At 34.3% G+C, this 71306-nt stretch overlaps 7 protein-coding genes across 10 annotated transcripts; 4 read left to right on the forward strand and 3 right to left on the reverse strand.

The window, feature by feature from the left end:
• The first annotated feature begins 6609 nt into the window (after positions 1 to 6609).
• LOC144572644 (patatin-like protein 3) lies at positions 6610 to 9303 on the forward strand. Its single transcript, XM_078322293.1, has 3 exons — positions 6610 to 7619; positions 8439 to 8501; positions 8605 to 9303. Exons 1-3 carry the CDS (start codon positions 6705 to 6707, stop codon positions 8989 to 8991), a joined length of 1365 nt encoding a protein of 454 aa, XP_078178419.1. The 5' UTR covers positions 6610 to 6704; the 3' UTR covers positions 8992 to 9303.
• An 11179-nt stretch (positions 9304 to 20482) lies between these two features.
• LOC144572846 (cold-responsive protein kinase 1-like) lies at positions 20483 to 23999 on the forward strand. 3 transcript variants are annotated; one of them, XM_078322518.1, is made up of 7 exons: positions 20483 to 20598; positions 20808 to 20927; positions 21025 to 21140; positions 21865 to 22075; positions 22204 to 22441; positions 22786 to 22936; positions 23619 to 23999. In XM_078322518.1, exons 2-7 carry the CDS (start codon positions 20858 to 20860, stop codon positions 23871 to 23873), a joined length of 1041 nt encoding a protein of 346 aa, XP_078178644.1. In that variant the 5' UTR covers positions 20483 to 20598; positions 20808 to 20857; the 3' UTR covers positions 23874 to 23999. The 3 variants fall into 3 exon arrangements, with proteins under 3 accessions (XP_078178644.1, XP_078178646.1, XP_078178645.1); XM_078322520.1 differs by having other exon boundaries at positions 20549 to 20663; XM_078322519.1 differs by having other exon boundaries at positions 20570 to 20726.
• A 579-nt stretch (positions 24000 to 24578) lies between these two features.
• STIPL1 (GC-rich sequence DNA-binding factor-like protein with Tuftelin interacting domain-containing protein) lies at positions 24579 to 28207 on the reverse strand. Its single transcript, XM_078321512.1, has 2 exons — positions 27670 to 28207; positions 24579 to 27190 (listed from the first exon to the last, which is right to left on the reverse strand). Exons 1-2 carry the CDS (start codon positions 28082 to 28084, stop codon positions 25035 to 25037), a joined length of 2571 nt encoding a protein of 856 aa, XP_078177638.1. The 5' UTR covers positions 28085 to 28207; the 3' UTR covers positions 24579 to 25034.
• Positions 28208 to 32050: 3843 nt separating this feature from the next.
• On the forward strand, positions 32051 to 37328 carry LOC144572258 (vacuolar protein sorting-associated protein 2 homolog 2-like). Its single transcript, XM_078321744.1, has 11 exons — positions 32051 to 32295; positions 32471 to 32515; positions 32892 to 32926; positions 33017 to 33067; positions 33286 to 33390; positions 33528 to 33599; positions 33990 to 34061; positions 35004 to 35084; positions 36704 to 36739; positions 36839 to 36912; positions 37045 to 37328. Exons 1-11 carry the CDS (start codon positions 32262 to 32264, stop codon positions 37130 to 37132), a joined length of 693 nt encoding a protein of 230 aa, XP_078177870.1. The 5' UTR covers positions 32051 to 32261; the 3' UTR covers positions 37133 to 37328.
• A 541-nt stretch (positions 37329 to 37869) lies between these two features.
• On the reverse strand, positions 37870 to 43444 carry RECA1 (recA DNA recombination family protein). 2 transcript variants are annotated; one of them, XM_078321741.1, is made up of 13 exons: positions 43110 to 43444; positions 42049 to 42140; positions 41881 to 41956; positions 41581 to 41643; positions 41368 to 41497; positions 40845 to 40930; positions 40622 to 40747; positions 40121 to 40225; positions 39880 to 39939; positions 39361 to 39423; positions 39153 to 39229; positions 38731 to 38803; positions 37870 to 38285 (listed from the first exon to the last, which is right to left on the reverse strand). In XM_078321741.1, exons 1-13 carry the CDS (start codon positions 43332 to 43334, stop codon positions 38181 to 38183), a joined length of 1281 nt encoding a protein of 426 aa, XP_078177867.1. In that variant the 5' UTR covers positions 43335 to 43444; the 3' UTR covers positions 37870 to 38180. The 2 variants fall into 2 exon arrangements, with proteins under 2 accessions (XP_078177867.1, XP_078177868.1); XM_078321742.1 differs by having other exon boundaries at positions 42049 to 42134; positions 43110 to 43437.
• Positions 43445 to 55069: 11625 nt separating this feature from the next.
• LOC144572102 (CASP-like protein 1B2) lies at positions 55070 to 57404 on the forward strand. Its single transcript, XM_078321513.1, has 3 exons — positions 55070 to 55342; positions 55782 to 55893; positions 56654 to 57404. Exons 1-3 carry the CDS (start codon positions 55101 to 55103, stop codon positions 56900 to 56902), a joined length of 603 nt encoding a protein of 200 aa, XP_078177639.1. The 5' UTR covers positions 55070 to 55100; the 3' UTR covers positions 56903 to 57404.
• Positions 57405 to 61515: 4111 nt separating this feature from the next.
• Positions 61516 to 62165, reverse strand: LOC144572789 (uncharacterized). Its single transcript, XM_078322460.1, has 2 exons — positions 61775 to 62165; positions 61516 to 61703 (listed from the first exon to the last, which is right to left on the reverse strand). Exons 1-2 carry the CDS (start codon positions 62163 to 62165, stop codon positions 61516 to 61518), a joined length of 579 nt encoding a protein of 192 aa, XP_078178586.1.
• Positions 62166 to 71306: the final 9141 nt, after the last annotated feature.

Here is a 71306-nt window from a genome sequence, read left to right on the forward strand (position 1 = left end):
TTGTTGCATTGCTGGGTTCAGTCAGTGTAGAATTGTCCGCCCTTCTCCGAACATTTCTCTGATTTTTTAATCTTCACCGCAGGATCACCATACCCCACAACTTCCAGCAACCCTACAACTCACTGAACCCGGTCCACTGAGCCGATCTCCACTTTGGATGGACTGGAAGCGGGTCTTCTGATGGCAAACGACAACCCTAAACCAGTGCACCTGGTGTAGGGTTAAATACATTTCAAGAACTGCCTGATTCGTCGGCGATACTTTCTACATGCACGGCCCGGACAGAGATCTCGAGTGCGTATCCTCTGAGATATCTCAACTTTTGCGTGACCGACGTGTCCGGTGCCTATTCGGGGGTGATGTAGGGTCAGTATTTGTGTGCTTGGAGATTCGTGCAGAACGTATTTAAACGGTTGGAATTTTCCATAAAGTCACGCAAAGTTTGAGATATCTCAGAGGATACGAATTCCATAGATCTCCTCATCCGTAGTGCAGCGAATCTAGATCTTCTGTGGACTGTGGTGTCCGTGCAACCTGTGCTGATGAAATACTGTTATGTCTAAACTCTAAAATAGGCTCTTCCTTCGGAAATTGATAATTTCACTTTTCTATGACTGGTGGATATGTTCGATGTATTTTGTTAATTTTTATCCCTGTCAGAGATAAGCTTCATGTATTGCCGTGAGATTACGCTCACAAAGGATCTGAAGTTCTTTTGGGCAAAGTTCGCTACCCCCAAAGAACAGTTCTTAGAATATCATCTCAGATCTCAAAAAAGGGTACAAAAGCAAAGCGAGAGCTTTGCAGCGCAGTCTCTAAAACATGTAATTAAGTCTACTTGTTACAAATAGTAATACATCAAATTTACGGGAAGCAAATTACAAAATAAAAAGGGAAAATTTCATATATACCACTCAAAAACTGTGAAATTACGTATTTATCATTCAAATTTCTGTAATTATATATTTACCATCGAAAAATCTAATAACTCACATATTTACTCAATTAATTAAAAAATGAGATTAATTAAGTTCAATGTTATATAATAGAAGTTATTTAGTCTATTCTCCTTCTCTACCCCTTCCTATTCTGCTCACAAATTTTATTTCCGTTTTTTTTTTGACGTAAATGTCAATTTCCCGTTGAAACTCTCTCATTCCGTCTCTTCTGCGGAAACTTGGAGAGAAGGGGCAACAAACTCGAAGATTAGGATTTCAGCTCCAGCTTGATCGTCTAAAAACAGTATAACCACTTCACATTTTCCAACATAACAACTCTAACTGAATTCGATGCTGATATTACAACCCTTTATCAAAGTAACCGAGTTTGAGAATCTACGTTTTTTTACTGACTCAGTTTGGAACATCTGTTTTTAATATCTTATATTGGATATGAATGAGAACAAATCTAAGAAAAGACTAATAGAGTGTTAAGTTAATTTTTGATTAATTATAGTTTTAAGAATATTAAACATAATTAATATGAGTTTTGGGTATATTTGATATATACTAGAGTTATATTGAATTAATATGTGAGTTATTAGATTTTTAGATGGTAAATACGTAATTATAGAAATTTGAATAGTTCATACGTAATTTCACAGTTTTTAAGTGGTATATATGAAATTCTCCCAGATAAGAAATTACCAGAATCAATTTAGCGGGAAACCACGTCCCAAATTATGCTCGGGTCAAAACGATATTATTTAGATAGAAACAAAAGAAATAACTGTTTGTGTAGTTTTCATGAAAACAAACATTATTTTTTTATCCTCTCCATTTAATTTAATATATCTTTGCGTTCTGTTGATAACGGAATTGACCAAATTGATCAACTTGCCCTTTCTCTTATAAAGAGAGGATCGACGTGACAAAAATAATAAATTTTTCATTCCGGATTTTATATTTTCAAAATAATTTGCATTTTACTTATCACGTTGTAAAAATTCAAAAATTTGCATCTGAAAGTGCTAAACTTTCTTGAATTTTGTATTTGTTATAATTTATTACGTAGTAAGGCAATAAATCTGAAAATGAGGCTCCTTTCACTCGTTTAACATCATCAGCACCTTTTTGCATCTGATTTCATTCTTAATCACATGGCTCATATTTTCTCCTGATCTCTATTCTCATTTAAGAAAGCTTGTAATTTTTTGTGGGATTTCCAAAAAAATAATTTTGTTGTTTGCCAGCAATATATGTTTTTAGAATAATATAAAATATATTTTTTTAGAATAATATAAAATATTTATTTATGTCAAAAGTTTACTTGACCATAAACTTAGTTAATAGAAATTATCACTGTTAAAATTCAACAGATTAAATTTAGAATTTTAATCAGTTGAAATCAGTGTTCTAAATAGTGCGCTGTAGCGTTTTTGGACCATAAACGCTAAGATATGGCATCAAAACGCGGTAATTGAGCTACGGACGCTATAGCGGTAATAGCGGTCCGCTATAGCGCATAGCATGTAGCGCGCGCTATGCAACATGAGTTGTTTTTTCTTTTCTTTTCAATTTATATGGGCTTTAAATAAAGATGCAGATTGGATTTTAACCGTGATTTTTTTTTTTGCAATTCACGCACTAAGCTTTATATTAAACTATTAATTATTAAATGAGAGATCCATCAAACAAAATCAAATAAGGAAGCTACATCGGGCTAAGCAACATGAGTTTTCTTTTTCTTCTCAATTTATATGGGTTTTAAATAAAAACTCAGATTGAATATATTAAGATATTTCTTGAAGTAACAAAATGATACTTACTATATGGTAGTTTGAATATTTTGAATAAATTAAATTAATTAATTATGCCATGATGTCTAGGTTATTTTGAAATTTAAATAGAAAAAAAGATAAATTATGTCATGATGCTGAATATATTTTAAATAAAAAAAGATCGATAGTTTATGATATTAGTATTAGTATGGATATTTTGAGTCACAATTTAGACTTTTTATTGGTTCAATATAAATATTATAATTTTTTAATCAATTTGATGTTATTTATTGTTTTATGAGACTTAGATATTGTTGATATTTAGTAAAAATATATGATATAATTTTTATAAAAAAATAAAAAAAACGCTATGTGGCATAGCTTTCACTATAGCGACACTATTCACTATAGTTTTTTTTTTGTGGGCTTTCTGCTATGATGCGATAAACGTTATTTAGAACCTTGATTGAAATTAATTTTATCACTATTAATAGAATATTATTTTCTAGCTCCAGAAGCCTGTGTGACAAACCGAGTGTCAGGAAAAAGAAAAGACATGTTAAATGACTCGTGCGCTCCAATAATATATTCAAAATAATATTTTATATGACTGGAGCGTTATATGAATTAAAAACTGTTATGTCAAAAATATCTGTCACGTTCAAAGTGTAAAGAAGGATAATTTTAACTTACGACACGAAGGATTAATATGTGATAATGAATTTCATATATTTTCTTTCAAAAACTTAATTTTCCTTTCATTCTCCTATATTAACGACAGATTTTTTATTATTATTATTTTTTTTTAAATAGGCTGGTAGACATGTGCATGGTGTCTTCACTGCAAGTGCCCACTTGTGTCAAGTTTTGGTAACTGAAAAAAAAAAAAATCAATGTGTCGGAAGCTAGCTATAAGCTATGTGAAAAAAGAAAAAATTATATTCGATTCTTTTATTTAATTATTGACAATATTGATATACATTTTCTCAATTTTAATTTGTCGTTGCGATGTGCTTTTCGAATCCAATTAATAAGATATGTCTATAAATGTGAAAAATTAGTCAATTCAAGTATTTTTAACAAAATATTAAACGAAGAATAAAGAATAAATAAAGATAACGAGTTTTAGTGGGAAAATTAGATTTGATGTCATAATCGAAAAATTAAAGCAACTGAAAATTTCGATTTTGATGGACGCTCGATAATTAACACAGATAAAAAAATACTTTCCAAAATCACAAATGATAGAAAAAAAAATCAAACTAGGAATTAAAGAAAATTTTGTATAGAGGACATGGGTGGAATTGAGTTCAACTAATGGGGTTCAACGTCACCTATTTTTTCCCCCAATTTTTGCATGTATTTTTTATATTATGAAGATAATTTCTTAAAAAAAATTATACCTGACTTCCATAAAAAATAAGACGGTATCAAAATCCTTGCAAAAACAGAAAAAAAAAAAAATATAAGACAGCACAAAATTATAAATATAATCCATAGATTGAACTAATTATAGTTGTGAAGGATACATCATCACCAGAAAGATATATGGTTCGAGAGTGCATATGCATGTGTGTCAACATGAAATAGTACATGACATCACGAGATGTGAAGATTTTTTCATGCCTTTTCGGTTTGTTCAAAAATAACATTTAAATAAATTGTTTTATATATAAAAGAAAATGTTACTACGAAAACATATGATTTGACAATTGACATACTTATACATGTGACACACAAAAAAGAGAACGTTCAAAGTTAACGCATCTCCGCCGCGGGTTGTCTGATTTTAAACAGAGCTAATTCGGTCACATTATCTAATTCAGGGTCTTTTAATATTAGTATGAATCTAGACCGTACGGATCTTTTAGCGGATCATACAGTTCATATACATCAACACAAAAGATTCTTTTTTTAGTTAATGCAGAGGATACGAATTCTAAAAAAAAATGTTCTGATAAAGAATTCATCATATCTTACAACAATGTATTATGTAGCTATAAGTATACTGTCTAGCTAAATGTTATAAATAATGGCATGTAATCGTCAAACGGATATAGTACCGTTAAACAACAATTAATTGGGAATGATCGAGAATGGTTATTTATAATAAAAAATAATCAATTGATTTGTCGAAAAAAATCCATAATAATTTGATCACCGGCAACAACTAATCGGCTTGCAACAATGGTCTAGCTAGAAAAGGTAAACCCATGAGCAACCGTAGGCGATGATTTTGTCCATGAATAACTTTTGTTTTCGATCTGTCCAGCAACAAAATTTATGCACGTACTCTTTTGAATAATTCACAACGCAATTAAGCGTTACGGAGTACAAATTGTCCAGCTCTGCACAACTTTTAGTGACTACCGTTCGAGCGAGGCAAATGGCAAATTCGTATCCAATGAGCAAAATTCATAAATTTAATAATTTACATGTTCATTAATTGAGCAACTAAAATCAGTACGCGTTTATTTGTTCACGTTACAAAGGATGGTGACTTCTCTTACATCTAAGACAACTCTTGAATTATTCTTTAATTAATATTAAATTATTATCATCCAACAAGTTAATATAATTTATTTAGCATTTTTTAAATAACAATTACAATAAATCGTAATTACTAATATAACAATTTTATTAAAAATAAAAACTTCCACAATTAATAGTTTATAAATCTTATATAATTCTTATTATAACATTTTTTTTAGTATTGTAATTGTCTAATGGTATTAGTATTAGACTATTAGCTAAAAGTTATACTTGCTTGCGAAATAAGTTGTCAAAATGTGAAGTAAAAAGGTAAAAGCATAGACGAGTAATTTGTTTTTTTTTAAAGTAAATATTAAAGGTTAAGTCATTCAACTATTTAATACCTTATAAAGAATTTCGAACAATAACTTCTTACATAGAAACTATATAGTTAAATTACTTTTCTAAGTGAATTAGTTTATTTTATATATACTTTACATGTACATGACTCACTGTTATAAACAATTTTTTTTAATATCTTACTCATTCATAACATTAATTTAGTCCACACTTCAAATGTAAAAATGAGGTGGGAAATAAAACAAGTAATATGGAATTTAATTCTTTTTTTTATGAAAATAATTTAATTCTTATTTCTTAAATATAAGTAGCAGCCCATCTTGATCTAATCGGATACGTTTAATTTGCGCAAGTCAATTGAATGAGTAACTTAAACTAAAAAAAAAAAGCATGGTTCAAGCTGGACATATGTCGTTGTTCAGAATTCAATCCGTAACTTCTCACACGAAAATTATTATTTTTGTCATTAAATTAAAGACTGATTTTTTTTTAAAAATTTTCAAAATTAATAGTTGATAAATTTTATTCTACCTAACTATATATTATAATATTTTTAGTTTTTATTATCGTATTTGTCTATTGATATTAGTTAAAAGTTATATTTGATTGGGAAATAAGTCATCAAATGAGAAGTAAAATAAAAAAATAAAGGTATAAACGGAGTAAGCTAAATTACTTCTCTAATTAGATTAACTCCACATTTACTATGTTTGAGACGATAATTTTTAATAACGTACTTTTTGAGACGATAATTTACTTCACATGTAAATTATAATAATGAGAAGTAAAATAAAACGAGTAATATGAAATTTAATTCTTCTTTCTTAGATACAAGTAACAAGTAGCAGCCCACCAGACCTAACCGGATACGAATATATGCGCAATTGATCAATTGAACGAATTATCTGAACTAAAAAACAAAGCACAGTCCAATCTGGACACATGTCGTCATCCTAGATGGTGTTCATGGACCAGCTAGCAAAATCGTAAGATCGCGATAGCACGATAAAAATGCGCGTCTTCATTTATCTACCATACGCTCATGTTCCCTCATTTTAACCTCCCCTCTATTTAAAACCCACATACTCCCTCGCACGACTGCCACTTCTTCCTTTCTCCTCTTCCAACTCTCTCCTCCTCGAAGGCTCCAACAATGGCGTCTTATTCCCCCGCCGTGGAACAAGCATTCGACGTTGACAAACTCAGCTACGAGATCTTCTCGATTCTCGAAAGCAAGTTCCTCTTTGGCTATGACGACACCAAGCTCTTCCTTCCCGGTTCTTTACCTAGCACCCCTACCCGATCCGCAAGCTATTCACCCACCTTCCGGGTTCGGATTCTTTCCATTGATGGAGGCAGCCGCTTCTCTGACGCGCTCCTCGCTGCCTCCTCTCTGGTCCGCCTCGAGACTACCTTGCGTGAGCGCACAGGTGATCCAATGGCCAGGATTGCTGATTTCTTTGACTGTGCAGCTGGATCAGGCGCTGGGGGCGTGCTAGCCTCCATGCTCTTTGCTCGCGGTTCTACTGGGAAGTCCCTCTTTTCAGCTGGAGAGGCATTTACCATTCTCTCCAGGGAGATTAACCGTCACAAGGGTCTATTTCACGGTCTCTTTAACCGGTCCGGTAAAAGTAAAACGTTTAGAAAGATGTTCGGTGAATTGACTCTGAAGGATGCTGTAAAACCCTTACTGGTGCCATGCTATGACCAGGCAACCGGCGCGCCATTCCTCTTCTCCAGAGCCGACGCAGTGGAGAATGCAGGGTTCAATTTTAAGCTGAGGGATGTGTGCGAGGCGACGTGTGAGGAAAGTGCGGAGGTGAGGTCACTGGACGGGAGAAGGAAGATCCTGGCCATTGGAGGAGGAATTGCAATGGGGAATCCGACGGCTGCGGCAATCACTCATGTTTTGAATAACAAAAAGGAGTTTCCCTTGGCTGAAGGCGTTGAGGATTTGCTGGTGGTTTCTCTGGGGAGTGGCGAGGCGGAGCCCGGCAGAGAGAAGCTGGCGGGGCCGCCGACTCAGGCGGAGGTAACAAGGATTGCGGCGGAGGGTATCTCGGATATGGTACGGATATGAGAGCATTTTTAAGATTTTATGCGGTCATTTTATTGTATAAATTGTGTGGCGATCTATGTCAGTGTGTATTCTCACGGATCAGTAACTTGTTACAGAATACAGAGAGATAAGTAGGTGTAATCAATCTGAGAGATGGTCAGTTAATGCAGTGGCTTTTATTTCCCGCCAGCTGTGTTCGACTCTCTCTCTCTTTCGAGAACAGAGTACCAGGCTACCAGCAGAGTAGTAGATTACCAGGCCACTTTTCGCTAGGTGGTTTTAATTTCCCAGGGTATTGTAAATAAAATCGGCTATTTCAATTCGAAGTCCCACAGTTAAATTGCGTACGCGGTTATCTTGGAAAAGGACTGTTCTTTTCTGTACTAGGCTATTATTCTTTTTTGCTGGAGCTTCATGTCATAAATCAACTCTTCACCTCAGTGAATTGATCAAAACTGGAAGAAGCAATGTTCTAGTAACAAAGATTAGCTGTGCCTACTGGTTTAACAACAACCCAAAGAAAAGAAACAAAGAGTCTTCGTAAAAGGAATAAGAAAACGATTTGTTGAAGAAATTTTGGTTCCAAATATTTAATTAAGCCCCTTAACACATTACCTCTTTTCTTTACTACTCTAGGCACATGCACCTCACACATTTTTCTAAACTAAAACTTCAATTTAATTTTCATTGAAATTTGATTTGACCTTCTTGTCTTTTGCCCCCAAGTATTTTTGAGTTATTTCTTAACTGCAGGATAAAAATTGATAGTTTCTAAAAAAGGTTGCAATGGATGTATTTTGATTTATTCATTCTCTGTCTACATGTCAGGTGGACCAAGCAGTAGCGCTGGCATTCGGACACAGCAGAGCGGCAAATTACATCCGCATACAGGTAATTAAATTTCTCAAATAAATAACAGTCTCTTACTCTGATCTTTCTTTGGGTAAAAATGGTAATTAAGACTGCCAGCTGTCTCCATTTTGTCATTTTCCAGGCCAGCGGATCAGCTGTGGACCGTACGGACATCCACAGAAGGGCTGTGTTGGGTCTAACTGAAAAAATGCTTTCACAACAAAATGTAGAATCTATTTTATTCAGGGGTAAAATGATCTCTCTGAAAACCAATGCTGAGAAATTGGACTACTTTGCCCATGAGTTGATGAAAGAGCATGATCGCCGACGTACCAATACTAGTACCGATGATAGTAATTGCGAGACATTCTTACCGGTACAAGACATTAAAGAAGTGAAAGTCGTTGTTCCTCGGCAATCTATTGCAAGTATACAGAGTGTACCGTCTTTCAAGGACGTAATGATACCAGTAGTACCGGCGAAATCACACTCAGCTTTAGTTGGGAGAGTGATAACCTCCATATTGTGAGATGGACTAAAAGAGTAAATATATATATCAGTGGTGGCTAAATTGCAAAAGGAATCTCACTCATGTTTTTGGGCACTGTGAGAGGATGAACTTAGCTTTAGGTGCTGAGTTGGAATTTAGCTGTAGGAGATTTCTGTAAATGGTTTTGACGTGGATTTAATTTATGACTGCTTTTTATATTTTTTTACACCTTTTTTTGGGTTATGGGCTTGTGGGCTTGGATTTGTCTGTACATGAGTGCTTTAGCTGAAATTCTACTAAGATTTTTATGTAATACTGACATCAAATTTCAGTAAGATTTTAGCTTGTTAATTATTCCCCCCCTTTTATCTTTTCCTTAATTTCTCAGGAATATATAGATAGAATTTAGAGGAAAATTAATTTATACGCAGTCATATGTTAGGATTATTGAGATAATATATCCAATTTTGATAATCAAAGTTGGTTACAAACTTGGTTGATAACCACTTTTTATCTCTAAATTGTGATAAAGTGTCTAATTGATAAAACACAAGTCAACGAGTCAACATTTTATTGATGATATTGCATTTGAAAATTTCTTTAAAAGTTTCCAATCATATTGCTCCAATTTATGGTAGTCGGGCAATATGAATAGAAGTTGATCATATGAGAACGAGACTCACTGCACCGAGATCAATTTGGTTCACACGAGATGAAAGGGAACAAAAAGGAGGTGAATAACATAAGGAAAGAATAAACAAATAGAAATGAAGGTTACTATATTTTTTATGCTCTTATTTGTTTGATCGTGTTTACCTTTATTACATTGTAATTTAAAAATTAATAAAATAAAAACTTTACGAGATTAAAATAGAAATCTAATTATGTGACATGTTGTGTCATGACTAATCACGTTATAATTTGGGACATGTGTCGTGTCGTAATCGTATTAGAATGGTCAACACATGCAACACACGAATCACAGCACATGACTGATACACATATCGTGTTGTACCATAAAGTTTACATCTCTAAATTAAAGAAGATTAAAAGAGTGACATCCATCAACCTTACCTTTTATATTAAACATCCAAGTATCCAACAAAACAAGAATTAATCATGAGATTTTCGTTCCTCCCCTGCTCTCCTTTCCTATATTCTCCATCCAAACGAGATATTAGAGGTGCTAATTTTGCTATTCGGGGAAGATTTCGTTGCTAGTAAATGCCCCAATCTTTCTATTATATTTATATTTTCAAAATTACAAATTCAAATCGTAGATTTTATTTTGTTTTACAAGATATATGTGTTCATGTGTAAAGCTTAATTTTTTTTTTTTTTTTTTTTTTTTTATGCTGCTTCGAACAAGACTCCAAGATCCAGAGATCATGAAACGAATCTAATTTATCATTGGACTAAACTGGTCCATGATAAATACTTTCGTTGAACCTAACTTTATGAAGCTAAATCCTAAAGTATTATGTTATTAATTTGGATGGAAAGACTCTTTGTGCGTTGAATTTTATGATATCTAAGAGCATCTACATCTCTAAAACTCAATAGGATTTCTAAATAACTATTAACTATTTTTTAGAAATTATGGTCTCTGAAGTTTCTAACTCTCAAATTCCTGAAACTCATTTTAGAGTTTCTATTAAGCCACGTCAGCAACAAATTAAAAAGGAGAAACAATTTGAGCCAATCATTTGACCAACATTGAGTTTATAAACAGTTTCTTAATAAGAAACTATCCTGCATAGTTTCTAAATAAGAAACTCTCCCACATTCCTGAAACTGGATTATAAACTGTCATGTCAGATTAGAAACTCTAATAGTTTCAGGGATGTAGATGCTCTAACCCCCTAATATTATTATTTTTTTTTTCAGTTCAGTGTCTGGTTAAGAACTATTCAAATTATATGAATTCTTAAATCATTTAACTAAGTCATAACTAGATTCAATTGAATTATAGTCAGATATTAATATATCGACTCTCCAAGATTCAAAGCGTTTATAATTTTGATATATCTATTTATTGTAAAATAAACTCTGAAAATTATGGATTTTACATTGATTGTAGGAAAGATAAAAAAAAACATGCTTAGTAAATATTACAAATATTATAATTATCACTAATTCCCAGGCTCACCGTTTACTTCGAGGTAAATATCTTAACTGTTTATTAACCCTTGCAGTGGTGAAATCCTCGGTTCTTGTAAACAAGGTTGGCTCGCGTACCGGATAAGCTAGAATCTCGTGCAACTTTGATAGAAATGTTAGGGAAATAAAAGGGCAAATTTTGGAGGAGACTGGTGGCGAGTGAATCCACCGAAATTTTTATTTTTACGATTAAAAAATAATTAAATAACCACAAAATCTGAAAAAGTGTATTTTTGACATAGCCGCAATATAAAATTACAGTAGGAATTGTGTGTTCGCAACTTCATATCGTGGACAATAATTTTTTATTTACACCAACTTTAACCATTTAACATGTTTTGATTGGTCAAAAAATTAGGTCCCCAATCAATTTGTTTTCAACCATGATGAGTAGTAAAAATAAGTTATTTGTTCGCAAAGTGAAGTTGCAGACACTTAATTTTTATCTGTAATTTTACATTGCAACTATATTAAAAATAATATTCTGAATAAATTGTAATTATTTGGTTTAACTTTTTTTTAACTGGTATATTTTATATTTCGGATGAATTTACAAATACAAATGCAACCTGTAACATACGGAGCAGTCTTCCTATGCACTTATACATAACAAGTCGAGTGATTGTCTGATAGACTGATACTTTGCGGCTTTGCACTAAGAAGATTGGTTGGTATCTCTATTTCTATATTAAGCATATAGATGTAACATGTATCATCTATTAAGCATAAAGATGTATCATCTATTTTTTAATGTTAGAAGTCTAAATTTATTTAGAGAGGTACTCGTTACATGCCCACACACACTTTTTATATGTAACATGTATCATCTATTTGATCGGTCATGATTTCTTTCTATTTTTAAATGCCGTTTAAGTAATTTTGAACTGATTGGCTATGTCTTCAATTCTTTCTATTTTTTTTAATATTTTTTGTCATTTACTATGTTATTTTGTTTGAGATTTTTTTTATGAAAATATGTCAAAGGATAAAAAAAATATATGTCATTTAAGTGTAGATATCATTTAAGAAATGTTATTTATCATCTAGTCTATTTTTATTTTTTTTTATAAAATATGTCATTTTGTATGAGATTTTTTTGGTTATCTTATAATATATTTCCGTTGTAACACATGCAGAGGCGGAACATAATATATGGGAAAGGGTGCTAAGCAGCCCCCATAAATCGAAATTTTGTAATTTTATCCTTTCAACTTTCAAGTATTTAATTTTTGCAAAATTTATTACTAGTAGCCTCCCTTATAAATTGAAACTACATGACACTTATTCTTTCAGCCCCCTCAATCTCAATTTTCTAGTTTCGCCCCTGAACACATGGGCACAATACTAATTATAATTTTATATCTGTTCTCTACGTTTAAATATATTCACTGACCAAATTTTATATATTTTAAAATTCTTTTATTATTTTTAGATAGAATAAAAATCGCTATTACTCACATAGTCCAAAAAATTTAAATCAGATAACTTTTTACCAGTCTAAAAAAGTATTAATTTTTTTTAATGTGAAATTTGGTATTCACGTACATTTTTCATCTGATATCTTGATAAACTGTTTGGATTAATTATTTAAATTTTAAAAACAAAATATAAATTCATAGTATGGACTTATGTCATGTGTACATTGTAAAGCACTCTATATAGCCTCGCTATGAACCAGTGAATTTTCCGAGTTATTGGTAATTAGTGTAATACGAATCTCAAAGCGATTAAACGGTTCAGAGCCGTGTTGAATCGGTGATACGCAGAAGAGGATTTAAAGTCTAAAATATAATAGTTCCAAATAATTTGTCTCCCGTTCTTGGTTCAAACATAAAAAGAAAATTCACATTTTGTTCAAGCTCTAGTAGGCTGAGAGAAATGAAAAGAAAAGAATTTGAATTGGCAAATTTGACCAGAACGAAGTCGCAGATAAGATGTAATAGTGTAATACAAATATATATTTAATGATAATTGATTTGATGACAGCTATTTTATTATTGTCTTCTCTCTCTGTGTCGCTAAATTAACGAGATATCAAACAAAACAAAATTCCTCTATACTCTTTCTTCTCCATGCTGTCAAATCTAAAATCTAGAATTATAAAGTCTAAATTAAATGAAAATTAAGATTTTAAAATTCTGTTGATAATGAAGTCTGATTAATATATAATTTTTTTTTCCCAAATTTAATATCGAATTATTTGTGGGGACTTTAATTGACAGTTTTTTTAGGGTTATCTATATCTTGCATATGGTGCATCTGGTGTGACAGACTATTTTCCTTTACTTCAAGTATTATACAACGGTTCTTATTTTTTGCTCATTTTAAAACAACTATTTTGCTGCTTACCTAACAAACACAATATGTTGTTTTAACAATCAGTTTGATTTAGTAATAAATTTTTGCTCATTTTAAAACAACCATTTTGCTGCTTACCTAACAAACACAATATATTGTTTTAACAATCAGTTTGATTTAGTAATAAAAGACAATATATTTTTTTTATGAGAGGTCGAATGTTAAGAATTTTGAATTGAGAACTTGTCCTATGTTCTTATCTTAAAGGGATAATTGAACAACTATACACAAATTTATATGAGTGAGTCTATGGTACTATGCATATTACGATTTGTTACCATACTACGGCTCTATATTTGAGTTTTCAAATCCTAACGGTCGATCCGAACCGTTCATCTTGTTCTCCATATTAATATGTGTTTGGAGACCAAATTTTACATTTTTTGAAATTTTTTTACTATTTTTTTAGATTTATTGAAAATCACTGTTTTTGGATGGTCCAGAATTTTCAGATCAAGTGATTTTCTAAATATCTAAAAGAATAGTAAATTTTTTTCAAAAAATGTAAAATTTGGTCTCCAAACACATATTAATATGGAGAACAAGATAAACGGTTCGGATCGACCGTTAGAATTTGAAAACTCGAATATAGAACCGTAACACAGTAACAACCCGTGATATGCATAGTACCATAGACTCACTCAATTTATATTTCAAAAAATGAAAGCTCAATCCAACATTTTTGACAAAAAAAAAAAAAAAAGCATATTATGTTATTTTTTTTATGAGGGAGTAAAAAAGGGAAAAAAAATTAGATAATTTTATAAAGAAAATGTAACGGCGAGATAAAATATCCACTTGAAATTCATTATAAAAATAACTTCGAATGTCTCGAAAAAAGAAAATTTCTATACAACCTATGGTATTTATTTACACAGATAACTTGTACTTTGCTGAAATAATTTAACAACAGTAGTGTATTATTTTGATTGCCAAGTGCTAACAGTATGTACAAATTGATGTTTTTAAGTAAAACTGTAGAAGCAAGGCTAGTATTTCACTGGAGAGAGTCGACAGAAGACTGATTTGAAAGTCTTTGATTCTCTGCAACGCTGATGCAATTGAGAATTTGAGACGCATGAAAGTCTGTCTGATTTAAAGTAGAGGAGGGTTCAAATGCCTCCATGTTTTTGTGCCTCCATCATGCCTCCATCTCTCTCCATCATTTTCAAAGTTCAAACAGTCGATCCGAACCGCTCAACCTAACCTCTATACTAAAATATGTTTAGAGACCAAATTTTATATTTTTAGAAATTTTTTTACTATTTTTTTAGATAGGTACAAAAATACTGTTTTTAGATGATTCAGATTTACTGATTTTGTACCTATCTAAAAAAATAGTAAAAAATTTCCTAAAAATATAAAATTTGGTCTCCAAACATATTTTAGTATGGAGGTTAGGTTGAGCGGTTCGGATCGACTGTTTGAACATTGAAAATGATAGAGAGATGGAGGCATAACGGAGGCACAAAAATATGGAGGCATTTGAACCCTCCTCTTTAAAGTATTGATTGAGAAAACATTGACGATCCAATTCGACTTGCGTACATTGTAGCGGATCCAATGTAGTTAGCTTAACAATCGCTTTATCGTGATACAAGTAAATTAATTTATTTTTATAAAGTTTTTGGCTTATCTAAATATACATAATAACTTTTTGTTCGGACTTGTTCGTTAGATGAAGCGATAATTACAGCGACACAATTATGATCGGTAGGAGCACGACGACACGTAGGACACAATACCTTTTATCATTTTGAGAAAGCTAGCTCGTGAAGTGCTTATTAATTAATTATACAAATTTTATTAAAAAAAATACAGAAATATCCCAGCACTTCAGCACCCAAATCCGTATAATTTTATCTGTTCGTTACGTACTATTAATTAAATTCATAAAACCATTTTCATTACTGTAGTAATAATATGAAAATTATTTATCATATAATAAATTTAATAAAAAAAATATACATATATGAAATTAACATTCTATACTTACTAATAAATTACTTGCAGTAGTTCAAAACCTATAATAGAGGGATTAACCTCTGTAAATACAAATATTTCTCGATATGTCCGAGATGCATTTCATGTACCCTATAGCATATGAAAATCGATTGATTTGTTCAAATCTAGGAAGAATCTCATCATATCCCGAGAGAAGAGACAACGCAAGATCCAACTCTCCTACTCACAAATCTTGAAACAGATAAAAATCCAAGAAATGAAAAATATATATCAGGAAATCAAGTAAAACCTTACAATTAAGAGGAAGTTCAAATAAAATTCGCAGTGGTGATCAGAGAAACGAACTCGACATCATTTAACCAGTGCTCGCTTCTGATTTACATAGATCTCATTTATTCATTATCAATTTTGTTTGTTGTTCATGTTTCTAAATCAGATTAAATTTATGGATCCAAATATGCTCATGGCTTTATTAATCAGAACAGATCTAGAGATAGTTCGATGGACGTCAAATTAAATTTGATCCGATAACGGATCAAACGACACTAATATCTGATTTGGCATCAAACTAAATTTAGTCCCATGCATATATGGCCGCCTCTAATTTCTTATTAATCGAAATAGAAAAGCAGTTCATCTGCATGTGATTCATCTACAGTTCTACCAACTTGAAAATTTAGAATCAGCTATTTAATCAAGGTCCTCCTAGATTATAGGATTGATTTTTTTTCCAGCCATGCATGAGCTGTGCATTTGTCTTACTGGTTTAATTGAAGTACTCCGATTGATAATTAAGGAGCGAACCACTGATGTTCACGAACTCTGACATGTAACAATAAACAAGCAATTATTTACTGGTACGTGCTAGAGAATGCGCGTGGAGGAAGCTTCCCACCTTCGCAGTCAACTATTGTCTAGAGAGGTCTTCACTCTTCAGATTGAACAAAATTTTTGGCACGTGCAAACTCAATTTATGGTCAGATTCTTTTAATTTATAATCAGAAAATGTTTGGTAGTGCGAGTATAATAACAGCAAGAATGGCATTTAATTAATTACATGTATGATGTGTAACACGCAAAAATGCACTGTTATTGTCCTTTAAAAGCTAATTCTTACTAGTTAGAGCGGCAATTCTTTCGGTCTAGACGGAACTATCTAATCCGCATCAATATCTGTGCATATTTGATATGTACGAATTTTAAAGTTGTTATGAAGATCTTAATACTGAGCATGTGACTCTAACCTGACCTCGGATGGAATTTGATCTGATGGACAGACCTATTTGTGATACTAATCATAATGGACCTATAATTTTTCTATAAAGGTCAAACTATTTGTGACACTTCAAGTTCAAAGTGTCAATTTTTCATTGGTCGGTATCTAACAAAGAGAAAAACAAGTCTTGCTTACAAGGTAGAAAACCAGTATTCTGTGAGAAAAAATATATTACGTGATCTATCCGTATATACTAATGGGCCTCAATATATATATTTTTTGTCTCTTAATTCAACCTCACTGATATGGGCCCACAAATATTTAATGCTCGAAGCACTGGTCCCCATGGATCATCATTCATTACCTTTTCTGTGGGCCCTGAGCGGAACTGCTTCCCTTTTCAGTTTCAATTAGTTCGAAAAAGATGAGCACAAATTTGGTTTCAATGTACTAATTCATTTAATTTATATCTCCATTTTATATTCACTTTTATTAATGGAAGTTTTCTTGGTGAGGTTCTGCTTTTGATTTTCATGTTTTCTGCTCTTTGCTTAATCTTTTGTCATAAAAATGATATCAAATATGTTTATTAAATAGCTACATTACAGGCTCCCATGTGGTGATATTTAAAATTTAGTACAACAAGTTGTAAGCCAATGAATGAAATAAATTGAATAAGTTTAAGATATTATATAAAATCATGACAGAAATTTAAGTCATTAATTGAGGTGGTCACCGGAGATTCGCACAATTCTCATATAAATCGATGGCAATTGATGTGCCGGTCCCTGCATGGTACTATGCGAAGCTTAAAAATAGAGCTTAACAGGACCAGCTTTCATACAAAGAAATTAAACAAGCAATAGCTGAACATGCCTTCTGCATTCTCATTCAGTGCGAACCTCATTAATGGTGTACTAGCAATGCTAGCATTAGCATATGTGATTTATCAAGTTTCAAAAGAAAAGCGAAACAAAAAGAAAAGAGAAGGAAAGAGACACAAACATATCAAATTTCAGCAGCAATTTCGGCCCACTAGTACTAGTTTCTGGTTAGTGATGTAACCTGGGCCTATTGTTTCTGTATTCTTACAATTTGGCGGGTCCGATTTTAATTTTGAAAGCCTGAAACCTTTGCATAATTGCATGCATGGTATATATATATAGTACAATTTGATTATTGCACGGGTCACCTGCAAAAGGAGGGGGACATTGTCAGTGTCTGTTGTCCATCCTTTTTCCTTCTTTGATTGAATTCAAAAGTTTTTCTGATAATTTCAATTTGAAATTTGGAATTGCAGCAAAGAAAACTTTGATAATTTTGTGGTCGAGAAGTGGTTAATTATTTGTTGCTTAAAAGTTGCAAGCATTCATAAATTCTTGGCCTAATTTTGTTGGTTAATTGATCCCAGCCAGTAACTAAAATCAATCCAGGGATGATGAATGGATTTGCACTATGTTAAAATCTTAAAATCCTTTGTACTTTCTTTTAGGCGAGTCCTGTTGATCTGACTTGTATGTGGAATCGATCATTTTCAAAATAAAATACAGAGGTAGCTATAATCTAGAGATTTTCTTTTTGTTAAAAAATTATTTATCGAGATGGAGAAAATCCACTGTACATAAAATACCAAACAAAATTTACCAACTCCTAACCTGGCTAGCTAAGTTCATGGACCACATCGGGCTCGGTATCTATTGACCAGCCAATCGGTCTATTGGGCCTCTTTTCCGAAAGAAATTGAAATAGAAAAATCTGATCCATATAGACATATTTAGTGTATCTTATTATAGGTCCAAAGATAAAACTCATTTTCTGGCAGGCTGAACATGGGTACTCGATTTTGTAATTCTAATCTAGATTAACCAATATTGCACAAGAGAAACAATTAGAAAGATGAGTTGTCTAGGAGTTTTTTTTCTTACCTGTATCCAGTGTTTTAATAATCCGTTCTTATTCGGTATTCGGAAAGCCACCGAATACCACATATACGGTATGCGGCCGCATATTCGGATTTTTATTCGAATTTTCAAATGAAAAATCATAGACATTAAGACTAATAAACATAGATGAACATTACAAATAAACATAAATAAAACATAACATAAGTTAGAACAAGTTATAACCCACAGTACAAATTACAAAACTACAAATAAACATAAATAAAACATAAGTTCAAACTTAAATAAACTAAATTATAACTTATTCGGTTCTTATTAAGTTTTTATACGGATTCTTATTCTCTATTCGGAAAAATTCGGCTGAATAGATAATATGCGGAAAAAAAATATGCGGCCAAATATTCGAAACCGAATATTAAACCGAATACTCATTTTCTATTCGGATTCCAACCGAATATGAATATTTAGCTGACTAAACCGACTTTTAAAACACTGCATGTATCAAAGCATAACTCATTCCTATGCTTCCAAACGGTCCAGCAAAGGACACTGAAGACCATCAACAAAGCTATTCTTTGCACCTTTGGCAATTGTCTAGTAAAATGTAGAACATTTGAAAATTTAGACCATTGTTGGCATACATTTTGACATAGCCCCATAAAGAGCCAGATTTGTTTAGTATATGTACATGAGACAAACAAGTGGTTTAATGATTCATCACATTGACAGAATTGGTTCCCTGCCACCCTTTTTTTAATGAGATTGTTTTTCGTGAGAATTCTGTTCTTATTTGCTAGCCACATAAATACTCAAATTTTAACAGGTATAGGTACTTTCCACCATATCATGGCATCTATAGGTGTAACACCTCTAAAGTTCAAAAAATTATACATGGATCTTAATGTAAATTTGCCTTTGGTATCCCACCTCCAACTAAGTTTGTCTTCAAGATGTGTAAAGGATAAGTGACTTATTATTTCCAAAAATTCCAACCATTAAGTATATAAAACTCCATATAATCTTCTACGAAATTTAAGGACATCCCCTTGTGTGTTGATTACCTAGCTGTTGTAGTGATACATCAGAGGTGGAATAGATTTCAAAGAGATATGGATATTTAACAGCCATAGAACATTGTTGGTACCATATATCATTCCCGAAACCTACTATTGTATTCCTCCCTGGAGTGTGTTCCGCACTAACAGTACCTAAATTGTCTAAAGAGGTGATTGCAGACCAAAATTCAGTTCAAGGTATGCTTGTCTGACTGTACCTACTAAGTATCATATATTTCCAAGCACTATTATAATTGGGGTCTTTAATTTTCCACCACCATTTCATGAGTAACGCAATATTCATTTGTCTAAGATCGAGTATACGACTTTATGTGTTGAAAAAATTGAAATTGAAATTATGATCGTGTTAGGCTTATATCATCATAATAGTATGCAATAATTGACTGGAGAAGATCAACCAAGACCTGTAATTTCAATTATGACACTTCAATTTTTAATGAAATAATTTGTGCAAAATTAATTTAAAATAAAATAAAACAAAATTGATTTCTTAACACAGTGAACTTTAATAATTTCTTAAAATGTAGCATCACTTTTTTCTGCAAAAGATGTCCCGTGATTCTACTGGATTCTGATTTGGCATCTGTTTTTGTCTGACATCTGATCCATAGTGAACCCAAATTTGGATCTTCCAACGAGAATCCGATGGCAGCCCTATAAATGATTAAGTTGACTAATGTCCAATATATCATTCGTAAATTGGACTGTCTACATAAATAGTCAATAATGGGGTGTTTTAGTTGGTTTACTAAAAGTTCCTTGTTTGACCTTGAATTGTTCAACTTAACCATAAATTAGGTTTTAAGACTTTTGTTGGTCCAGTTCAGAACAGTCCTTTTCTTTGGACAGCTTCCACATTGTATGTATCTTCTCTCCTTCATAAATATATAGAAGCCTGTTTCTTGTTCCCCCATCAACCATTTTTAGAGCTAACACAAAGCCAAAGGAAATAAAGCAAACAATATCTTGGGTAAGGAATTAAATAGTTAATTATCAAAGTTCAGTTGAGTGCTTTTGCCAAAAGTGAGGAAAAGGGTTATATATATATATATATATATATACACACGCAGGAAGCAAATTACAGATGTGGGCAAAAAGGTAATTGGCTGTCTTATATACACTTGAGTAGATAAAATCTAATACAGCCATTAATTTAAATTATGTTTTTGTTGTTTTCAGGCGAACTTAATTAGTCATAATTGTTGAGGGCATGTTCAAATCCTGAAACAATGACTTGCTTCTCTTTTCCATCAAAGAGCAGGAAGAATTCCATACGCAAAACTTCAAAGATCAATGGAGGCAAGTCCATTACCAGAAGTTAATTTTTTTTTTCAGAGATTTAGAATTTAATTATAAATTATTGACCTTTTTGAAGTACATTATTTGGTGAATTCAGATATGCCTGGACTTCACAAGGTGAAGATCTATTCGTACAATGAGCTGAGAGATGCCACTAATAACTTTAATAGTTCTAATAAAATTGGGCAAGGAGGGTTTGGTTCTGTTTACAAGGTGAGTTTTACCTTTTCACATATATCAACTTTAAAAAGAAATTTCACAAGACACAATTAATAAATTGAATATAAATAAAGAAAAAGAATATTAGCAGGAACCAAGGATTATAAGTGATGCTATCGTTTTCTCTCCTACAAAATTTCAACTTGACGACTTTCTTACAAAAATAAATTCTTCAACTATCAGCGGTAGTAAATCAGAAGTGGAAGCAAAACCGAAACATAAGATATTTACTGTATCCAAAACTTCCATTTGTTTTACTTGGTTTAAATTTAGTAGGGGAGCTTTGAATTTCTGTGCTTTTGTACGAGCACATACAACCATTTCCTCTGTAATGAATTTCTGATACACCTTTTTTTCCCAATATGGTAATTGGTTTTCTATAAATCATTTTATTTGTTTTGATAGAAAACATATGAAATTATTATGAAAAAGATTATGCCAGTTTATCACTCTCTTTTGTATCATGTATTGACTACCAGCCCGCATTCATACCCAACAAGTCTGAGATCATTCCTCGTTTACACAAAATCATTGGTAAAATATAATTTTACCAACATCCACACCCAACAAGCTAGCTGCTACAAAAAGGGCCGTATCCATGTTATCTTATTTGACTAAAAATTGTTTGTAGTAGTAATAGAACAGTTACCTGCCATTTAAAACCACAACCACGAGAAAAAAGTTTCAATTGATTACACCTTATATGGATATCCAATAGGGAAAGCTGAGAAATGGTTCAGTGGTGGCAATAAAGGTGCTCTCGGCTGAGTCAAAACAAGGTGTAAGGCAATTTTTGAATGAGCTTAGCATGATTGCAAAAGTGACACATGAAAATCTTGTCAGACTGGATGGATGCTGTGTGGAGGGAGATCACATGATTTTGATATTTAGTTATCTTCCCATGAATAGCCTAGCACAAACCCTTCTATGTACTACTCTCTTCTTGCTTCTTTATTTCGCTTATGCCAAAGGAAATTTTAATGTATTTGCAAAATAACACCCAGATTTTTCTGTTTTTTAATTTTATTTCATGTATTCTCTTTCCAACATATGACAGGTGGGTCTCAGTGCAACATAGAGTTTAATTGGAAAGTAAGGTTGAAGATTTGTATCGGGGTTGCTCGAGGGCTTGCATTTCTTCATGAGAAAGCAAAACCAGTAATTATACATAGGGATATTAAGGCGAGTAACATACTACTTGATAATGATTTAACACCAAAAATATCTGATTTCGGCTTGGCCAAGCTATTCCCTGCAAATCTGACGCACATCAGCACCAGAGTGGCCGGTACACTGTGAGTACAGCTTTATATTTATATACATTGTGTTTAATTGCTCCAAGTTTCTTGTTTCAGAGAGATTGAGACTATAGATTAGTTGCTAGATCGATTGCCAAAATCATGGTACACCGGCATAAGTTGAACAGTTAAACACTTGATATTCGACTGAGTTGATTAACAATCGAGGAAACAGATAATATACATGTGTGTTCCTTACCATAATGTCCTCACTTGTTCTCTACAACCAAACAGCACCATATGAATAGACAAAAACAGAAAAAATGTATTTTTATTCAATTTTTCTTTACTCCTAGGACTTATACAACACTGTGCTTTTGTTTTAATTTTATACCATTTAGGGGATATTTGGCACCGGAATATGCAATCCACGGTCATCTGACAAAGAAAGCTGACATATACAGTTTTGGTGTGCTTCTTCTAGAAATTGTCAGTGGCAGATCCAATGACCCAGAGAGATACCCTTATGAGGACTTCTCTCTCCTTGAAAGGGTATGCATCATTTTTTTTAATAAAAAAAATATATTTGTTAATTTCAACTTTCAATGCCATGCTAAAGTTTTCCTTTTTGATTGAAGGATCAATGATTATTGCTTGTTGAGTTGTTGCGCTGCTAGAAGCTTAATGTGCTGTTATTTAGGGACTGAAATCTTAATTATATTGTGTTGTTGCCAGTCGTAACTAATCGGACCCTAGAAGCTTACTGTAGCCCAATTCTACCACACCAATTACAAGTCTCTAGATTTGCTCAATTGCCCCAATAAATATTAAATATGCAATTTTCCGTAGGATTAACCTTCAATCAATCCCATTTTTGGTGCTTACAATTAATTTCATCACTTTCTTTTTAATTGGAGGACCAATGCATTAAGCTACTGGCAGGTACACCAGAATTGGTATCCTTCTACAAATCTGGTGCTAGATCTGACTCTAAATCATTATGTGCGCCTCAAAAATTTGACCCAAATGACCCTCTATTGCAAAATTGACCTCAGCTTAACCTTAAGAACCTCACCTGGAATAAACCATTGGAATAAACAAAAGAGAAATAAAAGAGAAAATTTCACCTGTAGTTGCTGTTACCTGTTATAAAGCTAGGAACGGTCTTGTATCTATTTCTACTAAAACCAGTGGTTCCTGTTTCATATTTTGTATTGTTTAACATGTTATACAGGCATGGATGCTATATGAACAAGGTGAACTGACAAACCTAGTGGATCCATCATTGACCAACGAATTTGACCCGAAAGAGGCAAACCAATTTATAAAAGTGGGCCTTTTGTGCACCCAAGAAAAACCCAAAACCCGTCCTGCCATTTCAAAGGTTGTTGAAATGTTAACGGGGCAAATGGATGCTGATGGGGTTATAACAAAACCAGGTGTCATAACTGATATCATGGACCTCAAAATTCGGGCCCCAGTTCAATGAAACCCAGCACAAGTCATGTTTTCTCTCAATTTGAGTCACATAGCAATTCAAGGGGCACTGTAAATGTCGCGCGTTCGCCATTTCGATAGAACAGCGGAACGAATGTTGAAATGACATTTGTTCTTTTTTTTTCATTCTTGGTTAAACCGTGTTTCGCTTTTACAAAGCACTTGATGCAAATTTCATTCGTTTGTTTTGAAATCAATTATACCTTAGAATATAAGCGGCATGCTAACCTGCATATCTATTATTGTTTGTTTGATTTCCGACAGATGCAGTGCTCATAACATAACGCTAGAATTCCCCCCTTTGTCCATCTAAAAACACAGTATTTTTTATCTATCTAAAAAAAATAGTAAAAAAATTCCTAAAAATATAAAATTTGACCTCCAAACATATTTTAGTACGGAGGTTAGGTTGAGCGGTTCAAATCGACTGTTTGAACTTTGAAAATGATGGAAAGAGATGAAGGCATAATGGAGGCACAAAAACATGAAGGCATTTGAACCCTCCTCTTGTTCTATAGCATGTGAAACCTTTTCAAACTAAATGTAAATTCATTTTAGCAAATCCAAATTATAATGACTATACATCAGCTCAGCAATTAACGTTATTTAGGAATGCCAACAAAATTTTCTAACAATTTACATAATGTGATCAGTTCTCTACAATTTATCAACCAAATTAACCAAAAAACTAAAAGGGAAGAACTGTAGAACCTCAAAATATCACCTGTATCCCTGCAAAACATGAAATATCATTGATAAATCTACAAAACAACCACAGAATATCATACAGGCCCTTGCAAAACTAGTACAGCTATTCTCCTGATTTCGGTAGGAGGTAAATGGAGAAAATGAAGCTCTTACGAACAACCCCTTCCCTTCCCTTCAAACTTGGGATGCAGCCCAAGTTCACACCATACGATTATAGTAATATTACATAAAATTTAAAAGCGCTGTTAAATTATAAAAATAATTTTCCCTTGAAAAAAATAAGTGACATTTTAGCGATCAACTACAGTGCTAACAGTCCTCTGATATTTTAGTGGTTTCATGGCCTCTGATATTTTAGTGGTTTCATGGGGCTATTCAAGATTTGCCAGGTCATACATGATATATTGAGGTTTTTCCGGGTTGCACATTATCCCAAAACAAAAAACTATCGCCAGCTTCGTGATGTTCTATTCATATCCATCAGTTGTGTAAGCGAGACTGCACTCCATATTCCATCTTTTACCTGGGCATAGAGAAGCCTCCTACTCGAGTCCATATAAATACCAACTGTACCAAAATCATACACCTGGTACCCATTATAGAATTTACCAACCCTTGGCATGAATGGTATGCTCTGCTCTGATGCATATGCCTGTATTGTCTCTTTAAAACTCAAATCTGGTATGTTAGTACCAGTACCAGCCTGTTGCATTGTCTCCATTTGCCTTCTTTCAGCCGCACGCTGGTAGCTCACATTCTCATTTGTAATGGGTTGTACCAGCTCAGTTCCATCTACGGCTCGGTTCATCATGTCCAGACCAGTACTCATCAAGACTCTAATTCTTTCATTAGCTAACAACTCTTCCGGGAATATAGTTTTCCACCCCATGTACCAGTTCCACACCTCATTATAATCAGGATTGCTACAAAGCCAGTGGTACAGCACCTGGTGCCACTTGTTAAAGAACCCAAATTCTAGCAGGTGCACCATGTGGTGCACTGGTATTGCATTGGCCCACATCATGACCCATTTAAACTGGTCAAGTTTCTGATTTGAAGGATTTACTTCAAACTCCTGCAATGCGAGCCGCAACTTCGGGACAATATGGTTCACCATGAGACGTTCCCAGTTAACAGCTGGAAATACATCCTTCCACGGGGATAGAAGCATGTATGCAGATGCATCACTTGCATGCCAAGCATGCAATACTTGACCAAGTTTGTACTGAATTGTATGGTACAGGGTCTCAAGTCTCTGCCCCAACAATGGCAGCCATGGGTGGACCCATACATGTATAGGTACTGTCTCAGAACGTGGATCCCACGTGTCTACACCAGCTGTCAGTTTTGGCATGACCACATGCTCCAAGATGGATTGTAAAATAAGCGGCGGAAGGAGGCGATCCCAAGTTTCAAGAAAGCGGAGCATCGGTTCAGGATCTCGCACCAGCCATGTGTTTGTACCTGTTAACCTTACTAAAGGCAATATCACCTCGCTAACTATCTGGGTATAGGGTGAGACATTGCCGGTGTAGGTATTATCTGCATAGTCATATGGCTGGTCCTCTTGAACCAAGTCCCGCCAAGATCGCATTATTTCAAGGCCGTGTGATGGGTTTTGGAGTGGATCCCACCCATGAAAAGCCCGAGACAATAAGGGAAGAGCATAGGCACACGCCACGACTGACAGGTTGCACAGCTTGTATTCGTCTCCATACTTGTTCTTCAGATCCAAGAAGGTTTTCAGAAGCGAATCCAGGGTAAGCAAACCCGACCCATTATCTTCTTGGACCCGGTCAAGGACACCTGCTATCACCTCTATGGTCTGCAGCTGTTTTCTCTGCCTAGCTTCTTCTCTCTCTCTAGTTTTTTTCTCCTCAAGCAGGCTTTCAACTTTCTCTCTCTCTCTTCTCAACTGTCTGTCTTTCATCTGTATGTCTGCCTCTGTTGACTCAATTTCAACACGAATGTTGTACTGAAGCTCTTTCATCGGTACGTCTTCGCTCTGCTCCTTATACTCATTAGAATTTAAGTTCTCAAGATTCGTCAGAACCCTGACCTGTGGACCCCGCATGTCTATCACTTTTTGTTGCAGAAAAACCTCTGTACCTTCATCTTCCTTCTTTGCCAACAAATCATCCTTGGTTAGAATCTCAGCCTTCTTTCTTCCCTGTTTCTTCTTCGACCAGAGTTTCTCCTTGAGTTCAGCTGAGGGCGGTGCAACTGTTATAGCCTTCTTCTCGGGCAATGATACAGGCTCATGTAACTTGGGCTCTTTGTAATCATTAAAACCCATACCCATGTTCTTAGGTCTAAGCTTGGCCTCTACTGGTTTCACAATGCCCTGTTCATTTTTGCCTAAGCCACGGCCCGCTACATAACCCATCTTCTCTAATAATTTCATACCGATACCTTTGGTATGAGCCTCAAACCTACCAACTTCAGATGTACCTGTTACATCACGCCTTGATGTGGAATGCTTTGATGAGTTGGTACGCTCTCTCGCTTCTTTTTTCTGTTCAGCTCTCTCTTTCTTTTTCTGTGCAGCTCCTTCCATTATCTTTTGCCCAAATGCTGTTGGTAAAAACGATGCTTCATCATCTGTCAAAATTTCAGAAAATTTCAGAATATCTTAGTTAGGTTTAATTTGGAAATAATATAAACATCAACTTTATTATGTGAAATTTAATAATGAATGAAAACTTAAATAAGATTGCAAGAGGCATATTTGAACAAAATGGATTAAAACTTGGGCTAGAGTGAATCTAAAGCTGTATAGTAGTAAAAATGAGGGCCAACTCATGAAAAATGGAATAAATGAGGCTTAGATTCCCGGTTGAAGGCATCAAACTTACTTGAGGTTTACATTAATGCATAGCTAATACATTTTTGGGCCTTATGTAAATGATTAAACTTGAAAATTTCTGTATATAGTTTAAGCAAGCATCACTACATAGCATCTTGCAAATTACTGGCCCCACAAGGCAGTAAAATGGGAAGTTGTTTCAAAGTTCTTTCAACTGCATAACACAAATATTGCTTATTCTTTTCAGCTAAAAATGTATCATTCCAGTCCATACCTTGCACCGCATCCTCTTGTCCCTCATTTTTTTTGCCAGAATTAAACCCCAGGCCAAACCCTAGCCCTCGACCGGCACTACCTTCCTCTTGTTCCTCCTTGTTCTTCGCATTATCATTCTCTTCATTATCCTGACTCGGCATATAAGCACCCGTCGAGACAAACTGCACAGGCTTCGTCAGATCACCCTTTGATCCGATAACATCGCCTCTCCGGCGCTTCCCTCGGCGGCGTCCAGTGTCGGAATCGGAGTCACTGGAGCCTCCAGTAGCAAACACGCCGTATAAGGAGTCGTCCTTGGACTGTACAGGTCGCTCTTTCTTGCGGGAATAGTAGAACTCACCATCAATCCACTTACCCCCTTCATAATCACCTTCAAATCTGTCAAGGCCTTCGTAATCGTCCCCGTCTGTCATGGCGCTAGGCTTTAGGGTTATCGTTTGAGGAGATACTCTTGATGGCGGAGAGTTTTGAGGGCGAAACGGAGGCGGTAGGGGGACGTGTAACGGGTTAGGGTTTTGAGGGCGGGGAGTTTTGATTGAGTCGTCCTAGCTCCTTTGTACGCGGAGAGAAGGGAAGAGAAAGAAATGGAGCGGAGCGGTGGTGGTGTGAGTCGACGTATCTCTGAGATATCTCAACTTTTGCGTGACCGACGTGTCCGGTGCCTATTCGGGGATAGCGCTGGGGCAGTATCATTTGTCTTTGAGATTTGTGTATAACGTATATTATTAACAGTTGGGATTTTTCAGAGAAAACGCAAAAGTTGAGATAGTGGATGCGAATAGAGGTGCTACTTTTACCCGACCGAACCAAATCCGACTCGGATTCAGTTAATTTGGATAGAGTATGGTTTAAAAAATGTAACCGGTTAAATTATGGGTACAGTTATAAAATTAATAATTTAATATCCGATCTGAATCTGAACCGGAAACGATGCTGTAATGGGTAGAATATGGGTTTAATTATCTGACTCATAACCGAACCTGACCCAATACCCGTATAAATACCCAATAAAACATATATTAATAGCTATTAATATATAAAAATACAACTTTGCATATTAATTTTTGCATGAGCCGTGATGAGTCCAGTATTTTTTTTAATATGAGAAAATAGAATGTAGTCACATATGCACTATGTTTATACACATAGATGGATGCCAAATTTATTCCTTCCATAACAGCCACATTAATTTTTTAAATAAAATTTATTACTATGAATGCATCCTTCAGTATTTGCCTTGATATGCTCTGCATAATAATGAAAATTTATTGCAATCATTGATATGTCATTTCTACAAATTATTAGTATTTCATTCATATATTTTTTGAACCATAGAAAAGAAAATCGTCATCTCCAATATTTTACTTTCTAAAAATTATCTCTTCTTCAATATTTTTATTTTCAAAAGTTATTTTCTCTCCATCCTCCTGATTTTTTTGTGACATATACCCGCTCCGTATCCAGAATTGTCCCGTATTCGAACCGGACTCGATAATCTACAAACAAGTTATGGGTATCTATCTATCCGGAACCGAAAGACTGGACCCAAAATATCTATGGGTAGATAGGTATTCAGATCCGAACCCAACCCGATTTGAAATAAACAAGTATATGGATCGAAATTCATACTCGGACACTTTTAAAATACGGATCCAAATATAATAATATCCGGACCCGACCCGATAACACCTGTAGATGCGAATTCATCTGATCGTATATTCAGAATTGTGAACGTGACCAGAGAAAAGGAAAGCTGAACATATTTTTTCAAAAAAAAAAAAAAAAAAAAAAACATGGTTGGGGCATTCCAGTCATGTTTTTTGGGACACTCTTATTTTGAGAGTTGAATGTAGGGATGGTAATGAATCAAACCGAATCGAATTTACTTTAGTTTGAGTTTGAATAAGATTTGATTCGAATCGAATTGGATTTGATTTGTTTCGAATCAAATTAATTGTGAACTACACATTTTTTGAATCGACGTCAATCGAATTACGAACTACAAACTTTTTTGGCAGCCCTTGTCATACTAGCAGTTTATGCATTAGGTTTCTTCTCGCGGAACAAAATTCACAAAGTTTCATTTTATTTTTCACAAATTCACACTAATTAATTATGGACTAGTTCAAGATTTCCTTAACTTTTATGCTACTGGATTGATTAAAATCACAGCATGGACCCAGTGAAATGGAACTTATTCCATTGTTAATTTGTTATGCTGCTGAAACATTTTTCTATTATAAGTTACTATTATATTAACAATTTTGAGCTGTGATATAAGTGTGGTTCCTGCATTATTAAAGATTAATGGTTGAATCCATTAGTTGTATTATTTGAGATTCGAACTTAAATAGTTCGTGAATCAATTTCGAACGAATTATACCTAGTTTGAGTTTGATTTGAATAAAATTTGAACCGAATTAGTTTGATTTGTTTTAGAACGAACTAATTTTAAATCAAACTAAACTCAAATCAAACTAAAATCGAATCGCGAACTACTAATTTTTTTGCCACCCCCAGTTGAAAGCTCAATGCAAATATTTTTTATATTTTTATATCAAATTTATTCTTAATCAATATCTTTCTATTTACATAAGTCTCGTGTACCAACACATTGTTTAAAAAAAAACGATAAAGCATGATATTGGTACAAAATACTTTTTGAACGGAAAAAAGATTTTATTTTGTGAAAACTATTATTACTATAAGATATTGATAAATTTTTATTATGCGAGGTTAGACTTTTACATCTAAATTTCATAGATAAAGTCGTGATTTTAACATAGACAATTTTTTTTCACTATCGGCAATAAAGTTTATTCAATTTATTCTTTCTTTTAAATTAAATATTAATTCCTATTCAATTCATACCAGGTTTTTTCGTTTGCAAAATTTTAATTTATCTCCTCAGCCTTTTTGTTTGAAGTATATGAATTAATTATATAATAAACAAACATAATGTATTGTTGTTGAATAAATTAAAAAACCGTGCAAACTAAAAATGTGACAAATTGAACTAATATAATTTAAAGAAAGAATAAATTGAACGAATCTCATTGCAAATAGTGAAAAAAACTGTCTATGTTAAAAATATGATTTTATCTATGAATTTTTGATATCAAATTTTAACCTCATGTAGTGAATTTTATTGAAATCTTATAGCATAAATAGAATAAATTGAATGAATTTAGACGTCTATATTTTGAGTATTCAGCTCTCAAAATAATAATGTTTCCATAAATAAAATAGAAAGTTAACAAACCAAGTAACCCATTCATTTTCTTTCGATAATATTTATAAATTTCTTTTACATATTTGATACAAATTTAATTAAGTTCTTACTATAACTAAGAAATTCTAAAAGTAAATTAGACATAAAGAGAGAATTTTCTCTATAAGATTAATAATACAATTTTTTTTATTAATATCCAAAAAAAATATTAAATTTCAAAATCTACACCTCTGCATAGGAATTTCAAAATATGTCCAAACCGGAGATTAAATTCCCGGTTTCATACAAACTTTCCGTAAAAAAAAAATGGTTCTAGACAGTCCAAAACCAGAGATTAAATTCCCGGTTAGAATCGATAATTTAATCTCCGGTTGTAAGCTTTTTTTTTAATATAATTAAATATGTGTCAAACTTGCAAAGCTTTGAGAGTGTTTGTTAATACGCGTCCCAGCGTGCTTCTGCTTTTAATTCTCGATTGAACACTTCCAATTTTTTTTTCTAATTAAAATTACTGTTGTCTGTGAATTGTGACACATTAAATTCCTCCCTCTTTGCTTTGCGCGTTGCATTTCCGTGAATTTGATGTTTCTAATATTTATAACTAAAAAAAAAAATTAGAACCGAAAATTAATTCTTTGGTTTTTGGAACTAAAAATTTATTCTCCGGTTGCGGACTATCTATAACCAGAAAATAAATTTCCCGTAATTTGGCCTAAAATAGAGAATTTAATTTCTGATTTGAACATATTTCAAAATTTCTCTGCATGAGGTGTAGGTTTTGAAAATATTTATTAATTTCGGATATTAATAAAAATTTCGGTTAATAATATAACTGTTGGCTTGTTGCTTGGAAAATAACGGAATAACCAATTTGTCAGTGACTATTACAGGGATATATAATATATTCAAGGCTTCAAGCTCTTGGATTCTATTTTCCTTCGGCAATAATGCAATATCTCCATTAGCAGAAGTCGGGATTCCCCGGGCTCATCTAACTGTATTTTTGCTTGGAGCGAATGTTTGGTGCGGACTGATTTGGCTGTGTACATTAAGTTGCTACTCTATTGATTACACAGATTTAGTTTCATAAAATCTAAATTTATTAACGGCTAGTTATAACGCCGCATTACCCCGCTCCCTAGGGATCCGTGACAAAAGAGGGGGGAGAGAGAAGCAAAAAAGAAAACATTTTTCAATTATTAAGCCCTCTTCGCTTCAGTGTCTGCGATTCGGCGAGTCTGTGTTGCGCGTTCGTCGAATCGCATTGTCTCTTTTGGAAACATTGCACTTATATCCCTCGAATTCCTTATATATTTGATCTCACCCCCACTGGATCTACAAGCGAGAGAGAAGGAATCATGAATATCTTCAAGAAGAAAGTGTCAGCGAAAGGTGCGAGATTTTCTTGTTGATTTTGTTGAATCTGCTTTTCGTTCTTTCGTTATTTACTAATACTTTTTTTTTCTTTTTGTAGGTTTAGGGTTTTTCGATTTTTTATTAGCACCCGAGGTTTATCTTTTGCTGTTTATCTGTATTTCTTTTACACTTTTTCTCTTCCTTGTTACAGAATCTCTAAGGACGAGCAAAAGAGAGATGGGCGTTGCCACAAGAAGTATGCGCATTATTATTTCAAATAAAAATTAACAATTTTATTAATTGGAAATATGCTTTTGTACAGCATAATACTTGTAACCACTAGCAACCTTTTTAGATTATTTCTATTTTAGGTTTATTCCAGACTGATTTAGGCACAGCATAAAAATTATGACAAAGCCCTGAGTATTGGTAAAAACAGTTGAACATTAGCATGTCTTACTGGAATCTACCTTTGTCTGTCACAAATTCGTCCAATTTTATCGCATTAATTTAATCTTACTGGAATCTTCCTTTTTGCTTGTGCAAAATAAATTAATGCAGCCTATATCTATATGACATTTAGAGACTTTGGAGCTTTGTAGCTTTACTTATCATTTTGCTTGTATATGCAGATGTGGAGAGAGAAATTGCATCACTACAGTTGGAGGTTCGCAATTGCTCATTTGATCTTTATTTCCTTGAAACTCATTTTTTTTCAATTTCATTTTAGTTTTCTTATTTTGACCATTGTTTTCAGGAGAAAAAACTCGTGGCTGAGATAAAAAAGACTGCACAAACTGGCAACCAGGCAAGATAATGAGTATTTTATTTCCGACCACCAATTATATTTTATTTATCTTATGCCCCTCAATTGTACATAACTACAAAGTGCCTGCTCGACCCTTCTTTAGCCTGCTTCACCAGAGCAATCATGAATTATATAAAATTTGTGTCAAATATTTATTAATCCGTCACTTTTTGAAAGTTCAGGTTATTGAGTATAAGATTTATTTCTGAAACTTGTAGGCTGCTACTCGTATATTGGCACGCCAACTAGTACGGCTTAGACAACAAATTACAAATTTGCAAGGAACTCGCGCACAGATCAGAGGTGTTGCCACTCATACACAGGTGCTAAAAGTAGATATTGCTGATGTCTTGAGATCTATGGTACCCATGCTAGTACCAGTGCCAGTACTGCCATGTATTCTCTGCTCATGATAGTTTAGAACGGCAATGCTGAATTTTATTTACTTTATTTTTCTCAGGCTATGTATGCAACAACTTCAATTTCAACTGGTATGAAAGGTGCAAACAAAGCCATGGCTGCCATGAACAAGGTATATGATCTGACAAACTACATTTATTATTGTGCAACTGAGAATAGGTTTGCCTCATCAGTTTGAATCTTTGTTTACGATTTTATTACCTGCCCTTATCTTTTATTATCGATGCTTAATTGGATGGCTGTGGGTAAACTGAGCCTTGATCAGGTAAAAGTTGCACAAATGTGCTGAATGCAGAACTAAAAATTATTCAGGTAAAATATGAATAAAGTTAGTTTGAGCTGAAGCTGAAATTAGACTTTAATTGCACAAAACTTGGCTGTGGGTGTATATTAAGTTGGGCTTAAATTTGATCATTGAGGGCCATTAAAGCAAAAATGTGTTTAAGCAAGTTTCAAGTGCATGTTGCGGTCTTAATTTGCAATTGAACACTTGCAATTTCAGCAAATGGAGCCTGTCAAGCAATTAAAGATCATGAAGGAGTTTCAGAAGCAGTCAACTCAGCTTGATATGACGGTAAAATAAGTCTCTTTAGTTAATGAGCTATTACATGTATTGCACCTTCTGAAATTGAAGATTTTTATGATAGACTGAAAAACAAATAACATGCTTTGATATTGCTGTAAAATAAAGAAAATGACATGTATTTGCTTCATAGCACTAAAAGTGTGCCCTTTTTCCACACTTTCTTTGAAAAATGTCCAATATTTTTAATATATTGGGAAATAAGGTACATATAGGTAACATTTTGCATGTTTTCTAATGACATATTTATTATTGGGAAGGTGTATATTGACTATCATATTTCTTCTGCAACCACAAAAATTAATAAAATGGTTATAAAAAAATAACAGAAGTAAAAATATGAATATATGTTCTCTATAGTTTAGATAAGTTGTGTTTTAAATTGCATCAAATTGAATACACAACCTATCTAAACTATAGAGAAAATATCTCTAATTTTACTTCTGAATTTTCATAGTTATTTGATTGATCGTCATGGTTGTCAAAGAAACTTACCAAAGAATTTTCAAAGAATTTTCCAGTCATATGTATGTCATGTTTTTGATAAATTAGTTTTACACTTGCATATTATTGGTTTCTTTTGTAAATTGCACTTGAGGATCCAGCTAATATGTCAAATAACATCGAAGGTATTAGGAGTGCTTAATGTGGAAAATTCGGGCTTGTAGTTTGAGTGAATCTGTTTGGTCTGTTATCTGAAGAAAGTGTTAGACAATAAGAGGCATTGCTGTCATTTTTACAATACTTTACCTTTCACAATTCATTTACCCCAATTGTATATTATTAGATCGAGACAGTGTAAAATTGGAAAGGGGTATCATTTTTACAATACTTTTGCGGTATCATTTTTTTCATTGGTTCTTTTTCAGGCTTTTACTAATTACTAAATATAGGGCAAGCAATCTCTCTTTTAATTAATAATGCTTTTGCCAGATTGAGATGATGTCAGAGACAATCGACGAAACCCTCGATAAAGATAATGCGGAGGAAGAAACAGAGGAACTGACAAACCAGGTTTCAGCCTCAAAACCATATCAATTTTTACTTTCTTTACATCTTATAGTTTAAGAGGGTAATGAAAGGTACTTTAAACCATGGTCCGCAAAATCGGCCGAGTCGGACCGGTTCAACAGAGTTTTTGTCGAATCGGACCGATTCTCACGATTTGGGGACGGTTGTCTCTCAGATGGCCAATTCTGCCCCTTCTTTTCATGGCTGTTTTGTGTTGGAAAGATAGATGCGACTCAGGAGAAGAAGCTTAAGTGTCATAAAATATTAAATAAAATATTAAATAGAAATGGTGTACATGTGGGGAATATGGTTTGATTCATAGTGGACCATGTCTGGCTGAATATCTGTTATGAGTTACCGGGCGGGCCTCCCCAAATGGTTTTTGCTATTTCCAACAACAAACTTTTGAAATAAATTCTACGTGTCAGGTGAAATGAACTATGCCATCTAGCTAATGTTTTTTTCTCTTGTAGGGGAGCAATTCTCTCATTAATTAATCAAATGATTTTTGTTGATGCATGTCCATGGACCTACAAAAGAATCATATCTGGCAAAAACCAACACATATATAACAATTAACATTTTGAAAAAAATCATATCAGTAACAAGCTAACACCGACAAAAGAATCATATCAGTAAAAAACTAACACATATATATAACAATTAACGTTTTGAAAAAAACTTATTAGAAAATTAACTATAACAATAAATTAATTATATTCAAGTCTATGTAAATGAAAGAGATGTTCCTTTAATGTCTCATTATTACTAGGACTATTACACTGAGTTATTTATTGCAAAAAAAAAAGAGAATAATAATAATAATAATAAATATGAAGACTTTGCATGATTTTTTTTAATCGGCCGATTTTAAATGTTTATATTTATTATATTAGTGAGTGATCTTAACATTGCTTTTGGACTAATTATTTCTTTATAAAAAATTTCCTACTTATTTTATACAAAGGATGACAAACTGATCCAACCAACTCGATATAGTTTTTGACAGTAAAATAGCGTGTTCTGGTTGTAATGCTTGTATTATAATATTATCTTAGAGGGTTATTTGAGTGTATGTTTTCTCTTAACATTATTTTTTGACAATTTTATTTGTTACCAATTTTTTATCCTATTGTTTAGTACAAAACAAGCTTTTGCCAAAAAAATCTGAGTTTCCAATCCGATTTGGCCGATTCTAACCGTTTCTCCTGATTCCGATTCCATGGTCAAGTGACCTAGTCCAATTCCAATTCCAATTTGTGAACCATGTTTTAACTTGAAATCCATGTTTACCGAGTTTAAAGGTCATATACTTCTCTTTACTGCAAAGGTGATCAGTTGAGGTTTCTGGTAAAATGGGACTAAATTGAAGGATAAACAAATCGAAGTTTGGTGGCACAAATGAGGGATAACAACGCTGGAACTAGGATTGAAGCCTAATTTGTGCGGAGTTCTGCAATTATGAGCTACTTTGGGACACAATGGGGTTTTAGTTTGGGAGTGGCCAGAATATACTGATTCCATAGTAGTATATGAATCCAAGAATCATTAAAATTTATTACAACAATACATAGCTCACTAAATTATTATCATCTCCTGTTCTTCCTTAAAATACTCATCAGGTACTGGATGAGATCGGGGTTGGTGTTGCTTCTCAGGTAAAACATACAGAAAAATTAATTTCCTTACGAATTCATAATACCATAAGCTCTCTCGTTCTGTTCTTTTTCTTATATTTCTCTATCTATATGATACAGCTATCGTCAGCTCCTAAGGGTCGTATAGCTGCAACTAACAAGAGGGCAGAAACAGTCACCACTCCTAGTCCCCGGTATGAAAAATGCCTCTATTTTAAAATAATTGTGTTGTCGGAATATTTTAATGGTAAAATTCTGGTCAATGAAAATTGGAAAATGAGATTGGGTTTTCATTGTTTTCACATTTCCTCACTCTCTTTATATAGGAATGTTGCTCCTCCTTCGACAGTGGGCCCAGAGTCTTCTGAGATCGATGACTTGGAGAAGAGGCTGGCATCTTTGCGTCGGATCTAAGGTTGCCCTAGATAAACAATTAAACATATATATGTATAAAGGTCGATTTATATTCTACTGGGTTGATATCATAGCTATTATGTATGCTCTCGACTATGCATCATGTCCAGAACAAAATCTGTTTCATTTGAGTTTTCTAGACAGTTTGTCAAAGATTAATTTATTACTTGTTTGTTCCATTCTATGTGATCCTTCATTTCTTTGTTTTTCTCGGATGTGTTCATGTTCCATTTTGGAATGCCCAGCACGAAACTATCATCACAACAACTTATTTCGGATGTGTTCATGTTGTGATTAGCGTTCCATGTGATGACTATTCACGTGAACCGATCTAGTCACGTGGTTATACAATAACGTATAATCGAGAAAGTTGGATCTTAATTGAATAATGAATTTTGAATAAAACTAAAATTACGATAAAATATTTAAATGTGACCAAGCTTAATAAGCGTGATTTGATTACATTTAGACACGACATGTGTCTAAATGTGACTACCGTGACTACTGTGACTAGATAGGCCATGACCTCTCTCCGAATTTGATCCCGATACGCGACCCAAACTACGTCATGACATGACCAGTCAAGACACGGCAAGGCATAAACTTACATTCCTAGCGCATAAGCTTTAAGATTTGGAACAAGTTTACGTTTTCTCTCCCTAAATTTGATACTTAAAATCAGCAACAATTAAGCCATGCACGTTCCTTATAGCGGCCTAATAAAATTGCACGTCAAATAAAACAAAGGCAGGTGCCTAATTGAACTAATTCTATTGTTACAAGTTGGAACTAAAAAGTCCTGATTTAAATTACAAAAAGGCTGGCTCAGTCGAGCAATGAGAGCCCTATCACATGCCCCAAATTAGGAAAAGAGAACTCACCCATCAGGAATCATTTCTCTTATCGCCTTCACCCCTTCCTTCAAAACCCCAAAATTGATCATTCAACCAAATAGGTAGAACCCTAATTTCACAACATCTACAACATAAAAAACATCAAAACTGCATCCCCACTTATCTGTAGTTAATCTCTCCATAAATATAGTAAATCACAATACTTCATCAACTATTTCCTCATCCTTGGTGCCTGATTGTTGGCCAAAAGCAAGCAGGCTCATGTGGCGAGTCCCATCTGGAATCATTTCTCTTACCACCTTTAGATAGAAATTTATCCACAAGTAAAATAACGAAAACTTATTATTTCCTAAAAAACCCTTAATATTTCTTGTAAACCCTAGCTAGCGCAAAAAATAACAGCAATAACATTACCACCATTATGAAAGTTACACCCAGAAGAGTGTGCTAGTTAACATTGTATTGTGTTGCTTGTTATAGTATTGTATGGTGCAGTGTTGAACTCAAATAAGAGATATCAGTAGAGAAGGATGAGACAATTGGGAATTAAAGGATAAAGGACAAATTTTATGCTCCTGCAATTCTTTTGAATAATAGCGGGTACCCGCCGGTTTCATTAAAAATGAAACCATTTAACAGAGAACTGGTACCAGTCTCTGACAATGTTCTTACAAACTGGCAATTCAAATATCAAGAGTGCAAAGGAACATAGCTAAATAATAAAAGAAGGGCATAGGTGCATACCTTTTCTACTTCACTACAAACAAGAGGGTTGTCTCGCAAATATTGCAATGCTTTTTCTCTGCCTTGACCTAGCCTGTATTAATTAGATTTTATGGTTGATGGTCTGAGAAAGTAATATAAGAATATAATGAGATCTGATTAAATTGGTTTCTTTCCATCACTGGGACAACCATCAAACAAGTTTCTGCTGGAACAAATGCTCAAAGGAATGAGAGCAACAGTACCATCGTTAAGTATAATTGTGCTGGTCATGATATACATGTGACATGACTGGTATATACTGGTAAATTTTATCCCAAACAATGGCATGTTCAGCAGGACCTGCTTCTCCTCCTATCACAGTTCAAATCTAAATGTGGTATGTACCGATGAAGGGTGCTGTCAGTAATTAGACCTGGCAAAAGAAAAGAAAAAAGGCAAACCTTTGGTCTCCATAGTAATACCATGATCCCTTTTTTACCAATACATCCATCATTTCAGCACAATCCAGAATGCATCCCTGAAAATTAAAAAAAAAAAATAAGAATCAGTATAACATTTTATTAGTTTAAAATATATTAAAATAGTCATCATAAAGAAGAAACATGTTAGCCTTGTAAGTCGTAAAAGGTTTTAAAATGATAAGCTTACAAGTTTACTGACGCCTTCTCCAAATATAATTTCAAATTCAGCTTGCTTGTATGGTCTAGAGACCTGTGCAATAGCAAAAAAAAAAAAACTAAATAAATCACGAGATACTCCACTAAACATGAACTGGTACGAAGTAGAAACTGGCTGTTCCTGCTGGACTCTCTCTATCTCTTACTTATACCATAAATCAAGAATTACAATTTGATACCAAAAACAAAATTCCATACAGGTACAAGCTCTGGCTGGTATGGGCCAGTTCACCTAATTGCACAATTAAGCCTTAATTAACAGTCAATTTGGCAGTAGTTACCATATTTAGAATCAGTTCTACATCAATCCACCTCACAAAACAAAGCCCAAGATCAACTTCAAAATTTCAAATTTTAATTAACCCTTAATTTGCAATGTACAATACGAGGCAAAAGAATGTTCAACACCAAACATGCATTATCCCACAGGCGGAATAAGGGCTAGAATAAAACTTTTGTCAGGTTAAATTGGAGAGGAGGTCTCACATACTTTGCTTTTTTGCACTCTCACACGGACCTGGATGCCAATATCATCTTCCCCTTTTATTGCCTACACCAAGGTGTCACGAATAGAATAAATTAATTTAAGACAAGTAGCTGTAGTTAACCTTATGTGATTGGTACTTCAATAAGGTTAAAATGGGTCTGAACATGTTGCTGCCAGAAATTAATGGACAACTAGATTGTTCAAGTCAAAATAGATCAAGAACTAAAGTTTAGCATGTGCTCACCGACTTAATCTTGCCGATAGAACGTATCTCTAGTCGAACAGATGCGAAGAATTTTAATGCTATGCCTCCACTAGTTACTTCAGGATTTCCATAAAACACACCGATCTAAATACAAACAACCAATAGTTAAAAATTAAACCAAGCTCTACATGATATGTCAAAAAGTTATATTGAAAACAATAACGATAAGAATTCAAGCACGCCCGTGTGAAACCTACGAATATAATGTATAGGAAATTGTATCATTACCCATTCCCATCATTTCCTAATTTTGCCAATAAAAGGGTTAAAAACTGAGGACTATTTTCTACTCCATTGTGAACAGATAAACAATGGGTAGTCTGGGCTTAAAAGATTCTCCTCTGAAAGGCATATACTATTTCCTATATTTTATAGGACATGCATGATACTTCTAGTCTCTCAGAAATTATGTTATAGGTTGATATCTTCAGGGACAACTAACTGTGTTTACATAGAATAACGGAGAAACATAACCAAGACCTTGTATCTGATTTGATTTATGAATATCAAGGTACAACCAGCCTTCGATGCATTTCCTGACATCTTTCTCAATGCTTGGCTCATTAGCCTAGCTTGTAGACCCATCTGTTGCATCCCTATCTCTCCCTGAAATTACAAAAATACCAAAAGAATGTCATACTTTTTAAAATCTTATGAGAAAGATAACATATGGGGGGGGGAACTAATCTATTTAAGCAATTACCTCAACTTCTGCACGTGGTGTAAGAGCTGAGACAGAATCAACACAGATGAGATCTACTGCTCCTGATCTGCACATGCGATCTGCAACTGAAATAAATGAAAAATTGGCAACAAAAACCTGTCAAACTTTGTTAGTGTACCATGAAAAATAAAATATTAATAGCACTAGGTGAACCAAACCAACAGTCTTGATTCATTTTTCTACTGTCAGGTTTGGTATATACCCAAGAACAGCCTCCCCAAAAGGTATAGTGACAAAAAAGCAGGTTGACATCTCTAGAAAACTGTTATTCCAAACCCGAAGCATGCGGCAGTCCAGTCTCCTCACAGACCCACTATGTGAAATATTTTTTAAAATGAGGAAGCCAATTTGGTATTAACAGGTAAATTGTTTCAAAACCCTGATGGCGGTTGAACTCACAATTTCTTTACTCCAATACACAAAAAGCTTAAGCTCAAGGAAACGGTGTTTCAATATCATATGTACACTGTATACCCTTTACAAGTGGGTTTAGGAACATTACTCTCAAGAGCCATTTCTCCATTGTCGGGTTGACATACAATTAAATTTTCAATGTCCACTCCTAGTGCTTTAGAGTAAGACGGGTCGAATGCATGCTCTGCATCCACTAGCATAGCATTACCTCCTAGTTTCTGCACAACGAAAAAATAACATACATTAATAAGGGATGCTTTAAATATGCCACACCAGAATTCCATACATGGTGAATTCAGACCTGAACTTCAGCGATTGCATGAAGGGCTATAGTTGTCTTTCCACTGCTCTCTGGACCATATATCTACACATTTCACAATTTAAATTAATAAATATCTCAAATTCTGTTGAAGATTTCAATGACGAGAATGCTGAGCCATATTAAAAGGTAGAGGCAAACAAACTATTCAGATGTACTATGTTATCATGTTTATGTGCCTCCAATGAAGTTTTAGAATTTAGATAAATTCTATGAACAGATTGGAGTTTTGGCAGGACTGGTACAGGCAGAAACATATTGGTAGATAATTCTTGAAATAACCTCAACAATTCTTCCTTTAGGGAGGCCGCCTCCCAAAGCAAAATCCAAGGTCAAACAACCACTTGGAAATGTCTCTCTGTGAAATGAATGTGATGCTAATTAGCTTAAATCTATTAAACACTAAAATAAAATTAGTAATAAAAGGGAAAAAAAAGGTAAAAAGCATACACGAGAGCTCCCCCTGCACTGCCTAACCTCGTGACGCTACCTTTCCCAAATGAGCTGTTTATGTCATTCATCGCGGCTTCCAGTGCCTTTTGCTGACAAAATTAGAAGAATTAAGACTTCATTTTAACCTAATTCAGTAAGAAAAAGCCCCGGTTTCACTAATATACTCAAAATACCCTCAATGTATCCTAATTAAGTCTTTGTTAGGCAAAAAACTGCAGCAAAGCATCAGTTCACCCAATCAAGATTTGATTAATGAATGGAAGCTCATTTATTTTTTCTTATGCCTGACTTTTACCAGTAACAAATCTGACTAAATAAATAACATGTTTTTCTTCATTTAGATTTTTTCACAGAGAAAATAAGAAAAGCCCGTACATAATTTCAACCGTTGGCATATATAGCAATAGTATACTGTGTGTCAAGGGACGAGTCTAATATGCTCGGGTTATTCTTAACTACTGATATATAATACACTTGATGGTTAAGGTCCACTATTGATGTTAACTTTCATATGTGATCAACTAGTTAAACACTTCAAAAAATTACAGAAGAAGAGACACGTGTGTTGATGAAAAGAGCTTGCTGACCAAATCAAACAGTTCATTTGATATAATATGAACTTTGCATTTGAAGTAATACAACAATTAGCAAGAATGAAATCTTTTTAAAAATGTGAACTCCATCTTAAGGCTGCAATCCTTGATAAAAATCATGCACACAATTTGCTCACCCTAGTTAAAGAATGTCATGTCATACAGCAGTAGAATACCCAAGAAGAAAAGATTTCCTTTTATAAAATGTTCAACAAGCTAAGAGACTTCTGAAAACAGCGACCAGAAAGTATGAAGGCATCTATATAAAACAGTAGACCGTAACTATACATATTCAGTTTAAATGCGCACAACACGTGTTTGACGAAATGCCCGCAAGAAAAGAGCCAGTTTATCGTCCGTGATCAAACACGATTCGTGTTCAATACTGGATAAAACATACAGAAGCAACAAGTATATCGACTAAAGAGGGATAAAAAAAACGAAAGAAAGAAAGAACGAACGCACCTTGTCATGGAGTCGGGGGTCGGAGGAGTCGTTATTCCAGAGAGAACCATTGCCTTTGACATCGACCTGGCAGCGCCACCTCAGCCGCCGCAAAGTTTTTCGCTTGCATGAAGGGATAAGAGAACAGAGACAGGGAACAGAAGGGGTTGTTCGAGGAGAGGAAATGGAGAGGAGGCGAGAGGTCGAGAGCTGCGGGTGGGGTTTTAGAGGAGATATGAAGTCCATGGTTTGAGAGAAACCCGGATAGAAGGATTCTTAGTTGGTTTACTGGAAGTGAAGGCCGGGGGCTAGGGAGCGGTGAGAACTGAACAGCGTTTTACTTGGGGAAGTGGGAAGCTGAACAGTGTTTCTTCACACACCCGCTTTTATTTTGTTTTCTTTTCCCTCTTTTCAGTTTCGTACGGAGGTTCGGAGAACTTTTGCTTTGTTTAGGTCACGTTTTTGCTAATTTGAAAAGATTAGTTGCTATTTTTTTTTAGGGTTAATTTTTCATGTCTCCTTTCTTTAATTTCTTATTTACTCCTCTATTTTTTATTATATTTAATATGTCCTTTAACTTTTTCTTATATTTCTTATTTGTCCATTACATTATAATTCTTAAGTTAATCATAATTAAATCTATAGATAAAATAATAAAGGACAAAAATAACCTTCTATGAATTCCTTTTAAAATTTGATCGGTTTACAATTCTCTGAATCTCTCTCCCTGACCATTATTTTGTACCACTCTGGTAGAGGCTTACAATACCGTCTCCTGTTGCACAAGAGATTTACTGATATAAATTAATTTAAGACTTATGTATAAGTGATATCATTCATTAATAGGGTGTGGAACTTTTCTCTTTGATCCGAAAGACAAATATAAGGTAATTAACAAGTACTGCTTGCAATTATTATCCAAAGATCAATTCAACATGTATAACACATTCTCAACAGAAAAGTGGGACAAAGTATCAAGGATTTAGAGTCAAGCTCAAGTCAAAAAGCACAAACATCAAAAGCACTAAACCAATTCGGATATTGGTACGAACAGCTCACTGGTAGAAAGTCGTCCCAGTAGTTTCACAATTTGGTCAAACCGAAGCCATCATTTCGAAAGAAGAGAAGTGATCAAGATTCACAATTTAATATCGTTGGCCCGTTGGCCCAATTTAACAAATCATACGACTCAAGGCAAAAATTGGCCTTGATTTAAGCCACTATATTTTATGGTAGAAATGAAAATAAAAGGCAAACAGGTTCAGCACATTCATACAAAATACAAAAGGGTATCAACTGAATAACACTTCAGATTCAAATGTTCTCGAGGCCCTTGAAGTCGTTGCTTAGAGATTCTTAAAATTTACAGAATTCGTAATCAAGTTTCTGTCAGATCAACATTTTGGAGAAGCTGTATCAGTAAGTTTCAAAGTGGGTCAGGGCAAGCATTGATCACACGACAATCAATACACCACATTGGAGATGAACCGAAGAAGGGTGTTACACCGTAATGATGTCAGAGGCCCTGCTGTGAGGTAAAAAATAGTCAACGTATGGAATATCAGAGCAAGTGGATCGGGTAAGAGCGCAGTCATCTTCCTTGTTGAGTCCACACGGGCTATAGCCAGGCTCTTATCAGGGCAAGTGGATCGGGAAAGAGAATAGTCATCTCCTTTATTGAGCGGTTCTATGACTAATTTGGTACCAAAGTCATAGTAGATGGGAAGGATATACGTCAGTACAACCATAGGCTAAAAAATTGATCTTGTGCAACTGGAGACTGTTATCTCCTTTGTTAGACAGTATTGCATATTGTAAAGGAGGAGCCACTGAAGAGGAGGTGATCGAGGCAACTAAAGATTCAAAATGATGGTCAGGGAGAGAGGGATTCAACTCTCAGGGGGTCAGAAACAGAGAATTGCAAACCGATCAGATTTTTAATAGGAATTCAAGAGTATTTTTGTCCTTTATTATTTTATCTAGAGATTTAATTATGATGAACTTGAGAATTATAATGTAATGGGCAAATAAGAAATAAAAGAAGAAGTTAAAGGACAATTGGCTAGGAAAATGTCCTAGAGTTGTTATATCCAAAGGTCGAGAGTTTGATTCCCCCTCACGAACCTTGGTAGCTACTATCAAGTTTTTAAAAAAAAAATTGAAGAACTCTTTGAGGATACATAAGAAATTAACCTTTTTTTTTAAGAGAAATGTTTTGGTACTCCGAGCCATCATATCCAAGCGCGTCCCTCAAGTAGTTTAACAGAAAAAACTTTTAATATTGTCTAACTTCCATTTTCAGCGCGAATATCAAAACATTTAAAACTATGTTTATAACATTTTACAATGCTACTTGTAAGCATGTAAACCTCTGACTGAAAGCATTAAAATTCTAAGTCTGCATAGTTTTAACTCCTAATTACTTGTCTTCAAGCCAAAAAGAGAAAGATTCATTTCACCCACTCTTTTTTATTTTTTCCCTGATCATTATAATTTATTTTTCCAATGATCCGTGATGAATTTTACGAATCTAAAAATACGAACGTTTTATATTCGATTTTATCTTTCAAATGAGATCCATGAAGAAATACTTTTGAGTAATTTTAAAGTCATTTGTTTTTTTTTTAAAGTAAAACTCATTAGCGCTTTAAATTTTCAAGTTTTTAAATCTCAGTCTACAACCATTAAAATTTTCAAGGCTTTGTACATGAGGTTTATATGCTTTTAAATGTTATTGTTGAGGTTTTAATTCTTTGTACATGAGGTTTATATGTTTTGTAAATGCAGTGTTATTGTTGAGGTTTATATGCTTTGAAATATTATTGTTGAGGTTTTAATTCTTTGTAGATGAGGTTTATATGTTTTATTCTAGAGATTTAAAGTGTTATTAATGAGGTTTATATGCTTGTAAATAGAGGTTTAAATTATTGGATCCTGATAACAATCTCCGCAGTCTCAACCCCGCAAAAAACCCCGCACTAACTGCCAAAAAAGTCATGGGGGGACCGCTCAATCATTAATACTCCGCAGAAACTGTTAATATTTAACTTGAAGCATCAAAGTATTTATCCTGAATTTGCAAATTATTAATCTCTATGCAATGATCTCTATTTATGACTGAACAAATCAATCCATTAATTGTCCCCTCACAAAATTTCTTTTTTTTTTAATTGTCCCCGCACAACTGGGGACCATTAAATAAACAATCCCCTCATAAATACTTATCAGTTATCCCCGCACAATTTTTTTTTTTTTTGGATTGTCCCCGCACAACTAGGGACCATTAAATAAACAATTCCCTCACCCAATGATAAATATTTCTCAGACATAATGATAAATACTTTATGCTACATGGATAAATACTTTATGTTACATGGATAAAAACTTCTCAGACATAATTGCAACTTTCAGTAAAACATCAATAAATAAATATTTTTCAGACATAATGATAAATATTTTATGTTACATGGATAAATACTTCTCAGACATAATTGCAACTTACAGCAAAATATTTCTCAGGCATAATGATAAATATTTTATGTTACATAGATTAATACGTCTCAGACATAATTACAACTTACAGTAAAACGTCTGTGACAATGATAAATACTTCTCAGATATAATGGTAAATACTTGTCAGAACAATGATAAATATTTTCTTAAACTTGTCAATAAGTAATGTTTAATCAAATCAAAGTATTAATATGTCAGGGACAATGATAAATACTTCTCAGATATAAGGATAAATACTTGTCAGAACAATGATAAATACTTTCTTGAACATCAATAAACAGATAAATAATTGTTAGCGGGGATTGTTATTAAAGGAAAGTATAATTAATCCGGGGTTATTAGATGACAGTATAATTAATACGAGGATTGTTAATAAAAGTGCAGTATAATTAATGCAGGGATTGTTATTAATTCACAGCAATTAATGCGGGGATAAATAAAAATTCTTAGCAGAATTAGTGGGGGGATGAAAGGCAGTTAAGGAAGTTAATTTGGAGAGAGAGAGTGCGGGGATAAATGGGGAGACAGGGGTGGGGGGATTAGTATAATTATTCTAAATTATTTTGAAGTAAAATTAAAAAAAAAAAACTGAAAGTCACAAAGATTTAAACTGGTAAAAAAAATTACGACACAAATATAACTCGAAAGTTATTCTTCATGGATCTCATTTGAAAGAGAAAATCGGATAAAAAACGTTCATATTTTTAGATTCGCAAAATTCATCACTGATCGTCGAGAAAATGGATGAGAATGATCAGAGAAAAATAAAAAAAAAGTGGGTGAAAGGAATCTTTCCGGTTTTTGCTTGAAAACAAAAGTAGTTAGGACTTAAGAGTTAAAACTATACAGATTTAGAATTTTAATGCTCGCAGATAGATGTTTAAATGCTTGCGAGTAGCATTATAAAATGTGATAAACAACGCTTTAAATGCTTGGATATTAGCGCTGCAAATGGAAGTTAGATAACATTGGAAGTTTTTTCTGTTAAACTACTCGGGGGACACGTTCGGGGATTTTATTTGAGGTACAATTATCAGGCTCTTTTTAAAAAAAAATAGTTAAATGTGAAGTTATCTAATTATTTAATATTTATAAATAATTTTTTTTTCAGAATTTTAAATCTGCGATGTTTTATATAAAAAATGTTATTTTTGTCAATAGATTCAGACTAATTGCTAATTTAAAAGAATGAAGTTTTTTGTTTTATTTTACTTTTTAAACTTCATGTTTTACTCAAGGTTCTAAATAGCGATTATAGCGGCATAGCGTGGAGACAAAAAAAAAAGCTATTGCGAATAGCGTAGCTATAGCGGAAGCTATCACACATAGCGATTTTCCATTTTCAAACTTTATATTCTATATTTCTACTAATTATCAACATAATCAATATTAGAAAATTAATGTAACAACTAAATGACAACTAATCTAAGTCTATACTTTTTATCAATTACGCAAATAAGAAGGAAAAAAAAAATCTAAAAGTAACATTATTTAATAGTTTATACTTCATAGTATTACATATTATAATAGACAAAGAGTAATTAATTTTATAAGGTAAGTGAAGTCAATATACATATTTAAACATTTTATAATTATAATAATAATCAAAATCAGCTTTCAATTGAAACGAACGATAATAATTTTACAAATGAATACTACAAAAAGAGTAATCAAAATGAAGAATTAGTATTTGAATATTTCTCGATATAGAATGATAGAGTAAATCACAAATAAAAATGAGAAAAGGTTTCTGTCCACTGAGTTTTGTCCACCATCTGTCCACAAGCTTTATCCACTTGCCTTTAATAGCGATGGTCCCCACCTTCAACGGATATTCAAATCATTCGCCTATTTAAACCTTCCCGATCAGATCATGGGTTACCTTTTTTTTAATCTCATTTCTCAAACCGTCTTCCCGATCGTGATTTCTACGGAGCTAGTCGATAACTCAAATGAAATTCAAAAAAGTTAAGCCGAGGAGCTTTTTGTTTCGTTCGCGAATCGCCTATTCAAATCCAAATGAAATTCTCGATCGCGAATCTCATTTTTGTTTCGTTCGCGTGTCTTAGTCGCAGGAACTGAGGAGATATTCACCAATAGTGAGCTGGTTCGATTTGCTTCAATCAAGTATCTCTGATCAGGGTCACAAGGGCTTCGATTAACCTAGTTCGATTTGCTTCAATCAAGCCCTTCGCTCTTCATTTGTCTCTGTCCTTCATTTGCTTCAATCAACTACTGGTTCGATTTCGGCTCGCTACTCCGAACAGTGAATGCATTGTTTCAAGCTTTGGTAAGAAATATTGTACATTTCTGATTCATTTTTCCTTTGCAATGTCGATTTTAATTGAGATTACTGACTCTATCTCGTTTTTTATACATGATCGCAATGGAACCTTCAATCATGGAGCGCGATCGAATAGAAGTTGTTTTTGTTGAAGAGCGCGGCAAAATTCAAATCTAGTAAGTCATTTCTATTGAATTTGTTGTTTTTGTTGTATGCAGTAATAGATCTAGCATTTCAAATAAAATCTGGAGGAAAGAGATGATAGAGAGGCGATATGGAGTATTGATCTGTTAATTTTACTGTATTATCCCGTTAATTTTATAGTATTCATCCTGTAATTTTACAGTATTTATCTTGTGAAAATCTGGAGGAAATAGATGATAGAGAGGCGATATGGAGTATTAATCTGTTAATTTTACAGTATTGCCTTGTTAATTTTACAGTATTCATCTTGTTATTTTACAGTATTTATCTTGTGGAAATCTGAAAGAAAGAAATAATTTGTTAATTTTACAGTATTTATCTTGTAATTTTATAGTATTCATCTTGTAATTTTACAGTATTCATCTTGTAAAAATATGAAGGAAAGAGATGATAGAGAGGCTTCTTACTCATCCGAACAATGAACATAAGAGGTTTCTAATGTAAAATTTATTTGTCCATAGTTTTTTTTGTTGCTATTATGCTATTCTGAATGTTGCGGTGAATATTTTTATCTTGTGTTGAACAGATGTTGTTTGTGGTGAACATATGTTGTTTTGTGATGAACAGATTTTTTGTGTGATGATGGATGTATATATAGATTTAGCAATTTTAGAGTATACATGATATTATTTTATGGTTTATATTTTGAAATTTTACAGTATACATGATTCTTTGTAGGTTGTAGTTTAAACTGAAATGTAGCATTTGTTACATTTTTATCTTACAGTATAGATGGTATTATTTTATGGTTTAGTTTTAAAAATTTTACAGTATACAAGATTCAATTGAAAATTTACAGTATTATGTGAAAATTTTACAGTATACAAGATTCAATTGAAAATTTATAGTATTATTTGAAAATTTTACAGTATACAAGATTCAATTTTACAGTATATATTTTACAGTATACAAGATATAATTGAAAATTCTACTGTATACAATATTCAATTTTACAGTTCTGCTGATTCAATTTTACAATATACAAGATTCAATTGTAAATTTTACTGTGTAGAAGATTCAATTTTATAGTATACAAGATTCAATTGAAAATTTTACTGTATACAAGATTCAATTTCACAGTATACAAGATTCAATTTTACAGTATACAAGATTCAACCCAGTGCGGACGCTAATAATTAACTCTAACTGCCAATAACCGCTAATAACTAATTGCCAATAACTTCCTATAACTGTAATTTCTGAAAGTACAGTTTGAAAGTACATTTATTTTGTCATGTTGTGCAAGTTGCAATCTTTTTCTAACTATCATGGGACCACTTCAAATAGTTGCTGGATGTTTTGTGATTAACTGATATGTTTTATGTGATATATTGTACAATTATACAGCATGTAGAAGTAATTTTACAGTATTCGTGCAAGTCAAAGCTGTGGACAAATGGTGGATAAAAGGCTGTGGACAATTAGACGTTTCCAATAAAAATAGAAGCATATAGTTTGGTTTAGTATACTTATCGTAGAAGACCATGTAGCATTAGAAATAAGAATAGAAGTACAGAAGTCCATATACATTGCAAAAAAAAAAACCATGTAGCATAGCGGTAGCTATAGCGGGTCTCATATAGCGGTAATAGCGGTCAGCTATTATAGCTATAGCGGTCGTAGCTAAGTTAGCGCAATTTTATCTCATAGCTTAGCGTTTATGGTCCGAAAAAGCTATAGCGCCGCTATAGCTAGCTATTTAGAACCCTGGTTTTACTTCTCTCATATTTTATATTTGGTTTGGATACTGAGAATAAAATAGTGAGAAATAAATATTTGTTTATAGCAGTGAAATATACCAACGGAATCGGTACAAGTAAACTAATATGTCTAAAAAGATAAATAATTAAGTTGAATTATATTTTTTTACTTGTGCGGAGTAAGATTTTACTCTTAATTTACGATGTTAATTAGTGTTTTATTTTGCCAAAGAAAAGTAATGATTTTTTTTAATAAATATAAGAATCCCTCCACTCCAGTCTCTCCTCTGTCTCTCAAGAATATTGGAGAAAAGTTATATTATGATCTCACTAATTATATGATCCTCTTTTTTTCAATCATGCACTCATTTCCACATAGGGGTGGCAACGAACCGAACTGAACCGAACTTACCTTAGGTTTGAGTTTGGTTTGAATTAATTTCAAACCGAACCTGATTTGATTCGTTTCGAACCGAACTCATTTCGAATCGAATCACGAACTAAATTATTTTTTAGCAGCCCTAGTTATACCGGTAGTTTATACATTAATTTTTCCTCGCGGAACAAAATTCACATGACTTCCTTTTACCGGTATGAACTATGAAATGAGTGTTTTTAAGTTGAAAAATTGTTCATGAAAAAATACATCAGAGACGGTTTTCCTGGTATGAACTGTGAGAGACGACCGAAGAGAGAGGGGAGACAGTCATCTAGGCCGGAGAGAGGAGTGACAGCTGGAGAGACAGCTAGTCGCCGAGAGCGTCGGCTAGATTTTAGAGCTAGAGGGAGAGTGAGTTAGGGAGAGGTGGAGAGAGAACTAGGTTATTGAGATTTAAGAGCGAGGGAGTGTCGGCTAAGTTAAATTATGACTCTCTATCTTGGATTTTAATTTCATCAAGTAAATGGACGACCGATGTTATTATGAGATTCGAACCATAAAAGTAACCGAACCCATTTCGATCGAACCAGGCTAGGTTTGAGTTTGGTTTGAATTAATTTCGAACCGAACCTGGTTTGGTTCGTTTCAATTCGAACCCATTTCGAATCGAATTAAACTCGAATCAAATCCGAATCAAACCGAATCGAATCACGAACTACGAATTTTTTTGCCAGCCCTATTTCCGCATCAACATTCATAGATAAAATTACTTGGAATATAAGATATTATTACTTGAAAAATAAGATATTAATACTTTGATGTGTAACTTGCTATGATTATTTCTTTTCCGATTTTCCAATGATGTCCTCGTCAACCTTCTTCTAATGAAGCAGTGAGAACCCTGTATCCTCGTATCAACCTTCTCTAATAGTCTCTCCATGCCACGTCAATCTTCCTCTAACAAAAATAATTATCCTTATTGGAATAAATACTTGAGTACATATGTATAAATACTTTCAAAATAAGATATTAATACTTGATATGTAACTTGATATGATCGAACGTCCAAATATTAAACTTTGTACAATATATATGCATATAAATATTTCAGTGCATAAGTATAAATGCTTGTCATACTTGATATTAATACTTTAAGACGTCAACCAATGCTATATGTAAAAAAATATCAAGTTGTGCGGTCTCCGCAGATAGTTATGACAATATTAATATTTTTAGAAATGTGTATGGTCCCCTCCTCATTTAGTTTGAGTGGTTTCCCACATATAACTAAAAAATTAATATTTTATAATTTTATTATATAACTAATTTATTGAGCTACTTAAATCGAAATTTAAAATGTATACGATAAATTTTTGAGGTCGTAGTACTCAAACCTTACTCAATTAGTAAACAAACGATGCAAACTTTGATCATTATTTAAGTGTCGACTTTCAGTTTACATGAAACATAACTCAAATGTTGATTTTCATTTTTGCTTTAGTTTTTTTTTCTGAAGAGTTAGTTAGTTGTTAATAGCTTTCACTTATAGCTAACTAATTTTAAGTACTCAATACCAAAATGAAGTGTGTAGCGCTGCAATTTAGCTAAAAACTGTTCTGATTACAGCGATTTTTCTTATTTCAAATCAGGTGGTTCGAAAATGACCAAGTAGTATTCAATTGAAGCAATTGAAGCCCAGTAGCACGCACTAGAAAAGGCTTTATTTTTTTTGAAGGTTTAGAAAATTTTTATTTTAGGCCTAAATTTTTATGTTATAAACTTTACATTTATTAAGTAAGATCCTCGCAAACGAAAAAAATTTGGACAGGATTAAACTCAACTTAAGTTGATAATGTTCAAATCCTAGCAAGTGACAACCACACATAAAATATAATTTTATAAATGATTAACGAATTATGTACAAATTTTGACATCTATAGAATTGATTATTTTGATCATCAGGCCATCATAATCCACATCGACACCTGATACTCCGCAATACACATCAAAATTCGTGCAGGCGAAGCTTACATCATGGGTTACTGGGATGAATATCATTTTTCGAAAATATGTTCTTCCACTGGCTATGGTCTTGTTACTTGTTAGGTTCAACTAACTGAGAATATGCATTTTATAATTTTATTCATCCTTTTCTACTTCTTGGGCTAAAACCAAATTAATCGACAGGTAGGGATCACCCAACCGAACCAGAGATCTTGCCGGGTCAGGCTGGGGTGTGTACCGTGTGGTATGGGTCAAGAGTGTCATGATGAATACCAGAAATTTTTAAGATATAACATATTTATTTTTTGAAATTAATTTTTAAGATATAACATATTTATTTTTTGAAATTAATTTTTAAGATATAACATATTTATTTTTTGAAATTAAGTCAGCAAGGACGGATTTACAGCCAACTCAAAAACTACCTAGTCATCCTCGTAATTTTAAAAATGTAGTTATGTATATTAAAATTTAATTTTTTTTTATATAGTTTAACCTCTTATAAAATTCTCTTGTAATATGCTAAATCCATACTTTTAGCTTAGTAGTAGACTTTTACTTTGTGGTTGAAAAAACTTGCATTTAAATTCTTGACTGTCACACATAATGTATTTTATATTTCAACTTTTTCAATCTATTTTTTTTTAGTTTTGTCCCTAGGCTTAGGGGTGTTCACAGGGTCCGGTTTAATTGGTTTAAAATCAAATCGAGACAGTTCGGTTTTTCCAGTGATTTGTTCGATTCATTTCTTAGAACTGGTTTAATAGTTCAGTGCGGTTCAGTTTACAAATTTTGAAAACCGGTTAGATTGAACCGATCAAAATTTTAAATATGGCCCCCATCGAACCAAACATTTAAATTTTTTTCAAAAACTACGATATAATGTATATTGCCTGGTACGACCGAATCAAACAAATTAACCGATTAGACCGACTCAAACAAATTTTTTACATCCATCTTAAAGGAAATAACAAAAATAACAAAAAATGTTTAATTTTATGATTCATTTTCTTATTTCAGTTCAACCAAACAAACCAAAATTTAATTCGTTTGTTCAGTCCGATTTTAATTCGGTTGATAAGTTATTTTAATTTATTCGGTTATATTTAAAAAAAAGAATTAAAATTTGATTTACTTATTTTGTTTTGATTTTAATCTAACTGAACCGATAAACAACCCAATGACTGACCCTGTAACTCGGACGACGTATCTAAAGAGGATCCAGTTGTGGAGCGAGATAATGATTAAGATATTAAGGTTATTACGAGAGGATTAGAATATTATATTAGTTTAGAGAATTTTATTAGAATAAAATAATAGATTTAAGAATTAGAGTCATTTGACCCATTGTAAATACGTTTTTTTTTTATCAAATATAATTGTTAGGAGGTATTTAAAGCTTCTAACCATAAAAAAAACTCGGACGGCGTATCTAAATAAAATGGTTCTCCTAATGTACTTACAATTGGCCTTTTGTATATACATGCAAAAGTTTTATTCCTCGTGAAAAATTTTACTATAAAAAATTGTCAAATTAATCACCTGTTTCATATTTCGAGCTGCTCAAATTAATAAGTTCGGTTTCATTTTCATCTGTTAACGATTAAAGCTGGCGTCACAATAATTGTAAGCTTGAAATTTTCCTCATAAGCTTTCTTGTAATATAATTTTTTCCTCCTAAAGCAAAAATAGTTTAGGTGTCTCTAACAAACTCATCTTGGTACGAAAAATGTGCAAACCCAAACCCTTCAAATTGATTTCTGATGCTCACAAGAAAAATAGTTATAGCACAGAAAGAAATCTCAACTTTTTATGGGAAAGCTACACTGCATCCAAACAACTAATGCACCTTAACCTCTTCTATATATAATCTCAACAATAAAATTGCTTCTACCATCACTGTTTCTTCCCTTTTTGCTCCAGATCAAATGGAAATTGAGAATGGAACCAAGTCTGATTTAGTATTAGATTCAAAATTTGCACAAATTAAAGCGAAGTTAGTAAAGCAACTGCCACTAACACTGAGATGGTTAGCATTGATGTTGACAACAACAGCTGCCATCGGCATGGGATTAAACAAGCAGAGAAAAACCGCAGTCGTCGCAATTGTTGGAACAAAACCTATTTCTCAGACCTTCACTGCAGAATTCCAGCAGACTACGGCATTTGTGTAATAATTAATTAATTAATTATTAATTATTTAATTTGCATATTTTTCATTTAGTTTATTTGATGTTGTTTTCTGGAATTCTTTTTGTGTGTATTAACACAAGGTAACTATGAAATGTCCCATGTTCAATATAATAATGTCAAGAAATCAAAACAAAAAATGACTACAGAAAAATTCAAATATTAGAATTGCATTTTACTGAAGTTTCAATAAGGCTCAATTGAGACAATGTGCCTTACTTTAATGAATAACCAGTAGGCCTGCTACCACGCCTTTTCTTTTCTTCTTATATGCGGATGTCTGTTCAATTTTGGGCCGGCTATTCACTAGCATTCTTTTCTCCAAAATTAAAGATAGAAAAGTTCCCCTTTGTATGATAAACTGAAAATAGTTTTTAAACAGATAAACTGATAATAAATGAGAGTTAAATTAATTTCAGGTACTTTGTGGTAGCCAATGCATTGGCAAGCTTGTACAACATCATGTTTGTGCTGCTGAGGCCTTGTTTCAAAGGAAAGGAGAATAAGCTGTGGATTCACATACTTGATTTGGTAATAATTTTGGCTATTTAACATGTATTCAAGCTTATAATACATATTATTTTATCAAGCTTCAAATTTTATAATAGGACTTACATAGAAAGTAAGGGATGTTGATGAACATTATTAGTTCTGGGGAAAAAAAAGGACTATGTAAAATAATAAAAATATCTTAGCCACGACAATCCATTGAAGAATTTTTACCAAGGGTCCGTTCGGTTTGTTCTTTTCAACTGGCATGGAGCCCTCTTTCTTTTTTACCTTATTTTTTCTTTTGTCGTTGTGTGCCATGTATCTTGACATGGGACCCACAATTAAATGTAATAAGGTCTTGACATGACTTCTATAGAACAAATTTTTGCTCCATCTGTAGCTTTTTTTTGTAGTTTTCTAGCCCATGACAAACCAGAATATAAAATTAGGAAACCAAGAACAAAATAGCCATGACTTTCCAAAAAGCTACAGGCGAACGGGCCCAAAGTAAGAAAAAAAAAAGCAACAAGCGAAATGCCGGATTAAAATAAAGTGCAGGGAGTTAAGTGCATCTTTAACCAGATACAGTTCCTCTTTTATCTTCATGATCAACTTCTGAATTATTTGTCCAAAATAAATTGATCAACTCAATTATAAAGCAAGCGATGTTCTGCACAAATTAATATTCCTTTGATTGTTCAATTACAAAAATGTTGATTGCATTATCCACCCTTTCTAGTTTCTACTATTAGAACAACAAATTGTTTAATGATTCATCTTGCCAAAAACTATTACACAGATGATCATGGTCATAGTAGCAACGGGTGCAGCTGCCGCAACATCGATGGCCGAACTAGGGAAAAACGGGAACGTGCACGCCAGATGGAATCCAATATGCGACAAGTTCGATGCATTTTGCTTGCACGGCGGCATGGCGTTGATCGCGTCGTTTGTCGGAGCCCTTGACCTGCTCCTACTCAGCATTCTCTCTCTAGTCGCTCTCCACAGGAGTGTGCAAGGCCAAGAGCTAGTCAGCTTGAGCGTCTAGTCAGTGTCATGTGACCCCACCCATGCATTTGCACTGTGGGGGGACAATTGGGGGTCTTTTGCATATTGTATTGGCTTAGGCTTTCATAGGCTAAGCTTACGGGCCATGTATTTTTTTGTCATTTATGCTGGTTGTGTTTTATTTAGGGGTGTTCAAACGTCCGGTTTGTTTGGTTTTCAACAGTACTATTTTTTTTTAATTTAAATGGATCAGTTTGGTAGGATTTTTAAATTATTTTGGTTTAAATGGATCGGTTCGGTTGAATTTTAAATTATTTAAATTTAAATGGATCGGTTAAGTATAGACTTTTCACAATCGACTAAACTGAACTGACTGAATTATAATGGTTCAAGTATAATTTATATTTTGTTTGGTTCAATCATCTCTTCCTTTCTTTTATTTTGATTTGAATATTTTAGAACATCTATATATTTTGTATGTAATTAAACAATGTGTGTATTGTTATCTTGATATTTATTTATATGAAATTACTATTGTATTGGTGTAGGTATTGAGTTTTGACTGGTTGGAATTTAATTTCTCTTATTCGGTTTAACCGAACAAATCGAAATTTAATCCGGTTTAAATTGTTCAGTTATTATTTGATTGATTGTATTAGAATTTCAAAAACCAAAAAAAATAGTTTGGTTATTTTTTTACTTTGATTTCAACACCGTTTGAACATTCCTAGTTTTGTTGTCTTTTGCCAGTACAGTATTAATTAAGCTAGTTGGGTTGGTGTGAACTGCGGAGACTGTTGATAGTTTATATATTGTAGTTTAAGGAAACAGTTATGTGTTTGTTTAGCAATATCCATCATAATGTGCAGTTCGCATCCTGTACTTCACTAGATTCGCAATCTCATAATTTGGTTTCTTTTGCTCCTTGGACAGTTGAAGGGTTGGAGGGACCCACACCGATAATAGATACAGGTACACTGTAGGTGCAAGAATGAAATTTTTAAAATGAAAGTAAAGCATTATTCTTTCTATTTTCAGGATAGATGAAAAAAAAAAAAACTTGATACAGTACGGATATTAAAGAACTGGAGAACCTAGATATCTATGTATCTAGCCTAAATAAGCCCAATTAGGTATTTAGGCCCGTGCTGAAATAAGGCAACAAGTAAAAAAAATGGAGGGATGTACAAATGGAATGAAGATGCTTGCCTATTATCTAGGTTACTATGTACATATAAATTCAGAAAATGGTGTCTTCAAAAAGAGAGGCAAGGCTGACATCAACCAAGCGGAGCCCCATGCCGCCGGAATCCGTATCCTCTCGGATATTGCAGAGGATCATTCTCACTTTACGGTTTCAAATTAAATTTCAACTGATTTGATATTCGCGCTGCAATAGGGACAGTATTTTTGGGCTTTGGAATTCGTGCCAAGTTAAAAAGAACGGTTCAGATCTAGTAATTGTAAAAGATTTCCTCATCAGGTATTGGGTAATTATGATTGCTTGAGCCCTTTGTTATATCAGTATATTTAGAGCAGAACTTTTTATTTATAGAAATCACTATAAAATAATATAAAGTATTAGAATGATTGTCCTAAATTTTCATGCATAGACGAAATGGTAAAAATGGATCTGAGTTTTTTTTCGGGCCCAATGTTAGAATTGTTCAGATTCTATGTGGTCAAGTCAAGCAACGTCCGTTGTGTGTGATTAATTTAATAGATTCGAAGTGTGTGGCATCTAAAACGGTACTCATTCTAACATCTTATATTGTTTTATATTAAATTTTATAAGGATGTGTTTGAATGAGGCAAAGAATAGTGCTAATTTGGATTAGCAACTATTTCGAACTACTATATATTCTATGTTTGTGTGTGTTTAAGTTAGCAAAATACACACACACACTGGTTGGTCATGATTGTCAGACTTAGGGTCACTACAATGACTCCAAATCCTCTGCCCCCCTGGGTGCAGGAATTTCCTGCCCCCTCAGACACTGCGTGTGGGGCCGGTCACTGTTAAAGGAGGCCGGTCACTTTTAATTTTTGAACTGGGGGTCACCTCGGACTCACACGCAGTGACTCTGGGGATATGAATTTCCAGCCCCTAGGAGAGCAGAGGATTCGGTTCCCACTACAATACATGGGGTCAATAGGTGGAATAAAGGAGGGACCTTTTTCTGGAAAGACCTGATCAAGCTACTTCCGATGTTCACATGGTCGATTGAATCTGAAGGGGGCATAATTAGGTGGAAATGGGAGACAAATGGCTTATACTCATACAAATCGTTTTATCGGATGGTTATGTCAGGAGGCAAGAAAAGATGGCTGTTCCCTGAAATTTGGTCAATCAAGGCGCCTTTGACAGTGAAGATTTTATGCTATCTATTGTTACAAAACAGAATTCTGACTAGAGACGTTTTACTAAGAAGACATATCAACTGTCCTTCCGATTGTGTTATGTGTAACAACGGTAGTCTCAAAACAGCAATGCACTTGTTCTTTCTGCGCGATTTTGCTAAGCAGGTTTGGGCTAGGCTATTATATACGGCTGGTTTTCTCTCAATTCATCTTGGTCATGATGTAAGATCCACCTGGTCCCATACATGGAAGAGTTTAAAACTAAGGAATGCATTAACTTTTCAATCCTTCTTTGTGTGGTTCGTCAATTACAGTGATGCAAATTTTGGAGGTGGGAAGGATGTGGTCATAGAACTGTGGCAAATAGAATAGTTTAAGTTTCTATTAGTACGGAGGTGGATTTTGCTGTAATTAACTTTTTGATCACCTCCTTTCTAAGTTTCTAAGTTTTGATGTTGGAAATATTTTTCCTGTTCAATAAAATTTCTTGAAGCCTCGGCTAATTATTCAAAAAAAAAGTTAGCAAAAAATAACTATTTTTTGTTTGTTTTTTGTGAATTAGCATGCTATTCTACTAATTCAATTAAAAATTGAATTAATTCACTATTCTCACTAATCCAAGTCTTCTTCCAAATATATCCTAAATAAAAAATTCTACATTTTTAGATATCTCTGAATCAAAGGTTTAAATAACGTTTATCGCGTCATAATAGAACGGCTAAAAAAAAAAAAACACTATGTCCATATTAAACCGCTATAGCACACTATAAGAGCATCTACATCCGTGAAATTCTTGGAGTTTCTAAATAACTGTTAACTAATTTTTAGAAATTTTGTCTCTGAAAGTTTCTAAACTCCCACATTCCTGAAACTAAAATTAGAGTTTCTTAATTGCCACATCAGCAAATAAATTACAAGAAAAAAGAATTTCAACGAATTATTTGGCCAAGTCAGAGTTTATAAACAGTTTCTTATTAAGAAACTTTGGAGCAAAATTACTAAATAAGAAACTCATCTACATCCCTGAAACTGGTTTAGAAACTGCCACATCAGATTAGAAACTCCAAGAGTTTCAGGGATGTAGATGCTCTAACACGCTATAGTGCCGATAACGCCATAGCTTTTATAGTTTAAAAACACTATAGCAGCACTAGCGCTATTTCCTTAGTTAGAATACCTTTTATGATGTTTTTTTAAAGTTTAAATGCTCTTAATCCGACCCGATTCTATTTGACGTATTTTTAGATTCGAGACAATTTAAAACATAATGACTTGAAATTCGACAATAATTCAAAGTGCAATATTTCTGAATTTGACTTTAGATCGAATCCAAACTCTTTTGTACTTGTTTTATGGACATGATCTCTATAGTATTGAAATCGGTCAAATTTGAAGAAACCTACTGGATCCAACCCGGACCCTAACTCGGTCCGACCTGATAATTTCAAATATTTGACCGATCAGAATCAGACCCGATATGACTCGAAATTTGAAACGATCCGAAACTGAATAATTACTTAAAATTTTAATCCGAAAACCGAATCCACAGTCGATCTGATTGCCGCCATAAATTATATAGCATGGTCATGGACGGATCCACATTAGTTCAGATAAAACAGTTATTCCGGCCATTTTTATTAATATCCCTGAAAAAAAAGAAAATTTTAAAAATAACCCTGTTCCTCATTTTTTTTTAAATATGCCCTGACCGCCTGGACCAGGGGCGGCCCAAAACACCAAGTGAGGCGCCCCAGGGCCCGGCGGCCCATACCCCAAGTGAGGCGCCACCCCCTGGGGCGCCCCATTAGTAATTTGGTTTTTTTTTTTTTTTTTTGAGAAATCTTAGTATTTTGATTTGAATAATTTTGTTGAAAAAAGTGTTGGGTTTATGTATATGTGTATGTCAAAAAATAAAATATTATGTATATGTGTATGTGTATGCCAAAAAATATAATATTTGATATATTTACGAAGTGATGTCGTAAATTTTTATAACTTTAATTTTTATTTTTATTTCTTTGGTGAACTATATGTATAATATACACACATACACATACACACATGCACATACACATACACATACACATATACACATACATATATACACATACACATACAAAAAAACTCACACATACACATACACATACACATACACATACACATACACATACACATACACATACACATACACATACACATACATATACATATACATACACACATACACATACACATACACATACACATACACATATACCAAATAAATCAATTCGCATAAGCAAAATAGCAAGTTTATCTGCCACCACGTCTGAATAAACCTAACAAACGACTAGTTCTTCTGGTACCAGTGGCAGGTGCGGCATTACTTGTAGAGGCTTGGCTACTAGATGATTGGCTTACAGGAGGAGGGGGTTGTGTTCTACCGGTTGCTTCAGCGACAACTCTGGCATTTTCTCTTTCGTTGTGTTCGTTTATTGCATCTAAATGTAACAATGCAATTCAGTTAGTAATATAATTAAAGCATAAATAAATTTTGTACAATTCTACGTACCTGCCCTGCGCCTGTCGGAAACAGAACGGCGAGCCCGATTTCCCGACGGTCGCCTACCACCCATCTCGTCCATGGTCATTACAATACGCTTGTGTCTCCTCCTTCCCTTTCTTATCCATCCTTCTGAAGGTAATATTCTATCTCCGACATATGTAGGCCACTCATGCTGATCAGGATAAGAATGGAAAGATCCACCCCAAGTGGAAGCAAGGTAATCGGTACGGTACATGTCAGCAACATAGTGATCCTCACAGTAGTTCCTCACTCGGCATACCGCCATCACGTGACTGCAGGGTATGTGACTTAGCTGGGGTCCTTGGCATGTACAGGTTACCGCCCTGGCATTTCCGAATTTAACCACGTACTTGCAAGCCCTCTTGACAAACGCCATAGTGCCGTCTGGTTTACGGGTGGTAGGAACGTACTCATTTGGATTTTGCACTTCGAATTCTGTTCCATCGTTACCCATCGGGATCACGGTCATGGTTGCACCTTTGTCTCTGTGTCGTCTTAGTTTCTCCTCCACCCTTGTTGAAAATGACTGGTTCATCCTTATTAATTCTGCGGCCTTAGCACGCCGTTCCTGAAACCAGGCATTTAACTTGTAGAATGTGTCCTCTACAACTGCAGCCACAGGCAACATCCGGCTCTGCTTGAATACTGCATTCAGCGACTCGGATCCGTTGGTGGTCATAATTTCCCAACGCCAACCTCCATCCCGGGATTGATATATTTTCTCGTATGCTGGATCTTCGTTGACATCTCGGGGATTATTTTTCCCCACCTTCATTAAGTAGAGATTTGCCTTTGGCATGTACTACATAGAAAATAAGGAAATAGAATAATGTAAGTAAACAATTGTAGTAAAAAAAAATTGTTTTCTTAAAGTACAATAATATATGTAAACAATTGAAATGCATGTACCCTTGCAAAACTGCTAGTCATCTCTACCACCCTTCTCGGCTTTTTCTTTCTGCAATTCCATCTAAATGTATCAGTAACCCACGTGTCGCCTCCGGTTGCCTTGGAAAGGTTCTCCGCAACGTGTTGCATACACAACCTGTGCACACACTGGCCAGTACGTGTTGACCAACCGTAATCTTCACGATCAAAAACATATTTTATTCCTTTGTGCTGGTCTGATATCACACAGAAAAACTTCCCTTCCCCAATCACCCGTCTTCTTAAAAACTGCATAAAGAATCCCCAGTTCTCGCCGTCCTCTTTACGAACAATTGCAAACGCCAAAGGCAACAGCTGGTTCTCAGCATCATATGCGCATGCTATGAGTAGTCTCCCCTCGTAACGGCCAGACATGAAGCATGCATCAATGCTGATAACAGGTCTGATGTATGGCACAGCCTGGATACAAGGACCAAAAGCCCATGCTATGCCCTTGAATTGTTTAGCTCCCTCTATTAGTACACCGTCTTTATCAAAAAAAGCCCATGCTATACTCCTGGTGGTACCCCTGGTTGTCATAAGGGGATTGCTGGTGGTACTCCTGGTGGTCATAAGGGGAGTGCTGATGGTACCCCTGGTTGTCATAACCTGAAGGTCCAGCCCCAGCCGAACTTGAAGGTCCAGCCCTCGTGCGGGGAACCCTCTTCGAATATATGTCCATTACCGGGACCCCACAAGCTACAAATTGAGTATACACAACTCTCCACAAATTGGCATCTGTTATTGGAAACTTAACAAAGTAAGGTCTACCCCCCCCCCCACGTGAGTTGTCAATCCGTGTAGCCAACTCTATTTCATACCTGTTGGGGTTTACAGATGTCTTTTCGTATATTAGCTGTTTCAGTTCCTCAAATGTGGTATTTTCATTAATCTCGAAGCCAAATGCGACTTCTTTCGTGTAATGCACGCCATCTTCATCCCTTTCTAGCTTGCCGCCGACATACAGTGCAACTAACATCTCTTCTTTAACAAACTACATTTTAAAAAAAAAATTTACAAGTATTACATGACATAATAATGGGTACATTAATAAATGACTAATTGAAAAATAAATAAACAAAATTAAAAAAAATTACAATTTTTCTACAGTAGGTGTACAGCAATTGCTACAGTAATTGTACAGTACGCTGCAGTAAATACCAACAATAATGTACAGTACGATACAGTACAGGTCAACAGTAAATGTACAGTACGCTACAGTAAATGTCAACAGTAATGTACAGTACGCTACAGTAAGTGCAACAGTAAATTTGGAACAGTAATTACTAATTATTATAATTATAATTACTAATTATTATAATTATAATTACTAATTATTATAATTAAAAAAACATACCTATTTTCCCCAGTTATCGCCTCCAGAGAAGGTCTGAGATCGGGAAGTGACAGAGGCAGAAAATGCGTTTAAATCACAGGACTAGTGGGGCGCCCCAGGGGGTGGCGCCTCACTTAAGGTATGGGCCGCCGGGCCCTGGGGCGCCTCACTAGCTGTTTTGGGCCGCCCCAGGCCCAGGCGGTCAGGGCATGTATGAAAAAAAATTAGAGAGAGGGGCATTTTTAAAATTTTCTATTTTTTTAAGAATATTAATAAAAATGGCCGCAGTTATTCTGTCCTGAATTTCAAATTTTAATTTTGATACAAATAGCTTTAGAAGCTTTTGCCTGCATCTGAAAATTAAAATGACCATCTCTGTCCAATTCAACTGAAAATTTTGCAGCCTACTCTGTAAAAAAATTTAGCACACTGGTAAAATTTTCTCAGTCCACTTTGTTAACACTTCGCTCTGTTAATTTCAGGAGCAGTCAAACCTTTGAACTATGGGAGTTAAACGTGAATGAGGATCAATCGTATAAAATTTTTATATTGTAAATGAGGATCAATTTTACAGTATTCGTAATATTTTGATCTAAACTATACATAAAATCACATATACATACATAAATTTTGAAAATAAATGAAATTAATTGACCCCCATTTGGTGTTACTACCTCCGCCCCTGGTTAAATCCTCCGCGTTGGTTAAAAGAAGAGAAATATTGTTGAAACAAAAGAAAAAACTCCACTCTCTGTAGAAAAAAAAAAACATCCCGCTCGGTTAACACCTCTGCTCTATGGTAACAAACAAAAGAAAAGTCTACCCTGTTAAAAAAAGAAGAAGAAATAGCGGGGTGATTTGGCGAAGACTAGCAACGCGCACTGACACTGTGACACTAGTACGCGTTCTTCTTCTCCTCACCTCTTCGGTGACGCACACACGCTCATCCACTAATCGCTGAGTTTGAATCTAATTATCTTGTTCTACCTTGACGAAAATCTTGAATCCATTCCTGATGGTAGTCTCAATAATTCTTCACTAAGGTTATTGTTACGTTACGGAACTTTAACAATTAAATTCGGAATGTTTTAAAGGCAAGAATCAAAAATTGTGCTAACGAAATAGACATCTAAACCTTAATTAATGATTCTCTAAATAAGTAAGTCAAGTGTGAATCGAAACCGTGTTGAAATTTCGAGAATTTGAGACTTTATAGGCTCAGTGCGTCCGCACTGGTGGTGAGTGCGGGTGGCTGACCCGCACTGGCCTCTGTTTGCCTTAGATTGTTTTCTGAATTTCTCCTCAGTGCATCCGCACTGGTGTGAGTGCGGATGGGTGATCCGCACTGACTCCAATTTCTCTTTTTCTCCAATTCTGACCAAGTCCTGAGTGCGGGTGACCGACCCGCACTGAAATTGAGTGCGTCCGCATTAGGCTCAGACTTTTCCCTTGTTCAGTGCCGTTTTCATGAAAATTTGACTAAGTACTGAGTGCGTCCGCACTGGGGTATTCTTTTATGTGTTTTCCAAGCTGTCGAAATTATGCCAAGTGTTGAGTGCGGGTGATCGACCCGCATTGAAAATGAGTGTGCCCGCACTCGTGTATATTTTTGTGTATTTTCAACTGCTGAAAATCTGTCCAAGTGCTGAGTGCGGGTGGCCGACCCGCACTGAATTGAGTGCGTCTGCACTGAAGGTGTCTTTTTAACCAACACCAGATTTTCTTTCCTTTCTCTCTCTTCCCCTCCGCCCATTTCCCCATTTTTGGTGATTTTCACCCAAGAGAGAAGAAAAAGAGTGAGAGAGTTTTCTTTCCCTCTCAAACCCTCGATTGTTGCGAGAAATCGAAGTTGGAACCGAGCAAGCGGCCGTAGATCTCTCCTAGCTCTCCTATTCGGTATTCATTTCTCTTCCCATTTCTCTCTAAAATCTCGAATTTCTCGATTGCTCGAGTTTTCGTTTTAAACTTGAGATTTGTGTTTGAATTGCTTGTAGACTAGCTCCTTGAGCTTCTTTGATCGTTTATTTGCCGATTCTTTCTCGATTTCATCTCGATTTCGGATTTCAATTTTTAGGGTTTCCGTGACAAAACTGAAATTGGGCATAATCGTGAATTGATTTGTTTAATCCAACCGATTAGACTTGTAATCGGTAGGGTTACCTCTTGATCTTGAATTGCTAGAATGTTTAACGGCTAATTTGAGGTTTTGACCAAATTAGGGTTAACCAATCGGTAAATGGAATTGTTACGGGAACTGAATTTGTGAACTAAGGTTAAACCAAGTGTATGTGTAATATAGGCGTAGGCTCGGTCGAGCAAGACTTCGCGGGACATTTTGAGACGTCTGATCCATAAGTAAGCGGTACGCTCGTCGTAATCAGGTGCAGGATTCTTGGACTTGTTTGATATTTCATTTTCAAGAATTAAATTGTTTATTCGTTTGTCATGTTGAATGTATGATTGTTGCATCATTGAATTGCATAAATCATTTGAATAGCCCAATCAAATTAAACTCGAATTATGGTGAATGAAATGATTTGCATGCTTGTATGGTTGCCATTTGTATTGATCCATTGTGATCAGATTTTGATTGAAAGTCACCACGGAATATGTATGTGAGCGGATTTACGAAGTTGAGCTGTATAGCTGACTTGGATCCGACGAATTTGCAAGGTTGAGCTGTTGGGTTTTTGGATACCACTTTTGGGGTTTCGCGGTAACCAAAACCCGTTTAGGCTTAAGCTGCGGAAAGAACGTAAAACAAAAATTTTTACTTCTAACTCAAGCCGTGAATTAAAAGGGATATGCCGGAAAGACCAAAGCAGAGTTCCTTCTGAAGTCTTTCATTGCAAGGACCCTTTTAATCCTTTTTACAGATCTACTCCATGATTGATTTCTAAAACTTTAATCTACTTACAAATTAAATAGATTAATATAATATATTTATACCTTGTTTCCAAATCACAGTTGGAATGCAGACCGAGCGAGTAGAGCCTCACCAGGGAAGGAGTCGACTCGGAGTATCACACGTGTGATACCTCTATCGGTTATCCACCAGGACTAACCGGAGAGCGGTTTATTTCTTCTGCCAGAAATACCGTAAACCGCAGAATTATGCAAAAACACTATTCACGGGAATAAGACGAAAACCCGTAAACACGAATTTTCGGTTGCTCAGTTTCATCAATATGCAAAACTGACATACCGCGAAATTCGGTAAAACACTATTCATCAATCCCGTAAATATTCTCCATAACAACCCGCAAGATTATACGTCAACTACGTATAACTTTCTTTTCTCAACCGAAACACTATTTGGGAGAGAAACCGGGAAAGAGAGAAAATACCGATTCATTTCTGCACGAAAAGATACATGTGAATGTGCATATGTATATATGTGAATATATCTTTCTCTCTCTACCCCTCCACCCCTATTTATAGTGTTTAGATTCGGTTGCAAAAGACCAAAATGCCCTCCAAGTTCGGCCTATTTACAAGATATGCCATTGACACCTCATCCTTTTTATATGTGAAATGACCAAAATACCCCTTCCACACCCTTCCACATCCTTCTCCATGCTTCTACACATGCAAGGTGGCATAGGTGTGAAATGACCATTTTGCCCTTGTGGATAGGATTGATGACATGTCATCTGGATAGGATCAATGACGTGTCATGCGGATAAGCTCGAATCTGAAAAGACCCGAATGCCCTCGGGCCGAACACAAATAATATTCGTATAATTATTCTGAACAATTATATATATATATTTTTCTTTCGGTTATTTGTTTCGGTATCGATGACATGTCATCTGGATAGGATCGATGACGTGTCATGCGGATAAGGTCGAATCTGAAAAGATCCGAATGCCCTCGGGCCGAACACAAATAATATTCGTATAATTATTCTGAATAATTATATATATTTTTCTTGCGGTTGTTGTTTCGATAATTTATACAATGTGTCCTGCACATTTATAAATTAACCGGTTAACTTTTATACAACGTGTCACACACGTTTATAAATTAACCAATGTTTTTACTTGTTATTTTTACATAACATTTATAATTTAATTATAACACGTATAATTAATTATAACCATCTTATCATTGATCATAACCAATTTATAATAAATCAAAATAAGATTCTCCGATTAACTCCTATATGGTGTGACCCAATAGGATCTGTGTTATGTTGGTAAACAGAGTTAAAACCATTTTAACTTCTATAATCATGAGCGGCATCTGGCAACACATCATGACCATCCAATTACACAGATGATGCTGTACTGTACAATATCACGATCCAGTAAACAATTTACTTGTGTCTGTTCTTCTGTCTCATAGCTATCAGATTAGTTTCAAGGTAGATGTGTGTCATCCTTGCTAACTTAATCTTTTCTTGATCTTGAGCATATTATCAAATATGATTACTCTTGTAATCATACCGCGCGCTGATAATCTTACTCTATCAAGGGGCCCAGTGATGCTATAACTCGTATAGAGATACGAGGGACAAGTAGTACTTTTGGTAGACTATCACTTCCTCAGCTAAGCTATATATATCGAAAAGCTACCGTTATGACTGCTATTTACAGACAGCGTTAGATAGCAATCACACATATATATTTCTTAGTGGGAACGATAAATACCTCATACTTTATAACTTTGACACTGAATGAAAAACATAAATGACACGAACACAATTCTATTTAATGTTTTCATTCGGGGTCTGTCAAATACCATGTTCCTAGAACATGTATCTATGTGATTAAAATGACATCTCGTGTCAAATGGTTTGTAAAACTTAACCATCTTTTAATCCACATACTAACCTTATAGCGGTAATTAGTGTTCCTGCTAATTACCTTGGTTAGTGACATTTTAAGATTAAGAGTATATATCATCTATATTATGGAGTTTCACAATTTCAGTCATGAACTCGAAATGATCCATAAATTCAATAATACTCAAGGCAACAAAATGATATTAATCATCCAATTCATGAACAAAGCTTTATGATAAATTATCGTATTATTGACTTCTAGATTATTACAAACTAACAATCTCCCACTTAAGCTAGGAGTCAATCATCGTAGACCCTACTTATATACAAAACTCTATATTCTCTAAGATCTCGTAGATCCTGAGAAAATCTCACAGCCAATCTTCTATGTGTTCCAAACTCATAGAAGCATTAAGCATCTAGTGCTTGGCTTGAGGAAGAGATTTTGTGAGTGGATCAGCTGTGTTGCTGACTGTGTCAATTCTACTTATCTTTACATCACCTTTATATTAATTATATATTTTATAATTAATTATAAATATCTTATGATGTTTATGATCTTTCGTATTAGGTGATAACGTTGTAGACGAGAAACATATCCTTAGTTCTTCTCAAGAACTTAAGGACATTCTTTACTGCATTCCAGTGCTTTATGCCTGGATTAGCCTGATATCTACTCGTTACACTCAAAGCGTACGAGACATCAGGGCGAGTGCACAACATGGCGCAAATGATAGAGCCAATAGCCGAAGCGTATGGTACTCTACTCATAGTGCTTTGCTCATCAGTTGTCGAAAGACACTGAGTCTTGCTAAGCTGTGTACCATGATTCATTGGCAGGAATTCTCTCTTAGAATCCTGCATGCTGAACCGATTCAGCACTTGGTCAATGTACGTGCTTTGACTTAATCCTATAAGTCTCTTTGATCTACCTCAGTAGATCTTTATGCCTAGTATATAGACATCCTCGCCCAAGTCCTTCATCGAGAAAACTTTTCTTTAATGAAGACTTGGCTAATTGCAATAGAGGAATATCGTTTCCTATTAAGAGTATGTTATCTACATATAAGATTAAGAAAGGCGATGGCACTCCCACTAGTTTTTCTGTACACATAAGATTCTTCTTCGTATCTGACGAAGTCATGCTTTTTGACTTCTTCTCCAAATCGAAGATTCCAACTCCGTGATGCATGCTTCAATCCATAAATTGATTCAAGAAGCTTGCATATCTTCCCAGCATTCTCTGGATCTTCAAAACCCGTAGGCTGTGTCATGTACACATCCTCTTCTTAAATTTCCATTTAAGAATGCGGTTTTGACATCCATTTGCCATATTTCATCATCATGAAATGCGACAATTGCTAGGAGTATCCGAATTGACTTAAACATAGCCACGGGTGAAAAAGTTTCATCAATTCCCAGAATTTGTTTGAAACCTTTTCGCTACTAGCCGTGCTTTGTAAATAGTCATATTGTCATCCATGTCTGTTTTCCTTTTGAAAACCCACTTGTTAGCTATGGGTTTCACCCATCAAGTGGTACAACTAGGTTCCAGACCGTGTTGTCATACATGGACTGTATTTCGGATCTCATGGCCTCCAGCCATTTATCAGAGTTAGGCCTATCCATTGCTTCCGCATAGGTCAGAGGATCTTCAGTGTCAAAAAACTGAGACCTCGTGCAGTCCCAAGTACCTCTCGGGTGCATGGACTGTTCTTATTGACCTACGTAGCACTTGTTCTTCAGGCTGTCGAACTTGATCCACAACTGTCTGCGGATCCAGTTCTACTTCAACTTGCGTTGAAGCACTTGAGCTCGAGACTAGAACCTCATCCACAACTACTTGTGGACTTGGTACTTCCAGATGCTCATCAGCCAAAAATCAAGAGGTGGGTTAATCTGATCTAGTTCAGATATTGTATTGTGTGATGTATCTTGAATTTCTTCAAGTATTACATTACTCCCACTACTTCCTTTTGCAAGAAACTCGTTCTCCAAAAGTATACCATGACGAGCAACAACTAATTTGTTCTCGGACTGGTAATAGAAGTAATATCCTTTCATTTCCTTAGGATACCCTACGAAAAAGCACTTGTCAGATTTGGGACCAAGTTTGTCAGACGTCAGGCGTTTGACAAATACTTCGCAACCCCATTTTTAAGATAAGACATATTTGGGATTTCTCAAACCATAACTCGTATGGAGTCTTTTCAACTGACTTGGATGGAACCATATTTATCGTTAGTGCGGCAGTATCTAGTGCGTGTCCCCAAAATGATTTTGGAAGGGTGGCGTTACTCATCATGGAACGAATCATGTCCAGCATGGTTTGTTTCATTTTCTTGGCAACACCGTAACATTACGGTGTCCCTAGAGGTGTGAGTTGTGAGACTATCTCACATTCCTTTAAGTACGTTTTGAAAACCATAACTCAAGCATTCGCCTCCATGGTCCCACTGTAATGCCTT

Source organism: Carex rostrata, chromosome 20, assembly GCF_964058835.1.
Source record: "Carex rostrata chromosome 20, lpCarRost1.2, whole genome shotgun sequence".
Lineage (NCBI taxonomy): Eukaryota > Viridiplantae > Streptophyta > Magnoliopsida > Poales > Cyperaceae > Carex > Carex rostrata.

Excerpts from the sequence above, each read along its gene's own strand:
- LOC144572102 (XM_078321513.1), top strand. The coding sequence starts at position 55,101 with ATGGAAATTGAGAATGGAACCAAGTCTGATTTAGTATTAGATTCAAAA. Across the intron at positions 55,343-55,781 it reads CAGCAGACTACGGCATTTGT|GTACTTTGTGGTAGCCAATG; the intron begins GTAATAATTAAT and ends AATTAATTTCAG. Across the intron at positions 55,894-56,653 it reads GGATTCACATACTTGATTTG|ATGATCATGGTCATAGTAGC; the intron begins GTAATAATTTTG and ends ACTATTACACAG.
- LOC144572846 (XM_078322518.1), top strand. The coding sequence starts at position 20,858 with ATGACTTGCTTCTCTTTTCCATCAAAGAGCAGGAAGAATTCCATACGC. Across the intron at positions 22,076-22,203 it reads CCTAGCACAAACCCTTCTAT|GTGGGTCTCAGTGCAACATA; the intron begins GTACTACTCTCT and ends AACATATGACAG. Across the intron at positions 22,937-23,618 it reads ACTTCTCTCTCCTTGAAAGG|GCATGGATGCTATATGAACA; the intron begins GTATGCATCATT and ends CATGTTATACAG.
- LOC144572258 (XM_078321744.1), top strand. The coding sequence starts at position 32,262 with ATGAATATCTTCAAGAAGAAAGTGTCAGCGAAAG. Across the intron at positions 36,740-36,838 it reads GGGTTGGTGTTGCTTCTCAG|CTATCGTCAGCTCCTAAGGG; the intron begins GTAAAACATACA and ends TATATGATACAG. Across the intron at positions 36,913-37,044 it reads GTCACCACTCCTAGTCCCCG|GAATGTTGCTCCTCCTTCGA; the intron begins GTATGAAAAATG and ends CTCTTTATATAG.
- LOC144572789 (XM_078322460.1), bottom strand. The coding sequence starts at position 62,165 with ATGGCGTTTGTCAAGAGGGCTTGCAAGTACGTGGTTAAATTCGGAAAT. Across the intron at positions 61,704-61,774 it reads TTCCGACAGGCGCAGGGCAG|ATGCAATAAACGAACACAAC; the intron begins GTACGTAGAATT and ends TGTTACATTTAG.
- LOC144572644 (XM_078322293.1), top strand. The coding sequence starts at position 6,705 with ATGGCGTCTTATTCCCCCGCCGTGGAACAAGCATTCGACGTTGACAAA. Across the intron at positions 7,620-8,438 it reads CGGAGGGTATCTCGGATATG|GTGGACCAAGCAGTAGCGCT; the intron begins GTACGGATATGA and ends TCTACATGTCAG. Across the intron at positions 8,502-8,604 it reads CAAATTACATCCGCATACAG|GCCAGCGGATCAGCTGTGGA; the intron begins GTAATTAAATTT and ends GTCATTTTCCAG.
- RECA1 (XM_078321741.1), bottom strand. The coding sequence starts at position 43,334 with ATGGACTTCATATCTCCTCTAAAACCCCACCCGCAGCTCTCGACCTCT. Across the intron at positions 41,644-41,880 it reads CTAAAGGAAGAATTGTTGAG|ATATATGGTCCAGAGAGCAG; the intron begins GTTATTTCAAGA and ends TGAAATGTGTAG. Across the intron at positions 40,931-41,367 it reads TGGAGAAATGGCTCTTGAGA|TTGCAGATCGCATGTGCAGA; the intron begins GTAATGTTCCTA and ends CATTTATTTCAG.
- STIPL1 (XM_078321512.1), bottom strand. The coding sequence starts at position 28,084 with ATGACAGACGGGGACGATTACGAAGGCCTTGACAGATTTGAAGGTGAT. Across the intron at positions 27,191-27,669 it reads ACAAGAGGATGCGGTGCAAG|ATGATGAAGCATCGTTTTTA; the intron begins GTATGGACTGGA and ends AAATTTTGACAG.